The 53,158-nt window shown below is 35.9% G+C and overlaps 1 protein-coding gene across 1 annotated transcript; it reads left to right on the forward strand.

Annotated features, from left to right (window-relative positions):
- The first annotated feature begins 14,215 nt into the window (after positions 1-14,215).
- On the forward strand, positions 14,216-16,360 carry LOC142632631 (uncharacterized). The gene is made up of 3 exons (XM_075807003.1): positions 14,216-14,659; positions 16,064-16,165; positions 16,250-16,360. The coding sequence occupies exons 1-3, from the start codon at positions 14,216-14,218 to the stop codon at positions 16,358-16,360; spliced, it is 657 nt and encodes a 218-aa protein (XP_075663118.1).
- The last annotated feature ends 36,798 nt before the right edge of the window (positions 16,361-53,158 follow it).

The following is a 53,158-nucleotide window of genomic DNA, read 5'->3' on the forward strand; positions in this document are numbered from 1 at the left end:
TGCACCTTTCTATGCTTGATAATTCTTTTCCTTTTTTGATGAACTCTCTTTTGGATGAACCTTGTATTCCTCTTGGCATGATGAATTTTAGGCTCTTCAAACTTGAGGCACACTAGAATTTCATTTCTTTTTCCTTGATTGAATGAAACCTCATTTTTCTTTAATAATCTCTTATCTTTATCTTAATGAATCCTCTACTTGTCTTTCATGTCTTCTAGGAGAGCCTTATAAATTAGCTTCGAAGTTACAAGGTTGAGTCCTCTTCAACATGAGATTTAAGTATGCATATCTTGATTTTTCCCACCCCAAGTTTAGATTTTAGTGGGTTCATGCGAAAAAGAGGCTAAGTGTTTAAAGGCTCAAATGGGCTAGCAATGGATAATGATCATTCTAGGTATTATGGTATAATCTTGTTTTACCAAAGATAGTCTTCTATCCCTAGTAATGCTTGCTTGTAGGCACAGTGACTTGAGCTCTTTTAATGAATTCCTCTTAAAAGAAAAAGTATGAATACTCTGTTGGAGACACAAAAGTTTTCAAAAATTTGGAATGAATGCATGAGCTTTTTGAATTTTCTGAAGGATATATTTTCTTATATTGCCTTTTAAGACCATTTCTTCTTTTATTCAAAGTAACTAAGCAAAAGTGTTTACACGGATCAAATGAAATTAATCCTTTCTCAGTACAAGTTGATTGTTCAAGCCTTTAAACATCACAATTTAGAAAAAGTTTTCTCCAAGGGATCCTCATGTACCATTTTGAAAAGAAGACTTTAAAGAATCTTGAAATCTTTGAAAGGAAAAATGGGCTTTTTGAAAAAGTCACGAGGAAGTCCAATGCCCCTAGTTCAAAGAATTTTTTTTTTTTAATGACTCAAGGGCCCAATGCCCCTAGTCTAAAGAATTTTTTCATTTGAAAATTTTTCTCTTTTTTTGGGGAAAGATTTGGAAATCTTGGATTTTTTTTTTGAATTTTTTTGTTTTTTTTATAATATATATACACAAACAAAGCACATTAAATGCTACATGAAAATTTTTAATTCAAAGAAACATAGAAACATGGAATAAACAAACAAACTTTAAGCTTAACCATGATATTGTAAACCTAATGTGAAGTGAGGCAAAGTTGGGCCGCTTGCTTCTTTTTGGTCCTTTTAGAATGCTTGAGACTTGGTATGCTTGAACCTTAATTATGATGAAATGGCTTGGTCTTGCACTTGGAAGGCTTGAACCTTGATTATGATCTTTTGATATTTGCTTGAAATGGCTTAACCTTACACTTGGAAGGCATGCGTCTGGTGAGCTTTTGGCCTTTGATGTTGATCATGCATATACACCTTCAATGGGCTCAAGTGTTGGGCTTTGACTCATTCAAGAAACAAATTTGGGTTGCATGCCAAGTAGAGTTCAATCATAGGCTTTTAGGCTTGAGTTCATTCATAATATACAAGGTTCAAACCATTATGATGGTCTCAAGCGTTGGACTTGGGCTCACCATGGTTCAAACAAAGTCTAAACACATGCATAATGCAATGCAATTTACATTGGTCGACCTAAAGGTAGGTTCTATAGGTCATTACAACATTGGTAGAAGGTAGGTTAAAGGTCCTCATAAGGTAGGACGTCGTACCTCCAAATTTGTGACGCCATGAGCGCCACATTAGTCCAAACGGTAAAGTTTGTCCCTATAAACCACCATGGCATAACCATGATGATCCTTGTCGCGGTGGGTGGTAGGTTCACCACTGGGTATGTGAGTCTCAGGAAGACCACAACCCACAGCTAATACTACCAAGCTTTTAGGCTAGCACACAAATTAAAATAAAAAAAATTCATTCAAGCAAATGATGCATGACAAGTAATATAATGACATATTTGATATGTTACATACAAAAAAGCAATAAACAAACAATAACATGGTTGGCCATAATAACCTAATTGAAACTTAGCCATCAATATCCCCAGTGGAGTCGCCACTGTGAGAGACCGCGCCCCTGGCCCATTTTTTTTTATGGTGTTAGGACAAACCCACGTGAATGTGTGGAGTCATGTTATCACTTCTCAAAATGGAGGTTCGACTGATTATATTTTCCCCTTTAAATTAAAGTTTTTACAATTGAGTCGCCACTTATTTAATTATTAGAAAAAATAAGAAAATCATAATTGAAAAATTCATCATTTTATGAATTTGAAATTGAATTTACATTGATCATAGGAAATTACATGGCTTTGGTCCTAGATACAATCTAAGATAAAGTACATGGTTTTGTTTCCTAGTTACAATCTAGAAATTGAAAATTACAAGGATAAGTATTGATCTATCAACCCTTTATCTAAGCTTGGAGGCTATATTACAAGGTGAGAAGGTGTTAGGCACCCACCTTACCTGGTGAAACCATTCTTCTAGACTATAGTGGCCAACATTCATATCATATCATCCAAACTGTTACCAATCAATTTGCATGTTGAATTTAATGTGTGTGCATGTGATAAACCCTAATTCAATTTATTAAGCATTGCATTTGGATTGAAAAATAAATTCTAGTGAATGTGTGTAGATGGTGATATCCTAGATTCAAGAATTTGAAAGATTTATGAAACAAACATCTCTTTCATATTTTTGATGTGGATTTAAGATCAAAACTAGTGTTACGCATGAATATGTGATGAACAACCAAGAACATGTGAAGAACACATAAGAACATTTAAGAACTTTCAAACATATTCAAGGGAATTTAAATAATTACAATCATGCTTTAATCTTAAATTCTTATCATGGCAACATAAAAAACAAGTTAGGGAAAATGATTATACCTTCATGCAAGATTCATACAGTGGAGGAGGGGACTCTTGGTGGAGGTCCTAAGGGTGGAGGGAAAGAAGAGCTAGAAGAGAGAGAGTGATTCTCACTCAATACCTTGAGTCTCAAGAAGACCAAGATATAACAAGACTACTCTATTTCACTGAAACTCAAGAGAGGAGAAGAGTGCGGGTTTTGTGTCCTTTGGAATGGAGGAGAGGGGGGTTTATATAGTAGTGTAGGAGAAAATATGAATGGAATGTCATTTAATGAGGGTTGACAAAAAATCATGAATCTAGACCTTATTTTAGTCTTTAGGGAAATTGGGTGCATTAAATATAAAGATTGGTGGGAATGAGGAGCAAGCAAAATTCGATTTTCCCGTAGCTACTATAACAGCCTGTAGAGCCAAATTTAAAACATCATATCTTACTTAATTCTGATTGGAATTGTCTCCTTCTTGTACTTAAATTGAAGCCTCAGATGTCTAGTTTCTAAAAAAATCAACCTCATTCACAGATTCAAAATAGTCTGAGAAATATCAACGAAATGGTGAGCAGATGTCATTAGTTAGAAAATAATTTCAGCACAATTAACATTAATAGGTCGCAAATTAGTTTCCAATTAACATTAATAGGCTCCAATCACTCCCATTTCAGATTTAATTAGTTCCAAATTTACCCTAATTAAAAGATAGATTCACAAATTACTCATTGAATAATTGATGTTTGACTATTTAATTAATTAAATGTGTGCAACCTTATCATAAAATGTAGTCCTAGCCAATCAAATTATGACACATCATTAATCTCAAATTAATTATAATTATAACCAATTGGAATCAATTGTTCATAATCACATATAGTCAGACTCAGTTTGTGATAGTGCATCTCGGCAATTAAAACTTGATTTGATGATAACTTTCAATTTGATTGTCCGATTAGAGCTTATGACCAGTCGATTTGATTGTTACAACATCAAGATCATTTTGGTGAAATGAGATTAAGGTTCTAATAACCAGAATCAAGATGCATATTTCCAAGGTGAAATTACCTTTTTACACTCCATGTGAGGTTGAATGCGAATTGCAAAATAGGGTGTCAACACATTCGATTCGAAAGAAGTATACCAAATGCAATTTGCTTGGTCACTAGCCTAAAGATTGTGCCCCACATACCAAGACTAATGGCGAAGGAAGCCAAAAGCATGAATTCCTTGTTAAAAATTACTCTAATATACTTTCTGAAAACATAGCATGTAGGATTATTTAGAGAAGAAATTACATACCTCCATCCATTAGTCCTAGAGAAAAGAGTTTGATTTAGAAAATAATGGTGGCTGCAAGATCAGTTCAGTGTATGTGAGAGGAGAAAAGTACTACCTTCTACCCTAGACCACGTAATGAAGAGAGAGTGCAAAACAATCAAAATGGACTAATGGTTATGTTTTAAGGGTGAGGTAGGAGCTTCTCCTTGTGTGCCATATATTGGCCCATCTCATTATGGGCCCACAAATAAAAGACACATAATAAGAGCATCACAGAAGGCTTGCTACTAATGTTTTAGAATGTGTTTGGATTGAAGGCTGCGTTTTGCGTTTTGCGTTTCAAGCTTTTTTTTTTTTTTTTTTCCAAGCCGCAGATGTTGACCAGTCTTCCGTAAACAGTGCATTCGTGCACTGTTCACGGACCCACAAATTTCACTTTTCAGCCACTTTTTCATTAAAAATGGGTCTCGCGGTACTATTCACACATTTTAAAATTATTTTGCTACAGTGTTTTCAGTTTTCAGTTTTCAGTTTTTAACAATAAGTTCTATCCAAATGGACCCTTAATCAAATTTCTTCTAAAATGTTACTTTAACTAATTCAATTGTACATACTTTTACACCAGACTCAATATTCTATCTTTAAATAAATTTTTTTTTCTCTTTCACTTAATTCTTTTTTCGGTCAACCCACAACAGATGTCTCCCTCCCTCCCTCTCTCTCTCTCTCTTCTTTACTAAGATGCACTGAGACAGTGCGTGGGTCTTAGTCCCATAAAATTGTACTCCAAAAGGTTGCGGGTCAATGGCGCGTGGCAATGAAAGTGTAAGCACATGAGTGCTTTGAGACGAAATTAATGGCGTGTGGGTTTGCATGTGGTGAGTGTTGGATTTTCATTGTATTTGCTAATGGGTCTAGGTTGTTGAGGATTTTCTTTCACATAGGTTTAGGGGCCTTTTTATATTATTTCGTCTCTATCTTCCTCTCAACCCACAGAGACTCAAATGAAGAGGATAGAGAGAGAGAGAGTCAAATTCAAATTCAAAAATAATAAAATAGTTTCTTTTAGTTTTGGCAATGAACAGAGCTTCAAAATAGTAGCATAGGAATGTTCATTGCTAAAAAATTTTGTTGCTTTATTGAGTTTGATGGGTGTTATGTTTTGGTTGCATGGGTAAAATTGTTTGCTGCTTTTATGTAAGGCGAGGTAGCTGCAAGTGCTCTGAAGGCCCATACTCACATATTTCATTACTATGTCAGTCTACATAAAAATAATAAATAAATATAACATTCTCTCACTTTGACAACAGAAGTCATCAAAACAGATAATATTAGATGTAAGCAAACTTCTCAAAATACAACCCAGTCCACAATATGTTTACAAGTACCAAGTTATATCAACAATACATCGACAAGAGATCCATGAACATAATCAAGTGCTTACAAATACATGGCATAGGTATTAGAATGCAAGTGTGATACAAAAATAAAACAAAGACATCATTAACACACTCTATTCAACAAGAAGCTAGCCCATTGAGACTTAATATGGTTGTCTCGCATTATAATATTTATGCCATAATCAACAAAATGTGGCACAATGATATACATGACAAGATAAATAGTGTTCACAACATGCACATACACACGAAATTCCCAATAACTCAATACAACAAAACTCCAAAAAGCTTATATGAGTCACATGCTCCTTAAACACTTTTGGAGCTAAACCTTTTGTTAGTGAATAAGGCAACATATGTTTTGTGGAAACGTGCTCAACACAAATAGACTTAATTACTTCCTCTCTAGCAAAAGAAATATTTAATCTCAAGATGCTTGGAACAAGAAGAGCTCCTAGTGTTCCCGGAAAAAGAAACTATTGTAGAATTATCACAAAATATTTTCAGCAGCCACACAACGGTATCTACAATACCTAGCCCTGAGATCAAATTCCACAAACAAATTGCCCGACACATAGTCATAACAATTTACTTACTCTGCCTCCATAATTGAGGAATTTGTTATTTTATGTTTGTACCTATTCCATGATACAACCCCTCCTGCTATCGTATATATGTAACTAGAGTTGGAACTTGCTCACCTAGTGATGCTTCTACTTTCTAAAATGTGCTTCAAAAATAAAATAATAAAATAGTTTCTTTTAGTTTTGGCAACGAACAGAGCTTCAAAATAGTAGCATAGGAATGTTCATTGCTAAAAAATTTTGTTGCTTTATTGAGTTTGATGGGTGTTATGTTTTGGTTGCTTAGGTAAAATTGTTTGCTGCTTTTATGTAAGGCGAGGTAGCTGCAAGTGCTCTGAAGGCCCATACTCACATATTTCATTACTGTGTCAGTCTACATAAAAATAATAAATAAATATAACATTCTCTCACTTTGACAACAGAAGTCATCAAAACAGATAATATTAGATGTAAGCAAACTTCTCAAAATACAACCCAGTCCACAATATGTTTACAAGTACCAAGTTATATCAACAATACATCGACAAGAGATCCATGAACATAATCAAGTGCTTACAAATACATGGCATAGGTATTAGAATGCAAGTGTGATACAAAAATAACACAAAGACATCATTAACACACTCTATTCAACAAGAAGCTAGCCCATTGAGACTTAATATTAGAGAGAGAGAGAGAGAGGAGGGTGATGATAGAGAGAGAGTACAATCGTGTCTTGGTTGTTTTCTAATAGTGAAGTTGCTTTTAGAGAATGATTCTCTTCTTATTTACTGATGTTTTGTATCTATGATGACCTTTCTTTGATTTTCTAATTGATTATAATTATTGTGATGATGTGTGATTTTTCTCTTTGTTTATTTTGATTTCCTTCAACCTCACCCCATCCTTTATAGTGGTGAAGAGTGAATAGTTGGACCAATGAGTTGTCCTCTAGACACAGTAAGCTTCTGAAGCACTTCTTTAAGTAACCCAGATTACTCGTGGGAAATAGGAGCGTTGAACCTCCTTTTCCACCGTTTGTATTTCCTAATTAATTTCCATATACCAAATAAGTTTTCTGAGAATGGCTATCTGAAGTGGTTTTTCAGCCATCAGCTATTTGCGTTTGTTTTAGAGATTCAGGGCTTCAACCAGGTTCTGGGAATTTGAAGCTTTGCATTGCTTGACCAAGAGCTTGGTGCTTTAGGCATTGACAACAACCACACACTCCAGCACAGTATACCTCAACCCACCTACACCTATTCCAAGTCACAATGTGCCAATGGGTGAGAAACACGTCCTCTATAGCTGTAAGGTAACCCATCCTATCATACATACCGTATCCCCCTCCCTTTCACTATATTCGTGTTGTAAACCCATGGCTTGGATCATGTGTTCTGCTGCCTGAGTTGGACTTATGTAAAAGATGGCTTTCTACATACAACTAGGAAAATCTTAGGGGCTGTTTGGATGCTTTTTTTTGTCATTCAATTTCTGTCACTCATCACTTTAAAATACCACACTCGTTTGATACCATCACTCACTTCCCATCACTCAATATTTTTCACATTGTTTGTGGGTCCCATACCTATCACTCGGTGCAACTTCTTTTTTTCTTTTTCTTTTTTTTCCAGTACCCAGACCACCCAAACCCAGTGAAAGAAAAAGAAAAAAAAAAAAAAACCTAGAAACCTGAACCCAGTGGGAAAAAAAAACTGAAGAGTGAAGATTGAACCCAGTGAAAAAAAAAAAAAAAAGTCAGTTGATCAAAAGGTGCGGCTGAGTTATGACTAGTGGGTCCCCCATGTGTGTTTAATTACAAAAATGTCATTGAGTTATGAGTTATGGAAACTGAAAACAGCCAAAATGTGTTTTCAGTTTCCATAACTCATGACTCAAAAATCAAAGAATTGAGTAATGGAAACAAAGTTATGGTGCTCTCAAATGGACTTCTCGCTATGGGTCTCATTATTTTTGAGTTATGAGTTATGAAAACAAAGTTATGAGTTATGAAAATTGATGATCCAAACAGCCCCTTATTCACAGAATTAAGTAAAAAATGAGAAAGCTCATTAATTTACATTAACACTCTACTCTATATATATACACAGCAAGAGTAGGGAAGAAGAAAAGGAAAAAAAAATCCTAACAAACTAACTGATTAAGCAGTAAGCAAATGACAGCTGTAATCCACTAATGCTAATTACGCGAACCAACAATTAGTCTAATGCTACTTAAGTTCAACGACACCATTTTCTTTTAATTTGTCTTTCTTCCTTTTGATTAAAACCTTGTCGTTTTGGATTGCCTTTGTTTCTTTGTCACTGCAACCCAAGTCTTCTTTCCTTTTGATTGAAGTTTCAACACTCCCCCTCAAGTTATGAACCATAAGTTTAGTGACTTGATTTCCAATATTCTTAAGATTTGGTGAATAGATATCAATCAACCCTAAGCAATTAACTAATCTGCAAAAAGCTGGAAGTCTCAATGCTTTCGTGAAGATATCTATTGTTTGAAAATGGCTTGAAACATAGAAGGTTTTAATCACTCCCTCTATTATCTTGTGTCTTACCAAGTGACAGTTAACTTCTATATAATTTGTCCTTTCTTGGAAGACTGGATTAGCTACAATATGCAATGCAGCTTGGTTATCACAAAACAATTGAACACTATTTGGATGATCAACTCTTAAATCCCTTAACAGCTGAAGAACCCAAACAATTTCACAGGTCGTGGTGGCCGTTGCTCTGTACTCTACCCCTGCTGAAGACCTAGAGATTGTACTTTGCTTTTTGGACCTTCAAGAGATTAAAGAATCTCCTAAAAACACACTGTAACCTATGAGATACCTTCTAGTATCAGGGCAGGCTACCCAATCCTCATCATAGAAGGCCTTTACTTGCATACTTGAACTGCTAGAAAAAAAAAAAACAAACCTCTACCTGGTGTACCCTTCAAATACTGAAGTACTCTATTGACTGCTAGCATACGAGGCTCTCTTGGTTCAACAAGGAATTGGCTCAATCTATGCACTGCATAGGTTATATTAGGTTTAGTTAAGGTGAGATATAGCAATCTTCAAATCAATTTTCAATACTGACTTGAATCTGAAAGAAGCTTACCTTCATCCTTTGAAAGATGCAAGTTTTGTTCCCTTGGTGCTCTAGCTAGTTTAGAACCTAAGAAACTTGTATCTTGTAGAATCTCCTAACAATACTTTCTCTGATTCAAGCTTATAACCTTGTCACTTCTAGCAACCTTAAGGCCCAAGAAGTACTTCAGAGAACCCAAATCTTCTAAGCCAAACTTAGCATCGAGTGAGAACTTTAATGCATTAATGCAACCTGGATCATTTCCAGTAAGTAAAATATCATCTACATATACCAACAGAACAATGAAAGATGATCCTTTAGTGTAAGTAAAAAGAGAGTAGTCTGCCTTGGATTGAACAAAACCAAAGTTCAAAATCGTGTATGAAAACTTGGCAAACCATTGCCTTGAAGCTTGCTTTAAGCCATAAAGACTCTTGTTAAGCTTGCAAACCAAAGAACCAGAATTAGAAGCACACTCCCTCTTGTTGTGAAACCCTGGTGGAAAGCTCATATAAACTTCTTCATCTAAATCACCATGTAAAAAGCCATTGTTCACATTCATTTTTTGAAGAAACCACCCTTTCACAAAAGCCAAAGATAAAACCATTCTGACAAAAACATATTTAGCTACATGAGAGAAAGTATCAGTGTAATCAAGTCCCTCTCTTTGAGTATACCCTTTAACCACTAATCGAGCTTTATATCTTTCAATGGAACCATCAAACCTATATTTTGTCCGATAAACCCACTTACATCCAATGGGAACTTTACCAGGAGGAAGAGTGGTTAAAGTCCATGTATTAGTGAGTTCTAGAGTTGCAATCTCCTTATCCATATCAGCTCTCTAATCAGGGGATTGAACTACCTCATGAAAGGAAGTAGGGTCTGGTGAAGTAGAATCAACTACCATGATATATTGCCTATAGTTCTTACTGAGATTAAAGTAAGTAAAACCAGTAAAAATATCGTAAGGCATTCCAGAAAGGGGTTTAGAAAGAACAGCTTTGCAAGAATAATCCTGTAGGTAGGAAGGGGGTTTGTGTGGTCTACTAGACTTTCTGAGAGGTAAGGGAGGATTAGGCCTAGTAACTGATACAGAAACAACATCATTTTCAGAATCAATCTCAGGATTAGTATGTGATAATGGAGAAATGGGTGGTAAACTAGAAATCTGATCTATAGAAACAGTGTCTGCAAAATCAGTGGAGTGAATACCAGTGTTTTGAAAAGAAGAATCTGAAAGGGGACAATCAGGAATTGAATGTGGAAAAACAAAGGAATCAATTGAGGGATCAATGGAAAATTGTGATGAAGGTGAAATCGAAGCAAAAGGAAAAATGGATTCATAATAAAGAGGATGAAATTAAAGTAGACGGCCAAATTTTACAAGACCTACCATAGGCAACTACACTAAATGGACGGATGGAGAGATGAAGCAACACGATGAAATGTATCATAGGTGAACGAATGACCTGTGGAGAACGGATCACCTACAGTGGATGAATAATGGTGTGGAAAGGTGCTAAGGTGGACGATGACAAAAGCCGCGTGGCACCTACATAGTTTATTTAGTCTTCAAAGAACCTCAAATGGAAATAACTTGTGCTTTACGATTAACCCTGGTCAACAGAACCTCTATATGGAAAAGGGTCTCTTAAAATATGTGCATTTATGAAGATTTTCTCTACAAAGAAATATTCCTCTTCGCTAAGAAACTAAGGTCAGTTCCCTACAACTATAAAAACCCAAAACCCTCAGAAACCAAGGTATGCATAATTCACCCTAGCTATGGCCCTCTAGAGTTGTGACAGTTTTTTGACTTAACCTTTGAAGGGTATTTGGTCGGTACCACACCGGTACGCTCTTGAGGTCTTCTTTTTCGGTGTTGTGTAGGTGTTGTTTTGGGCACGTGAGGACTGTGTAGCTTATTGAAGATTTTCGGCCTCATCAGTTGGAGCCCTCTGTAGGGAATTGGTGAGCCATACTACTGTTTCCTGGACAAAAAGTGCACGGTGCTTACTTGCTCGATGGTAACCACCACCAACAACCAAGGAGACCAACCCCGTATCACGACCCTTGAGAGACAGGTCCAGACTCTCGCCGCGGCCGTTGAATGCCTCACCAAGCAGAACCATGCATCAGACAGATTTGCCCTTCATTGCGTCCATTACTTCATTCCCTCTCCCGCCGAAGTTCTGTATGCCGCAAGTAGAAGCCTACAATGGATCAAGAGATCCTTTGGACCACTTGGAGACCTTCAAGACCCTAATGCACTTGCAAGACGTAGTAAACGAGATCCATGTACAAGGCTTTTCCCACTACATTGAGGGGACCTACAAGAGTTTAGTTTAGCAGGTTGAATCCGAGCTCCATCAGTACCTTCAAGGAGTTTAGCGTCCAGTTTGCCTCGCACTTTATCGGGGGACACAGATACAAGAAGTCGTTCGCATGGCTGATGAACATCAAGTAACGGGAGGATGAGATGCTAAGGTCTTACATCACTTGTTTCAACAAGGAGGCCCTCTTTATTGATGAAGCTGATGACAAGATACTATTGGTTGCGTTCACCGGTAGGTTACAGAAAGGGAATTTGTTTTCCCTTTACAAAAACGACCCGAAGACCATGTCGGATGTACTTTACAAGGCCACCAAATACATGAATGCGGAAGACGCGCTTCCTTCATGGGAGGAGAAGCCCAGGAAGAGAGAAAGACCAGAAGAAACCTGACAGGAAAGAGGACGGAAGACCACAAGGACGGGAGACATGCAAGAGGATAGACGCTCCAAGCCCCCCACGGGAAGATTCTCAAATTTCACCCCACTAAATGTCCCCATCGATCAAGTACTCATGCAGATCAAAGATGAAGGATCCTTGACATTTCCTGGCAAGCTAAAATGTGACCCTAGTAAGAGGTCTAGGAATAAGTACTAACCTTTCCCCATTGAGACCATGGCCACGACACGTCTGAATGCTACGATTTAAAGCAGTAGATAGAAGCCCTGATCAGACAAGGGAAATTGCAGAGGTTTATCAGCAAAGATAAGACGGACCAGCCACAAAAGTAGGGCCCCAGGAGGGAAAGTGAGCGCCCCAAACCGCCCATAGGGGTCATAAGGACGATTATAGGGGGCACCGCGATTTCCTATTCAACTAGGAAGGCGCGCATGACCTACCTCCGGATGGTATAGAACATTCAGTTGACAGGTTTTGTCTTGAAGATGGCGCGCATCGATAACCCTGTGATCGAGTTCTCAGAGGAAGACGCTCGGCGCCTTTATCATCCACACGACGACGCGCTTGTTGTAAGTATATGGATTGGGGACTACAACACTCATAGGATCTTGGTAGACAACAGGAGCTCCGCCGATATACTATACTACCTAAATTTCTAGTAGATGAGGATTGGGAGAGAACAGTTTATCCCAACTAACGCACCTTTCATCGGATTTGGAGGAACAAGAGTGTACCCACTCGGCACGGTCACATTATCCGTAACCATCGGTAATTACCCTCAACAGATCACTAGGTACATCACATTCCTAGTTTTGGATTGTTCATTCGCATACAATGCCATCTTGGGCCGCCCAATCCTTAATTCATGGAAGGCCGTAACATCCATTTACCACCTAATGATGAAGTTCCCCACTGAGTATAGGGTAGGAGAAGTGCGGGGAGATCAAGTAGCGGCGCGCGAATGTTACATCGCTATGTTGGAAATGGACGACCATTTATCAACAATGTGCATTAAAGAGGAGCGAACGGTGGCAGAACCAGTAAAGAGGCTGGAAGAAGTGCACCTTGACAACTCAAAACCCGAGCGGACGACAAAAATAGGTACTCTTGCTAGCCCGCTAGTTCGACAGGCCCTAGTATCATTCTTAAGGGAGAACCAGGACGTCTTCGCCTGGAGCAACGAAGACATGCCCGAGATCGACCCTTTGGTCATAGTCCACAAGCTGAATGTGTCGCACTCTTTCTCTCCCATCCGCCAAAAGAAGCAGGTGTTCGCTTAGGAACGAGACTGGGCCATAGCAAAGGAGGTTTGCAAGTTACAAAAGGCCAAATTTATACAAGAAGTATACTACCTCAACTGGTTGGCCAACGTGGTGATGGTCAAAAAGGCCAACGGAAGGTGGAGAATGTGCGTGGATTTCGTGGAATTGAACAGGGCATACCCTAAGGATAGTTACCTACTCCCTCGGATTGACATCTAGGTGGATTCAACGGCAAGACATCAATTGCTGAGTTTCATGGACGCATTTTCTAGGTACAACTAGATCAAGCTGGACGAAGCTGACTAGGAGAAGACTTCTTTCATCACAAGCCAGGGTCTCTTTTGTTGTAAGGTGATGCCATTTGGCCTCAAGAACGCAGGCGCAACGTATCAAAGGCTTATGAACAAGATGTTTGCACACTAGATTAGGAGGAACGTCCAAGTATACGTGGACGACATGCTAATAAAAAGCGTACGAGAAGACAAATACCTGGATGACATCAAGGAGACTTTCGAAACCCTTAGGCACTATAACATGAAGCTGATTCCAAGTGTGTGTTCAGAGTAACGACAGGGAAGTTCCTGGGGTTCATGGTATCCCAAAGGGGTATTGAAGTCAACCTGGAAAAGATACGGGCCGTCATGGAGTTGGCTCCACCATAAAACACCAAAGAGGTACAGAGTTTGAACGGTAAAATTGCTGCATTGAACAGATTCGTTTCGAGAGCAACGGATAAGTGCCTTCCCTTTTCCTGCACATTAAAAAAGGCCTTTGAATGGACGAACGAGTGTCAACGCGCATTTGAGGATCTGAAGGCATACCTTTCTTCCTCACCTTTACTGAGCCCATCCAAACCAAGAGAGGAGTTGTACCTCTACTTAGCCGTCACCTCAGCCGCTGTTAGTACAGCCTTAGTCAGGGAAGAGGACAGGGTCCAGAAACTCGTATATTTCATGAGCCAAGCTCTCCGAAGCGTAGAAGAGAGGTACCCACCTATGGAGAAGCTCCCCTTCGCTTTGGTAATTGCAGCGCATAAGCTTAAGCCATACTTCCAGACCCACACTGTAGTTGTCTTGACAGAAAACCCCTGCGAAGAACAATGAGCAGTCTAGAGGTGGCTAGACAGATGGCACTATGGGCGATTGAGCTGAGTGAGTTTGACATACAGTATTGCCTGCGTACAGCCATAAAAGGACAGGTTATTGCCGATTTCATTGCAGAACTCACCCACAAGGGTGACCAGGGGGCAGGAGGGAATCCCCAATGGATGGTCCACACCAACGGGTCGTCAAATAAACATGCAAGAGGAGCCGGTGTAGTACTCCGCAGCCTAGAAGGAGACGAGGTCAAGTGCATGGTCCGACTTGACTTCCCCACAACAAACAATGAGGCCGAGTACGAAGCTCTGATAACAGGACTGGATCTCGCACAAGCAACAGGAGCCACAGATGTGATTGTGCATTGCGACTCCCAAGTGGTCACCAGTCAGATTAATGGCGGCTACGAGTGCAGAGGAGAACGGATGAAGGAGTTGTTAGGATTAGTGCCCTTAAATCCTATTGTATGATGCTATGTATGTTATTATGTATAACATTATGTATGAGTTAATGTTGTGTTTAATAAAGTTGTTTTATTATTATCTAAAATAATGGTAACATAAATATTGGAATATTATCATAGAGTCCATGAGATGCATAGTTTGTGATTTAGTCATAGAAGATAGAAATCGTAAGTTCTTTGTAAACTCAGAATTTTTAGTTTGTAGTCGGTGATAAAATTGGGCATTTCATCTGCGAAGACTATAACATATCAACTAAGATGATTTGTCTTGATCATGGAAATGAAGATTTCTAGTTGGTATGTTGATATATTTTAAGAGTTAAAACATATTGAACTAGACTGCTGTGAGATTTATTATTCTCCTAACGACCGTCAAATGAATAATAAACTCATGACTTATATTTATATGAACTCTTAATCCTGAGAGGATAATGGACCTGATCATGAAGTGTAGGTTGCTTTGATATATTAGGAGTGAGATTTATATTTACGGTTAAAATTTCAGTATGTTACGCAACCACATTTAGTGTTAATAGAACATATATTCTCAAGATGGAATTCGTAGTCTCTTAACGGAGATATAAAATATTCTTTTGAGATAAGTTTAATGGGTTTGTTATTCAAAGAGTTAGGTCTAACCACTTTGGTAAGAAGTTACTAAAGTATATATTTATGGAATTAGATTTCATAAATATATGATGAATAACTTAAAAGATTAAACCGAGTACTCAAGGAATTAAGATGTAGTAATCTACAAAGTGGCAGTCTACATTCATTACTTTGTGTTACTACGAATATTTTATGAAGGGGTTGCATGTACAATAAAGTCTTAGGATATAATTCATAAATAAGGCCTAGAGTGCAATTATATTTATATAGTGGTATTAAATATAATTAATGGTAACTTTGGACTTGTCAAGAGTTGACAGAAAATCCCAAGGCCCATTGGAGCTAGTGTCTTATTGGTCTCTTTTGGTCCCACTCCAAGCCACACATTTAAGCCCAATTGGAAAGACCCAAAAGGCCAGCCCAATTAGATAATCAGTTAAATACAAAGGGAAAAATATATAGGATTTTTTCATGTGTGATAGTAATAACACTATTGTGAAATGGTGTGTAAGAAGTGTTAGACACTTTAACATTCTCCATTTGAAAACTGATTGAGAGATCACACATCTTAGGCGTTAGGGGCATTGGAGTGAAGATTGAAAGTGTTCTCAAGTGCTTCTGATCTTCGGTTTTGAAATTCACCGCTCCAAGGTACACTCTCTTGTTCTTGTATTCTGAAACTTACATAGTGCATGTTAACATTTATGAATGAAGTAGATCCGTTGTTTTTCCACTGCGTATGTTTTGTATGCAATACACACATGTACTTTTCCATCAGGAGTACCTCGAACAAGTGAAGAATCGGATGCACAACCTCAATACCAAATTCGTTCAAATCCCAAGGGAGGAGAACGAGAGAATCGACCGTCTTGCCAAAGCGGTATCAGCAGAGCACATGTCTTTTCCCAGTTAGGTACTTTTCTTTGTTCAGGACTCACCTATGATAAACATGGTCAGTGTGCAGGAGATAGGTACCGAGAATAACTGGACGACATCAATTACCTCCTACCTGAAGGACGGTATGTTACATAACGATAAGGAAGCTGCAAGGAAGTTGAGGGTCTACGCTACTTGATTCGTACTGATCAAAGATATCTTTCACAAAAGAGGTTTCTCCCACCCATACCTTAGGTGCCTTATCCCCGAGGAAGCGGACTATGTCATGAGAGAAGTCCACAAAGGAGTATGCGGGAACCATTCAGGATCGCAATCCTTAGTTCACAAGCTAATTAGGGTCAGATACTATTGGCCCACCATGCAGAAGGATGCCCAGGCGCACGTCAGAACTTGGGACAAGTTTCAGAGGTTTGGCAACCTCATCAGGCAACCAACGGAGGAGCTCATCCCAATAACGGCCCCGTGGCCTTTCGCCTAATGGAGGCTGGATATCATGGGACTGTTTCCTATAGCAGTCCAGCAGCTGAAATTTCTATTACTCAGTATAGACTACTTCACCAAATAGGTAGAGGTTGAAGCCCTAGCTACCATCACTAAGAAAAATGTACACAACTTCGTATGGAGGAACATCATTTGCAGGTATGGTATACCAAGAGTCCTGGTCTCGGACAACGGGAAATAATTCAATAACGACGCATTCAGAGACTTTTGCTCACAGCTTGGTATCAAGAACAACTATTCATCACCCGCACACCTTCAGGCCAATGGACAGGTTGAGGTCATTAATCGATCATTGCTGAAAATCATTAAAACTCGGCTTGATGGGGCAAAAGGTATGTGGCCGAAAGAATTGCCAAGCGTACTATGGGCATACAGGACGACGGTAAGGACCTACAGGAGAGACACCGTTTTGGCTTACGTATGGAAGTGAGGCGGTCATCCCAACTAAGGTAGGACTCACATGCTACAGAGGAGTGAACCATGATGAGGAGAGGAATAATGAGGCAATGGGCTTGCAGCTTGATATGGTGGATGAGGTCAGAGCGACAGCTGAACAAAGGTTAGTGCGGTACCAAAACCTTATGGCAAGGCACTACAACTCCTGGGTAAAACACAGGGACTTCAAAGTAGGAGACCTCGTCTTAAGGAAAGTAATGGGAGCCACCAAAGACCCCTCTCAAGGGAAGTTAGGACCTAATTGGGAAAGACTGTACAAAATTGCATCATGGCATAGGAAGGGCACCTACCACCTTGGGACACTGGACAGACAAAAGCTGCACCACCCGTGGAACACGGAGCACTTAAAGAAGTACTACTAGTAGACAAAGATCACAAGCAACGACACTCCTCATTTTCCATTTTATTTCTATTTTAGAGTTTATTTCATTTTTTAGTTTTTACTATCTACAGTACTTTTTAAGCCCAAGGGGCAATTTTCTTATTTTTTAAGAACAATTTTGACTTTCATATCTATCACAATAAGAGGAGTAATTCAGAAATGAAATGTGTATGTCAACAGAGTTATATTTATCAAGTCCACAAAAGTGGACGGGTTCGTCCAAAAGGGATGAGCTGTCCATAAAGCAGATGGATCATCCTAAAAGGATGAGCTTTATTCATCAAGTCCACAAAAAGTGGATGGGTTCATCCAAAAGAGATGAGCTATATTAGTCTGTCCATAAAGTGGACGGGTCATCCTAAAAGGATGAGCTTTATTCACTAAGTCCATAAATTGGACGAGCTCATCCTAGAGTCACCATAAGTCCACAAAGTGGACGGGGTCATCCTAGAGGGATGACTTGTATTCATTATACCCACAAAGTAAAAGGGCTCGTCCTAACAAAGTGACCTATCTTAAACCCACAAAGTGGACGAATCCGTATTAGACGAGTGATTTATGTTTGTTACGTTGACGGAAGAATTGATCTGCAAATGAAGTCTAGAATAGATGGATGCATTGCAAACTCATGCTATAAAACATATAATCAAAATACTATAAAGGCCCGTACAGGGAAATGTCTACACAAAAGCCCACAAAATGATAGGCAATGGTTAAAATTAACAAAAACACTATTCTTCAAGGCGACAGTACGCCTAAACAAGAAAAACAAGCTAAATTAAAAAAATATATATATATAATGAAACAAAAAAGACTACTGTTGGGCGACAAGGGCCTCTTCCTCCCTTTCCTTAAGCGGCTGCGCAACTTTGAGTGGACAGGTGCTATCCTCGACAGACTTTTTCTTATCAGCTTTTTGAACCTCCCCGTCACTTTGAAGGTTAGGATTAGGGTCATCACCAAAAAGCTCGTCTATTCCTTTAATGTCGACAGGGCGGGTTGGAGTTTGGCCTTCAGGGTCTATGGTGATTCGAGAAAGGTTCAAGTCTAGGAAAGAAGCATTGATTTGATGAAGGCAGTCATCAAAACCGTCAACAAAGGAGGTGCCTAGTTCACTTAGAAGAGCATCAGAATCATGATACTCTTATATAGCATCCACCTTTGCCTGACGGAGACTATCCTCCTTATCCTCAAGAACCTTTCCCAGCACTTCAACTTGTTTCTCCAACTCACCCCAGAGTTGCTCTGACGCCTTATGTTTTTCGTCCTGGACCACCTTCCAAGCCTTCAGCTCTGTCATCTCCGTTAGCTTTGCTTCCATCGCTTTCGCTCTCACCCGAACACGTTCCAGCGCCGTCTCATGGGACAGGCAACGCTTCATCAACCCTTTCATCATCAAGACACCCTGCAACCACCAAAAACTAAGGTGAGGAAAGTAATAATCAAACACGAAGGAAAGGTATTGGGACGGATACAAACCTATGCAAGATTGAACAGACCTGTCTCCCCCATAGCTTCTGTGGAATGGTTGCCCAGGTCCTCATAATCCTCATCCTTGATAATGGATGTAATCTGCTTAAGGGCATACTGAGAATCCTCGCGAAGAAGGATGGGGGTTTTCTCCTTGACGGGGCCCTAGCTAACCATCAAGCCTTTACCCTTCCCCGGACTGAGCTTGGGGGCCAACTTGAAAGGGCTAGAAGTTTCGCCAGCAGCTAACCCCATCACCGCCTTAGGCTTTTTAGCCTGACGGTCCAATGTCTCGGACGGTTTCCTTTTGGTGAACAGGTGAGTTGGGCCCGTCTTAGGAGGAAGGCTCCCCACTAGTTTCTTCTTTGCAGCAACCTGCTGCTTGATGTAGGCTCTTCTTTTACTATCTTCCATTTCTGCATAAAAATGGACGGGTAAGAACTAGAGAGGCTACTAAAACACATAAAGATATATATTGGGCAATGGACTTACATTGGTGCATTTGTGCGTTGTAGCGACGAGCAGCAGTTATGGATTTAGGACCATCGCAGTACCAGTGGAGATTGTCCAAAGTGACTAACTTAGCCCACGTCCTCTACAACAGCTTGGTGGTCCTAAAGATTTTTTCCAAGAAATTCCACTGCTCAAGGGTAACTTCTGGATGGTCCCAAGCTGCAAAAAGAGAAGGTTAGAATGATTTAACCAAATTAAAGAATTGAACCTAAGACGGATGGACACCTACCAGAAGGGGGCATTATACCCCAGGTCTTGTCTACAGGCATGTATTCCTGGTCGTCGGGGTGGCACATCCAGTCGTCCCCCTGAATAAAAAAATATCAACTCTTCCAATTCCTGTTAGAGTTTGGGGTCTCGCATACTAACCTAAGCAACGGACTCCTTGGTAGGAAACTGTACATACCTCTAGATTGGGTAATCTCGGACGGACGGTAGCAATAGAAGAACTCCTCCACTATCAACCAGCACGCCCCGTCAGACATAGCCCTATATAAGACTTCTACACCCAAGAAGACCCTGCAGGCGTTCGGGGAAACCTAGGTGACGACCAGTCCTAAGTATTGAAGAAGACAACGGTGGAGAGCGCTCAAGGGGAATCGAAGTCCTGCTTTCAGCATCTGCTTGTACACTCCGACGTCTTCAACGCCCCTATAGTAACATTTTTCGAACTTGAGGGGCAAACAGATAGGTATGTGGACGAGTATCTGATACTTCTCCCTAAGTGTATTGAAGTGTGTTTGTTTGATGGAAGAAACAAAGTCATTGATCGTCCACAAAGGAAGTATGATAAATTCCCTAAGTCCATCAGGACCTATGACGAATAGAATAGGAGGGTCGACACCGTCTAAATCGTTGTTTGAAGTACCCTCTGACCCGTCCTCATCCTCCTTTATGAAAGGTGAGTTGGCTAACGGAACCCTTTAATTGCAAGAGGTTCCGGGGTCTCCCTGACCTGACAGAAACACCTTATCATAGCCCGCTCCTTTGCGGACACACGATTTTTCACTTGACGCCTCATTAGACATCTGTCACCTACTTGTGACGGGTAAAAAACCCTAAGACTCTATAGGTCTACATAGACGACGGGCAGGCGAATAGAATGACAGAAAAAAAGGTTGGCATAAAAGGAAGAATACTTACAGCTTGATGGCATAAAAAGGCAACGGGAGGAATGTAGAGGACGGTGGCACTAGATTGACAGACGAAGAAATGAGGAGAGTGGACGGTAGCACTCTGCTCAGCAAAAAGGTTGCAAAATGTAAAAATGAAAGGGACGAGCAGCATATATATAGGGGGAACAACACAAAAGATGAAAGGATGCTTCAATCCAAGCAATCAACCACTCAAAGCTTGCCACGTGCCCCTACTGCATTAATGGCCCTAGGCTAGGCTGTTAATCAAAACACACTTCTCAAGGTTAAGGTCAGACCATCACCCCATGGATCCATGCAAGAGATAAGCAACGGGTCCATGGAGTGAGGGGGCAACTGACAAGGATGAAAGTAGACGGCTAGATTTTACAAGACCTACCATGGGCAACTGCACTAGGTGGACGGACGAAGATATGAAGCGACACTACGACACGTATCGTAGGTGGACGAATGACCTGTGGAGAACGGATCACCTATAGTGGACGGATAATGGTATGGACGGGTGCTAAGGTGGATGGTGGCAAAAGCCACGTGGCACCTACATGGTTTATTTGGTCCTCAAGGATCCTCAAATGGAAATAACTTGTACTCCACAATTAACCCTGGTCAACAGAATCTCCATATGGAAAGGGTCCCTTAAAATATGCGCATTTATGAAGATTTTCTCTACAAGAAAATATTCCTCTATGCCAAGGAACCAAGGTCGGTTCCCCACTACTATAAAAATCCAAAACCCTCAGAAACTAAGGTGCGCATGATTCACCCCAACTCTGGCACTCTAGAGTTGTTATAGTTTTCTGACTTAACCTTCAGATGGTATTTGGCCGATACCACACCAGTACTCTTTTGAGGTCTTCTTTTTTGGTGTTATGCAAGTGTTGTTTTAGGCACGTGAGGACTGTGTAGCTTACTGACGATTTTTGGCCTCATCATATAAAAAATTATATTCCTAGAGACATGAATGGAATTGGATTCTAAATCCAAAACCTTGTATCCTTTAATACCACTTGGTTAACCTAGGAAAACACATTTTTTAGGTCTTGTTACAAACTTATGTCTGTTTTGGCGAAGAGTGGAAATTAAACATAGACAGCTAAAGGTTCTAATATGATCATATGAACGAGGTTGTTTAAAAAGCATTTCATATAGAGTTTCATTATTCAAATGCTTTAAAGGTAATTTGTTGATGAAATAGATTGCAATAAGAATACAATCACCCCACAATTTCAAAGGCAAAGCTCTGGCAACATTTAAAATGTGTTGATACTTTCTCTCAACAATTGAAATTTGTTAAGGAGTACCAACACAAGATAATTGATGCAAGATGCTTTTTGATTTAAAAAAATCCTTCATGATGAATTCTATGCCATTATCGCTTCTGAGACATTTAATTTTTGCATCAAATTGAGTTTCAACCATGATAGAAAATTGTTGAATTAGAGCTTGTGTTTCTGACTTGGATTTGAGCAAATAAACCCAAGTACACCTAGAGTAATCATCCACAATGATAAGAAAGTACTTACAACCTTCAATAGTGGGAGCTGAAAAAGGTCCCCAAAGATCACAATACACAAGATCAAAAACTCAATGAGAAATATGAGCACTAGTAGGAAAAGAAAATCTCTTTTGTTTAGAAAAATGACAAATGTCACAACATTTTGCCTTATTAGCTAGTAAACCAGATACAAGATTATTCAGTAATGACAATTTTGCATAAGAAGGATGCCCTAAATGAAAATGCCACAAATCAGCAATGACAAAAGTGAACTCTGTAGAAGGAATGAAGGAAAGACTCTTTGAGGAAGCAGCAAGCACAGATGAAGGTGGAACTATGTGTTGTAGCAGATAAAGGCCTCTTGTTGCTTTACCCAGTCGAAATATGTTCCAATTGGCTAGGTCCTAGATAAAGCAAAAAGAAACAAGGAACACAAGACAACAAAAAAGGGTTTTAGTGATCAAACTAACAGATATGAGATTGAAGGTAAAAGATAGAACACACAAAAGTCCATAAAGTGTAAGATGTTCTGAGATATGAGCTATACCTATATGTCTAACTAAAGCATTTTCTCCATTGGGTAGATATACGAAGGTGTTAATGGTAGATGTAATTGTGGTTAGGCAAGAAACTGAATGGACCATATGGTCAGTTGCACAAGTATCAATAATCCAGTCCTTGGATTTATAGGCTTGCCTATTAATTATATAGGCAAAAAAAATGGAATGAGAAAGATTAGGGGTAACCAAAAAGGATTACCTGAGAAGTTGGCAAAATAAGGCATGGATGAACTGGTGCTACTAGCAGTAGCAGTGTTGGAGAGAGGTGACAAGACTGAAGCAAGCTAATGAGCAAGAGTAGCTTAAGATGCAGCAGCTTCCTTGAATGACTGAGAAGCAAGGAAGGATAGAATTGTTCACAATAAGTCTAGGTGATAGGACATTGAGGCATAGGTTAAAAAACAAAGTTCCCAAAACTGCCATTGTTGGAAAAGAAATTTCCAAGATTTCCATTGCTAGAAACTTGATTTGTTGAAGCCTTCCCTTTGGGCTTATAATCTAGAGGATAGCCATGCAACTTGTAGCACTTGTCATCTACATGACCCACAATTCCACAATATGTGCAAACATACCTCTCTTTCTTAGAATTACCACTCTTTCCGCCTTAACCCCCATGATTTCCACCTTGATTCCAACCTTGATGGCCTTGAAACCCCTTAGGATTGGAATTGTTAACATACAGAGCTATTGGCTCAATAACCAAATCAGCTTGACCAATTTGAGTGCGTTTTTCTTCTTGCAAAATCAAAGAATAGACCTTATTGAGGATAGGTAGTGGCTCAATGATCAAAATCTGACTCTTAATAGTGGAATAACTATCATTGAGTCCCATAAGAAAACGGAAGAATTGATCCTTTTGCTGAGCATTTAGTTGATATTGTTGAGGACCATAGGTACAGGTGCAAGAAGAAAAAGATTGATAATTCACAAGTTCATCCCACATAATCTTGAATTTTGTAAAGTAAGAACTCAACGATAGTGAACCTTGTGAAAGTTTCAAAATTTCTTTCTAAATCTCAAAGAATCTTGGAACATTTGACTAAGAAAACCTATCGCGCATGTCGATCCATAAATCCCTCGCAGTATGAATGTTCACACTGGTAGCAAGATTCTTGCTTAAGGAATTCACCAATCATGAAAGAATGGTGGTGTTTGATTTGTGCCAAGCGTTGTACAAAGGATGAGAAAGATCAGGCATGGGAATAGAGCCATTGAGAAAGCCAAACTTGTCTCCTTCACTCTACCTCCCATTTAAATTCCCACGTGTTAGGCCTCACCTATTAAAAGGTAGTTTCGGCCCACACGTGAGGGAGAGTATTAGAAGTATTAGGATATGGTAAATTTAATCATTTAACCAATATTTCTAACAACTAATAAGATTTCATGAAGGAATTATTCTTCTCTTCGTTGTTAGAGATTTGGATTGTGTGTGGAAGTGGAACGAAGATCAATATTGAGAAAGACAAAAGCATGCCGCCAAAGATCCAGATTGCTTTTACTAGTTTTTGTTGAAAGGGACTGATGCATGCTATTAGAAATGGATTTCAGATTTCATGGAGAAGGTGAGATCCTTCTACTTATAGCTGAGAATCAAAGTCTGCCAGAAGGAGAAGAAGAGAATAGTAGAGCAACGGTAACATAATTTGAATAGCCTTACCAATGGCATGGGCCTTGCGTTAGACAAAGGGAGTCTTGGGCTCTCTTCCCTTTCTCCTCTAGTGGGCCTTTGTGGGCTAGGTCTCTGCTTTCGGGAAGGAATAATCAATAATGGACTTATCATTTCTTTTCTGAATGAACTCAAAGCTGCTGTTGCACCTTGCAACCCTTAGGAGCTTTAAAGTGATGTGTGAATTTTAGGCCAGTGGGCTTTGCTCACAGACATCACTTCGTCAAGGATTAGGCCCTAAAAGTGAGCGCCAGGTGCATGTGGTTATGAAATTGGCCCAAATACCTTGGACTCTTGCATTGCAATTCTGGGCTTGGAATTCAAAGACTTGCTAATATAATCTCAAAGCCTCCTCATTCTTACTCAACTGAACTGAGCATACCCAATTAACTGGCAAACAAAAGCCCATTGACCAAAGGAGAAAAAGAAATTAACAAGGGTGTTCGATGATCCCTTTTTCCTTGTCGTCTGTGATGGTTTGAATGACCTAGATGATGTAGACAAAGCCACATAAGATGACAACAACCAATGTTTTAAATCCCATTCATCTAGCTTTTCAAGGCTGTAGTTTCTTGCCTCGACCAACTCTTAAATCCAACCTCCATCATGGAGCTTCGCCACCACCACACCTTGACACCCACCACAGCTTCATCCCGGAGCTCAAATGTACCACGTATGTTGCTCTAGGCTCTCCAATCTGAAGAGCCCAATGAGAGAGAGAAAATGAGAAAACAAAAGTGTGAAGAGGAAAAAAAAAATATCACTAAAAGATACAGAAATTTTTTGTTAAAATAAAAAAGTTCTCTTTATTTGTGTAGACAGAACGCCCCTAATTTCATTTTTATCATTCAATAGTTACAAATTACGACAATGAAAAATGAGTGATTGAATTTGGACATTTTCATTAAAACATTAGGACTTGTCAATTGAGTTATAAGAATATTGACAAACAAAAAAGTTTCAATGCAATAGAACTACATCATTTGAGATGGGGTGACACTTAACACCATTTCATTAGCAAATATGGGGGAATGATTTTTTTTTTTTTGGTCCCAAATGTTACATAATATTAAGGGTATGGATTGAAATTTTAAATCTTTAAAAAAGCTAAATTAAAACTATCATGGTGTAAATTACAATTTAGTATATTTTTACATATAAATTACAATTGGACACCGTTAGTTGATAATCCACTTATCAGTAATTAAAAAGAAAAAAGAAAAAAATAGTCCAGTTATTGTCTCATCTAAATAATTAAAATTTGTAAGGAATGAACTTTATATGTCAGAATGTATGATAGCAAAGTAACACCATCGTAGGATTGTCGTCCTCATGCTTTTTTCCGGAAGTGCAAATCTGATAGAACTTTACGCAAAGGTTGTCGATGCCATTGTGATGTGATTCAATGCTAAACTTTTTTCTTTTTTTTTTAATTCTTTATTTCCTCTATTGCGGTCTCTCACATTAGATAGTATCTCATGAGACTATCACATAAAATCTCCCTCTCACAATAAGTGAAACTCATATGTGTGTAATTCACGTATATTGTGAGAAATAGGTCTCATGAGACTATCTTATAATATACCATCTCGTGTGCTAATGTGAGAGAGAGACAAAAAGAGAGAAAAATGATAAAATGTAAACACAAACCAACAAGTCCAATTCTAGTTGACGGTGCCATTCTCTAGCTCAAAAAAAAAAAAAAAAAAAAAAAGTCTTGACTAAGTAATGGATTAAATCAGTCTCAACAGTTCAACAGTATATTTTGCTAACTGGAATATGTCATTATCTGTTCAAGGACATTTCCAGCTAAACATTTCTTTCAGCTCATTATACTTAGCTGCGCCAGCGATCTCTTTTCAATGTGATGTATATAATTAGAACTAAACTTTGTTTTTGTGTTGAAGTGCACGTCAGCTTTAGCATTCTTTTCTTCTAAATTATCCTTTCCACACATATGATAGGACTAGTAGTAAAGCGCAGCTTAAGAGTCAAATTTCATTGATTAAACAAGTCTATGACCAATATGCCTAATAGGCTATGATTAATTAGTGGGATAAGGAGGAACGTCAATGAAAGTTTAAAAAGTTTACTCCTGGCCCAACCACCTCAACTAACCTTGAATTTTTAGCAATACTACTACGCAGAAACAATGAAAGGGTACAAGAAATGAATTTGTTGATTTTTGAATTCGAATAATAATGCTACTCTTTGTCTAATTTTCATGCCTCATATATATATATATAAGAGCAAAGGGAGAAAAGAAAACTTAATTGAAAAGAAAAATCTTGTTCGGGACCTTGAAATTCAGCTAGCAGTTAGAAGTTAGGAAAAATGACAAATTCGAATTAATGTAGGTCCTTGCGGATGACCGAATTAGGACTAGAGGCCAGTGCTGGCCCCTAAATGTTCTAACCATTTTTGTGACAAAAAATTGACAATCTCTCACCATTGGTGGCCTAATTAAAATCCCATCAAATTCCTCACCATGTTTGTAATAGAAAGGGAAAACTTAACCATTGGGAACCTAATTAGGACTTAAGCCCATGATAAATTTCACCATGATTTTGCTTTGTACCAAAAAAATATATAACACTATGTTCTTTCTAATCTTTACCAAAAACAAAAACAAAGAAAAAAAAAAAAACTTTATGCACGTGCCTCCATGTGCACGCGTGTAGCCATGGAAGAGAGAGAGAGAGAACCGACAAGGATAAAAGAACAAGAATGGAAAGGCCTTCACAAATAACAAACAGCTAATTTGAATGATCATTGTGTGTGGCGTAACTTTATACCTTGATGCTCTTTAAGAAAAATGTCCTCAGATTCTCACCTAAGAGCCACTGTTAACACGTTAGTTTGGCTGGAAAATCAAATACTTTATGCTTTGTATCTTATCATTGGTTTACATAAAATCTGATCATAAATTGTCAGAAACATGCTTGTACCTACTAATTAAGCTTCAAGCTGATGTTTGTTTTTTCATATCAAATATGTCATTAATCATTGCCATAAAATTGGTTTATAATGGGCCCTACGTACTAGAGATGATTGAAACAGCCTGACTCCCACGATTATCATATCTTAAAACTACAGCCATTAAATGATATTGTATTGATTTTTTAAGATACTGAGCAAGGAAATTAAGTTAGCCTTACTTAAGGTATAAAACTCCCTGTTTGACAAGAGGTTGAGAAACAAAATTTGGTACTTCTTACTCATACTTGTTTGATGGTGACCCAAACGCAATAACTCCTGAGCTATAAAAAATTTATGTGATAGATTCTTACACCAGGTTTCTAAAAGAAGTTTATTCCATATAGATAATGTTAAAGACATATTTTATATAGTTGGCTAATCCTTTGATAAAGCACACTCGTAATTGGGTAGATCTAGGATGTATTTAATACTTCAAGAAATATGTTGTTCAAGTCTAGTATTAAAGCCATGAAGACTGGATCAAGAAACAAGTGAAGAAAAGCTGTTCACTAAAGTTGTACAGATAGTTTGACACCTGTGCACAGATAGCTCAACAGCTGCTCGACAGATAGTTATCTATTTAGGTTTATTGAGTCTCGACAGATACTATCTATCGAGGTTACGAAAATTCAGATTTTCAGATCTAATTTTCGGCCAATGCTTATGTATTTGTGTAGGGTTTCTTTTCTCACAACCCTAGACATATATAAGACTTATTTTAGAGGTCGTCACATAAGAGAATACAAGAAGAACATATGCAAAAGGTGACCAAAGCTTTATTCTCTCAAAAAGAAGCTACTGAGTTTTTGCGCCTTAGGGTTTTGTAACCAAGTGCTTCTTGATCTTCATTGTTGATGAAGTGAAGAACTTTGCAGCCAACTTTCTTCTTTCTTAAGTTGATGAGTGAGTCACGTACTGGGATTCATGCAAAGGAGTTAGTTACGTATTGGGATCAGTGCATCAAATGGTGGCATTCATATATTGAAGAGTTCAGAGGTTCTGAAGCGGTAGAAAGTTTCTGTTGTGAGTTTATCTACGGGGATTGTAGAGTCTAGGGACAAAAGTTTTGTACTAGATCTGAAACTTCTCTTTACTATAGTGGATTGCTTTTCGGGAAGGTTTCCTTCTAGGTTTTTTTACTATGAAACTAGTTTGTTTCATTGGTTTTCCTGGGTTCTCATATCTTGTCTTATTTACTTTTTCGCTGTATATGATTTTGACATGATATTGATATTTGTTTGTTTTAACAAGTTTATTCATAATCTAATTAACAACTTGGGTTTAAAACTTGTTAATTCTATCAACCGATATCTAAATTTCCGAACAAGTGGTATTAAAGCGAGTACACTCTGATTGGATTAATTTCCTGAGTGTGATCCTTGACCCTTGTTGTCATAGAAGCTCTTGATTGTTTTGATTTGCATGATCTTGTGTTGAATGATGATGATGATTTTCAAGATGTCTATTGCAAGCTTTATAACATTTGTATGAAATCTCTGGAGTGTTCTACAAAATTAAAAGCTAATTTTAAAAAGTTTAAACTTGAAAGAGGTGATTTGATTGCAAAATTGGATGAAGCAAATAATTTGAATGAGAAATTTAAACATCAAATTTCATCTCTAGTAGACAAAATTAAGAGTTTGGAAGAGCAATTAGTTGAATTTAAAATTGAAGTTGAATATTTAACTAGTGTCAAACTTGTTGTTGAGCCTAACTCAAAAGAAAAAGATTTTTATATTCCTCTATTTAAAAGAAATAATCAATAGTTGAAGGCTAATATTGCTAGGATAGACAAAGGTAAACAATCTGATGTTAATACTGAAGTTTCTAAACCTATGTCTAAAACTTCTCCCAAGTTGAATGAAAAATCTGAATTTGTCCCCATTTGTCATTATTGTCATATTGTTGGTCATATTAGGCCAAATTGTCCTAAGTTGAGGTCTCTGTCAACCTCTAAGGTTAGGTCTCCTTCTAGGAAGCATAGTAGTTCGAAAACTACTCATGTTTGTCACCATTGTGGTGTTTTTGGACACATTCATCCTAGTTGCTTTAAGTTGTATTCTCAAAAGTAAGTGTCCAAACGGTCACAGGTTTCCTCTCAATGACCTACACCTTTGTTTGGAGAGTTATTAAAAGCCTTGAGCTTTTTAACTCAATTTCAGGATAATCTTAATTCTTCTATGTCCTTTAGTAGACATACTAGGACACGTGCCTTTTCATCTTCACGGCCAAAGACTCGTGCTGTGTGGGTGAGAAAGGAGCTTAAGACTTAATTGTCTTTTCTGTTGTCTTCTGCTTTAATTCTTTCTATCTAAAGTAAGACTCTCTTTGCTTGATTTCTTATCTGCTTTTGAAATCATGCTTACATACATTTGCATCTTTCTTTCATGCTTCATGTTGTTTGTCTGTTTTTGTTTGGCTGTTTAGTATTTATTTTGTTTTGTTTTCAAAATAAAAAAATGGAAAAATCAGAAAAATACAAAAACAATGTGTGTTTATATACATTGGTTCTTGTGAACATAAAATGGCCATTGAAACAGAATTCTCTAAATTTTTTATCTTTTGTAACTTAGATGAGCAACTCTATGCACAACTAAGCAAGTGAGCTTTGTAACTCTTTGTTTGTGATGAGTAAGGTTAAGTGATATCTTGTACTTAACACTTATATCACTCTTATTGACGGGAAGGATTAGAAAATCCTAAGAGAAAGACATAAATAACTATCTCACCACTGTTGCCCACCAATCATAAAATGACATCTGTATGCTTCGGCATAGAAAAAGTGCAATGTCAATGACATCTGTATGCTTCGGTATAGCAAAAGTGCAATATTAAAAAGCTTAACATAATTAGGTATTTCTTTTCTCTCTTATGTATACCCATGGATAATTTGCTTAATAAAAAATATGCAAAGAAAATAAAAGCAAAAAGAACAAAATGCTTTAAAACATGATTGCAAGCGTGTTTTCTAGAAAATGTGGGAGTTATAGGATGTACCTCGAAGGTGATAGTCTCCATTAAATAGTTATGATTGTGTGAGAGTTAAAGTGATTTTCTCATATCTCAAATCGTCGTAACATAGAAACACTTATGCAATCTTGCGATGTTTTCACACACAACACGCAAAATTCTTTGCTATTTTTTGATACATGTGTAGGTACAATGTGATTTGGCCATCACAAGGTTTACATGTGTTAATGTATGCTCACTAAACTGTCTTAACTTGTTTTTGAAATATAAAATTGGTTAGACTTGTTTTGTGTGTGTGCGCGCGTGTGTGTGTGTGTTTTTTTTTTGGGATCTAAACGCTTATCATTTTTAGTGTTGAGAGATGATTTCGAGAGTTCAAAATTCTGTTTGAATCCTTGATTGAGTTACATATTTGATTGCATTCATATCTATGTTTTTCCCTTCTTGAAAAACTATTTTTAAGCAATCTCGACACCTCTCAATACCTGGCTTATCCATCGAGCTCTTCATCTTTTCTTATCGCAATCTCGACACCTCTCAATAGCTAGGTGGATCGATCGAGATATCTTATGTCTCCTTGATAGCTTCTTGATAGTTGTTCGATCCATCGAGGTCTACTCGATAGTTGCTCAATACCTCTCGATCGATCGATATACTCTTGCAAGCATTGTTTTTCACATGTTTTGCATATTTCTTTGATCTTGTCATCCATAGCATATTGTTTCATTACATTCATGCATTTTTTATGGATTCTTTGTGCCCACTTGATCATTTTTTATCATCTTTATGTTTCTCGGGTGAGGCTTTATAGCTTCTTGTACCATTTGTCAATCATGACAAAAAAGGGGAGAAATTGTGGTTTCTTTTTAAGATTCTACAAGTTAGGGGGAGAAATACATGCCCTTGTAAGGGGGAGATGTGTTTCATCTTGTTAGGGGGAGTGTCTCCTTGTTGTTTTAGGAGCTACTTTTAGCTTTTTCTTCTTGTACCTTAGATCTTGTGACCATGTTTACATACATTGTGCTTATCTTTGATATATATATGATGATGAATGTTTTCTTCACCTATCTCTACATGTGTTGTTTCTTTTCCATCTTTATACACATGTTTCTATAATTTGTATGCAATCTATTATTTCTGTTTCACACAAAAATGCCTTGATGAGTTTTGTTTCAAGTGTTTCAGAAATACAAGTTGTCAAAGTGTTCCATGCCATGAACTCTGTTTTTGCAAATTTTTTCAAGAGTTTGTGTTAAAATAGATTTTATTGTATTTAACAAGTGAGTATGAGTTGAGTGATTTATGACTTCTCTCATATGTTCATTTGTTTGTTGTGGTTTTGTCATGGATTGCCAAATAGGGAGATTGTTAAGGACATATTTTATGTATTTGGCTAATCCTTTGACAAAACGCACTTTATTTGTAATTGGATAGATCTAGGATGTGTTTAATACTTCAAGAAACATGTTGTTCAAGTCTAGTATTAAAGCCATGAACACTGGACCAAGAAAGAAGTGAAGAAAAGCTGTTCACTAAAGCTAGACAGATAGCTCGACAGCTGCTCGATAGATAGCTATCTATCGAGGTTTAATGAAGGTCGATAGATACTATCTATCAAGGTTACAAAAATTCATATTTTCAGATTTGATTTTCGGCCCATGCTTATGTATTTGTGTAGGGTTTCTTTTCTCACAATCCTAGACATATATAAAGCTTATTTTAGAGGTTGTCACATAAGAGATTACAAGGAGAACATGTGCAAAAGGTGACCGAAGCCTTATTCTCTCAAAAAGAAGCTACTGCATCTTTGCGCCTTAGGGTTTTGTAACCAAATGCTTCTTGATCTTCATTATTGATGAAGTGAAGAACTTTGCAGCCAACTTTCTGCTTTCTCAAGTTGGTGAGTGAGTCACGTGTTGGGATTCGTGCAAAGGAGTTAGTCACGTACTGGGATCCATGTATCAAAGGGTGGCATTCATATATTGAAGAGTACAGAGGTTCTGAAGCGGTAGAAGGTTTCTACTGTGAGTTCATTTATGGAGATTGTAGAGTCTAGGGACAAAGGTTTTGTACTAGATCTGAAACTTCTCTTTACTATAGTGGATTGCTTTTCAGGAAGGTTTTCCCCCAGGTTTTAACTATGAAACCAGTTTGTTTCATTGGTTTTCCTGAGTCATCATATCTTGTCTTATTTACTTTTCCGCTGCATATGATTTTGACATGATATTGAAGTTTATTTGTTTTAACAAGTTTATTTATAATCTAATTAATAACTTGGGTTTAAAATTTGTTAATTCTATCAACCGGGGTCTAAATTTCTCATCACATAATAACTAATTTCTAATTTATATGACATTTACTCTATGGTTTAAGTTCTTAGGAACAACATTATGTTTCAATCATTTGCCAAAGTAACCCAACTTAAGCAAGAGTACCATATTTCTAAATCCTAATCAACAGTTTTTAATATAAATTTTAGAAACTATGGCTTTTAAGTGAAGTTTGTGCTACGTTTGTGTCAAAACTTCTCTCTCTCTCTCTCTCTCTCTCTCTCTCTCTCTCTCTCTCTCTCTCTCTCTCTCTCTCTATATATATATCTATATATATATATATACACACACACACACACTCACACACACACACATACACACATACATACATATATAATTGTTAAAATTTGTTTTATGTAAATAATTTGTGCACCGCATATAGTACGTGATGCATTTAACTCATTAAACTTTTCTTAATGACATTACACAAATTTAGACTATTATAATTTTAATGCTTGCTCCATATACATGTCATCAAAAGAGTTAAAATATGTAAATTATTTTTTGATGAACTAAAATATGTAAATTATTGATAAGAGATTACATTGCCTCTTTGTTTTCAAGCTTTTTTATAAATAAAATAAAATAAAAAAACCTTAAGTTTACTAATTTTATATAGAAAATAACATTTAATTAACACAAAATTTGACATATGTGCTAAAGACATTGAGAATTCATGTCATCTAACACCATGATTTTAAATATATTATACCATTCAAACTTATTGGATGGTGTAATATTATCAAAAAAGTTACTGCACTTGATCATGTGTGTGTGTCTGTGTGTGTGTGTATATATATATGTATATGTATATGTATATGTAAGTGCTTGAATTCTTATGGTCCAAGTCCACTGAGAATAGTGAAGTCCCTTCCCTTAAATTAACCCCAAAACAATATAATTTGTATGGAGAGTGGGAAAATGACTTTAGTGTGAGTTGAGTTAAGTTTAGTATTAAGGCCGAAGATCCAAAGGTTAACAGAGTGGAATGATTCCAAAGAGTAATTTAAGATTAATGCTGCATTCGGGTGATCCTGAGGATGTGTTCTTATACAAAAACTTATACAAGTTCTACCTTCAACTCCTTTACACTATGTGCATTCCTATTCTTCTTAATTATGCTTTCTTCCAAAAATTCTGAATCCCTTGATCTGAGAGGTTCTCTTTCCTTATATACTCTTTTTTCCTTCCATCCTGACCCTCCACTTGTATACTTTCAAGCTTTTCTATGGACACTTGTCCCTTCCAAGTTCTGCTGAAGGTGGTAGAAGGAGCTACTTAGCTGTGAATCTACTATTCAGGTGTCATTTCTTTATTATTGCAGCTAATAAGGTTGTTGTCATGCATTCAATGTGGAGGTGGTAAGTAACCTTTTTCAGGAAATATCTTTCCACTACCTCGGCCCTTTCCTAGAAGACTACTTCTCCTACTCAGGCACTCTTGTGACATTACGCACCTTTCCTATCCTTTCTCGAGTCAGAGGTGCTTTACAGATGAATTGGTGGAAATATCGTTTCTCATCCTCCTCGGTCCTCAAACTCCCCACAAAAAAAATATATGATATCTTGTATGGCGAACATGTCATGCAACATGTCACGAAGATCGGCATACTCTATCGGGCTTTCTTGGACATGACTATTAGGAATTTCAGTAGAAGTTTGTGCAGATGATGATTCCCCAATAAAAACCCAAGGGTTATAACCCCTACAGATCCCTTTTGACACTAAGTGAGCCTATATGACATCTATAGGCCATGAATTTGTATGCACACATTTTCTACACGGACATGAAATCGTTCCATCTGGGTGTGCATGGTTAGATGCAAAATTTAGAAACTGTTGGACTCCATCTAAATATTCTTGCGACCTCCTATTGGTAATTTTCATCCAACTCTTATCCATTGCTATAAAGTGACTTACAAGAAATACCTATAATGTGATTTCATGAAAGCACAAAGCAAGAGTTAACATACATTTCCTTTACACAATTTCACTTTAATTTAAAAAACAAATCATCTTTAATCATTCACTTTCAGCTATGTTCCTAAGAAAACAACGAATTTATATGCATAGATTTGGTAACTATAACATTATTACTAGCAATAACCTAAAATGAATTAATCAAATAAAAACAACTCAACAAGAATCATCCAATATTACACAAAACAGTCAACACTCCCAATATCAACTAAAACCACCTTATTACCACATGCAAGCCTCCTGCTTGCCCCAATTCAACAACCCACCACAAATAGAGAGAGAGAGAGAGAGAGAGAGAGAGAGAGTACCTTAAGTCTTTCACCAACTTCACTTACTTTGATCACATGAAATTAGATGTGAAAAAATGGACTTGAGAAGAATCAATCTTTGATATGGTCAGAACTTACATTTTTTACTTATCAAAAAATTTAAGTTAACCAGTGTGAACATATATATCATTTTTTACTTATAGTGGTCTTCACTCCTAGAAATTACAATCTAACTCCTAGTTCAATTCAAGAGCAAAGTACTAATTGTAAAATCAAGTTTGGTGACTACAATTGATCTTTCTATCACAATTAAGCAACTAAAAAGCAAAACAAAAATAAATAAATTTTGATTATAATAATACAAATAAAACAAACGGCCAACAATAATGGTTTCATTATACTGCCAATAACAATAATGGTTTCAACATTAAGCAACTAAAAAGCAAAACAACAATAATGGTTTCACTATACTATTCTGTGAGGTGAAATGTTTTTTTTTAAGCGATAATCAAGAAATTTTGTCCAAAAACAAACTATCAAGCAGCTACAAAAAGAACATATAAAAATTTAATCTAATCATTCATTGAAAATATCCTCAAAGCCATGAGTTTTTTTTTTATTTATTTATTTAAATCCTCACTACACTTAACCAAAAAGATAAAAATAAAACAACAAACGACTACAACCCAAATTGATTCCACCTCTCTTTAATTCCATCTTTCAATCATCTCCATGCTTCTATTTTTAATGGCCATAAAAAAGATTGAATATGACCACTGATATCTATTAACCTACTAGTCTACTACTGACCTTATTTATTCTCACATCAACTAATCTCTACCACCACGGATATCTATTAATCTTCTGACCTTATTTATTCACACATCAACCAATCTTTACCAGTGTTATTAGTACGCACTTAATCAACAGTTCAAAGCAGCTATCATATAGAGGACTACAAGAATAAAGCACTGGTGTAACAATACAAAAACCCATATATGTATATATATATATATATATATATATATATATATATATATATATATAATGGTGAATTATAAATTTAACCAACTCCATCTCATCCAAAGTAGCTGTCCAGAACAAAAGATGCATCCCACACAAGAAGGACGTCCATGTAAGGATAACCATCTGTGAGAAGGTCGTCTATAGAAGGACGACCTTCCGTGGGAACAAGGTATGCTCGTCAAGGAGGCTCCTGGACGAGCCCCTGACACTTAGGAAAATTCCCAAGCATGAACTTTCCTACATGCTAATGTTCCAGGACATGAGTGAAATCCAAGTTTTGTATTACAACTCCTTACCACATGCATAACTTCCAGTGACAGTTATATGAAAAAAATGCAACTCCTAAACGGTTGTGGAAGTTATCCCTGAACCCTCAAACCTCCTCAAATATAGGGAAAATCACAAGTCTAATAACCGTTTCTAGGGCGCACTATATAAACGCCCATTCAGACCAAACAAAGGTACGTTTTTACAATTCCTGAAAAGTTGAAACTCCCAAAATTTAAGAAAGAAAACTAACTTTGGCATCAGAGGGTTCTTGGCCAGCAACCCCGGTCACCTTTGATCATTGTTTTTTCTTTTTCAGGCTATCAATACAGTCACTAGTCCTTTGAAATCCGAAGCATCCAGCCTACTGATTTTCTTCGTATCATCAGTTGACGCCGTCTGTGGGAATATCTAAAGTTTCGTTTGATTTTTTGTGCTTTTAGCGATTTGCCTTTCCAAGACAAAGGTTGTATTGTTCGGACAAGATTAAGGGCTACCAGCCCAAGCCACCAAGAGAGTAGGGATTCTTCTAGTAATTCCCACCGTGATCGTCGGTCAGCGCCTATCATGCAACTGTCTTCCATTCAACATATACAGTCCATGGCTGCCGCTATGGCAGAACTAACTTGTAAAAACCAAGAGTTGAATAAGGAGATCAATTTAAGGAGGCAGCACCATGAAAGACATGCGGAAGGGCAAGCCCAAAGTCAAGATGGCAAAGGAGAAAACGTTGAGTCTAAGAATCAGTCAAGGGGTACTGCTTCAAGAAGAGTGCCACACTTGGAGAGAGAGATGAACCAGATGAGAAAAGTTATGGATGAAATGAAGGAGAATATGAGACGGGCAAACCCTGTGGATGACTTAGTCCACCGAACAGATTCCCCTTTTTCAGCTTCCATCAATAGTCATCCCCTAACCCTGAAGTTCAAAATGCCTTCCTTGGATTCATATGATGGAACTCGTGACCCGTGTGATCACATCGCTACCTTCAAGACTACCATGCACCTTCAAGGGATTCCGGACGAGATTATATGCAGAGCATTCCTTACCACCCTTAAGGGACCAGCACGAGTGTGGTTCAGTAAAATACCCCTAAACTCTGTGGGCTCATTCGAGGAGTTGAGTAAGTTATTCGTCAATAATTTTATTGGAGGACAACGCCACAAGTGTTCCTCTTTCAGTTTATTAACTATAGAGCAAAGGGAAAATGAGAGTTTTCGGTCTTTCATTACCCGATTCAATAGAGAAGCCTTGACGGTGGATGAAATGGACGACAAGTTGTTATTGGCCGTCTTCCATAATGGGGTCAACTCTGACTTGTTCATTCATAAGCTCTACGAGCAAGAACCACAAACTATAGCTGAACTCGTTCATTCGGCCCAAAATTTCATGAATACTGAGGACACAATCATAGCCAAGAAGAGAAAAAGAGCAGAGCGTTCGGAAGTAGGTCACCTACGTCATCCAGATCAGGGTCCTCGTCCAAAAAAGGCTCAGGCAGAAGAAAAAATAAAAGATAGAGATAGTAAGAAGGCGAGCTCTTCAGCAAGAAACCAACAATACACTCCCTTGAATACGCCATTGAAGCAAGTACTTATGCAAATCAAGGACAATCTGTCCTTGAAATGGCCAGAGAAAATGAAAGGAGATCCTAACAAGCACAATAAGAGCAAGTATTGTCGTTTTCACAGAGACCATGGGCACGACACGGACTAGTATTTTGATTTAAAGCAGCAGATAGAAAATCTTATCAGGCAAGAAAAGTTGAGAAATTTCCTTGGACGAGACCACAAGGACGAGAAGCTGAAGGCCAAGTTGGAGGAGTCGTCACAACCCCCACTTGGAAAAATAAGAGTTATTATAGGATGAACCTCTGTAGCTCAGTCATCCAAATCAAGGAAGACAAATCTAAAGGTGGTGCAAAACGTCTAGCTGTTTGGACGATCTCCCAGGACAAGGGAAGCTGATGAGCAAGCCATCACGTTCACGGATGAGGATCTGAAAAAGTTCACCACCCACATGACGACGCAATTGTTATTACTCTACTCATTGCCGATTATACAACCAGGAGGGTGTTGGTAGACAATGGAAGCTCGACAGACATACTGTATTACCCCGCCTTCCAACAAATGAGGCTAGGACGAGATTAACTCCGACCAGCAAATTCGCCATTGGTAGGATTTGGAGGAATGAAGGTGCAGTCTGTGGGCACCATTACATTACCTGTAGTAGTTAGAGTGTACCAGCAACAAATAACCAAAGAGGTAAACTTCCTTGTTGTTGATTATTTATCATCATATAATGCTATCATTGGAAGGCCGACTTTATATAGTTGGAAGGCGGTAACCTCTACCTACCATTTATCCGTCCAATTCCCGACCGAGCATGGAATGGCTCAAGTACAAGGAGATCAGTTAGCCACCAAAGAGTGCTACTTAGCCATGTTGGCAATGGACGAGCATGTGCAGACAATGAGTATATATGAGAGAAGGATTACTGCGGAGCCTACTGAGATGTTAGAGGATGTCCCGTTGGACGAGAGCAGCCCCGAGAAGTTTACTAGAATTGGGGCGAGTACGGAAAAGGAGATAAAGCATACTCTGATCCAGTTTTTGAAGAAAAGCCTTGATGTCTTCGCATGGAGTCACGAGGACATGCCGAGTATTGACCCAAGTGTCATTACCCATTGTTTGAATGTGTACCCTTACTCCAAATCTGTGCGTCAGAAGAAGAAGGTTTTTGCTCCTAAGCGAGACAATGTCATCAAGGAAGAAGTCCAGAAGTTGATTACCGCGGAGTTTATCTGGGAAGTTTATTATCCGAACTAGTTAGCAAATGTAGTCATGGTAAAGAAGGCCAACGACAAGTGGCAGATGTACGTGGATTTTACTAACTTAAACAAGGTTTGCCCCAAGGACAGTTATCCATTGCCACGCATTGACCAATTGGTGGACTCGACAACAGGTCACAAACTGCTGAGTTTCATGGATGCATTTTCAGGCTACAACCAAATAAAGATAGACGAGACAGATCAAGAGAAGACTTCCTTCATTACTAGTTAAGGGTTATTTTTCTACAAGGTAATGCCTTTCAATTTAAAGAACGCAAGGGCGACTTACCAAAGACTGGTTAACCACATGTTCCGTTCTCAAATCGGATGGAATGTGGAGGTTTACGTAGATGATATGCTGGTAAAGAGTTTGGATGAGGAGAAGCATCTAGACGACCTTCAAGAAACCTTTAACACACTTAGGTGGTATAATATGAAATTGAATCCAAGCAAGTGTGCTTTTGGAGTTTCATCAGGGAAGTTTTTGGGGTTCATGGTTTCACATAGAGGAATTGAGGCGAATCTCGACAAAATCCAGGCAATACTAAATATGGAACCACCGAAGAACATCAAAGAAGTCTAGTCTCTTACCGGACGAGTTGCCGCCCTTAACAAGTTTGTTTCAAAAGCTACTAACAAATGTTTATCATTCTTTAAAGTCCTCAGGAAGGCATTTGAGTGGACGAGGGGAATTCCACAATTTGAACCTCATTATAAGTATTGTTCATTAATCAACCAGTGTTACAAGTCTGAACGGTTATCCAATAAACATATGAAAATTTTCAGAATATATACAACAGTTAGTAATGTGCCAATCACATACTTTTAACCAACGCATAACACAATTATAGGACTTTTTGTTAATCAATAATGCTATTTTAAAAAATATTCAGTAAAGTAACATTGTTTTAAACTTAAAGTTGCTGCAAAATAGCCTTTTGTTAAACTTATCTTTTGAAAAGACAAATTCAAGCACCGAACTCATCTCTCCAAGAGACAAGCTTCACCCACTATGCTGTCATGGATAATGGAACATGGAGAAGCCTCTTTTGTAGAGTTCTTTTGAATATAAATAGCTTAAATCAATTTCATATTTCTAAAGAAAAGGAACATCAACAAGAGAAAGAAACCTCTATGCTTCCAATAACTTAGAGCAATATCTAGAATATTTAAACAAAGTAGTGAAGACCAAAGATAATCTAGAATTGTTTACCCTTTTGAAAAGCCTTGGACAATTTCATGCACAAACTAGTCTGAGTTAGATGCTTTGGGCACTGCCTAGGAGAAAAAATGAAAAATGGTTTATAAGTGCCTAAACTACTTTGGCAGTCAGGTTACTCCTTTTGGTGCCAGAATTAAGCTCATAGGCCTCATTCCCTCTCATTCTCAAATTATCCTTACTGAAAGGAGAAAAAAACATAAACGAAAGAAAGAGAAACCTTTAAACATTGCTAAGAAGGAAAAACGGATGATGGTCTATTAGTTCTAGCTTAAAAATCAACCAAATTCTTGCCAAACTGGCCTAGTTATTGTAAACATGAGCACTCTACGCTATCCTCATTTCATGAAATAATAACATATAAGATATAACTATCAATCTTCATGTTAAGACTAAACAAGAGAATCTGACCCTAACTATATCTATATTTATGTACTATTGCTGAACTACTTCCCACATTTTAATTCAACTCAATTCAAGCCAAAAAAAACAATGCATCACAACTATAAACTGTATTTCAGCACAATAAGGTTTTATTAGCACACAAAACAACTCACCAATTCCATACTAGGATCACTAATTCAGGGCGTCCCAGCATCACTAATCAACGTGACGATCTCACCTTGCTTCAACCTCTTTAACACGGCTTGTTCTCTTTGAGATTCATTGAACTTGTGATAACTCAACAGAAACATAATACATGCCAACAACGCAATATATAATAATAAATAACTCACTTCAGTAGCTTACACTATATAGGCTAAACATTTTGGACAAAAACCAAAATAGCACAACAAAATAAAAGAGAATTTGTACCTGGAATGGAAATAAGGGGTTTATTACGGCAAGGCTTTAAGCTTTAGGAAGGTTCTGCATAGAGTTCCAGAAGAACATTCCTTGCACAATGGCACTCATTAATCAACAAAACTTATAGATTGATTTGATGAAGAAGAAGCACCGAGAAGGAAAGTTAAGAAAGATGAAATGCAAAGAATGAAACTAGCATTGGAATGAAACTTACCAGAAATGAGTGGGTTAGTCTCTGGCGAGTGGGTTAGCTTGATTAAAACCTTCGGCGAGAGAGAATGCGAGAGCAAAGCCTAGGCTTGGGCCGGAGCCGTACCTGAAGAGAGTGGCGACGGGGAGGACGTGAGGCGGTGGCAGCGAAGATGGAGTTGACGGCGGAAGCTTGACTGAAGTGAGAGTTTGGAGAGAGTGAGAGAGTGAGAAGGAATGTTATTTTGAGAGTGTGAAAACCTAATAAGTGGGAAGGTGAAAAAAAAAGAGGGAAATTTTGGGGCTGGGAAATTTAAAGGTCTATTGCGGGGGTCCAACTCGCCGCTATAACTAAGAAAAAGCATTGCAAAAAGGAGTACCTATTGCGGCGATCATCTTAACCCCACTATAACTTACATATTGCGGCGGTTTTCTATACAGCCGCTATAATATTTGCACAAAATGATATATTTATTGTGGCGGGATTTTGGAGCGCCACTATATCTAAGTTAACGCTGCTAAAACATATATATTGCAGCAGTTTTATGTCCCGCCGTTGTAGAACGTTACAAAAAACCCGCTGCAATAGTACAAATTTCTTGTAGTGAATGTAAAATCCAAATTCTCCCAAACTTCAGGGGGTAAATTTCAAATTCTGAAACTTCAGGATGTAAAATCCAAATACACCCAAATTTTAGAGGTGTAATTTGCAATTTACCTTAGTTATAATGATAGGGGTTGGGAGAATTGAATCACTAAACTACAAAACACTTGACATATACTTTACATATCCAATTCCTAGAGATAGATGAGTGTAATACTCATGATTTGAAAGAAAAAAGTCTATGTCCGCGCACAAATTTGTTACTAAATTATAATAAAACTTATGAGAACTAAATATTTATCATTGCAAAGAGACTTTTATTTCATCTACAATAGAAAGGAGAAACATACTATAAAATTTTGAAATGTCTAAAGCTTTATTCTTATGACTCAAATATACAAAAAGATCCCTTAAAAATATAGAGATATGATAAGAGGAATGTTTAAAAATAAATGGTGAGTTTTAGATAGTTCAATCAATAAAATCTCTTAATCTGGAGTTTAAAACTAGCTTACACAAAAATTAATTGGTGTCTAGTCATGATGATAAGAACAATCATCATGAAATTGATACCATAAGTTAAAATTTCTATGGCATCTATAAAAAAAATGATTTATTCCCTTTATTCATAACCATTGTTTTGATTCTTTTTGAGAAAAAAAGAAAAAAGAAAAATACACTTTCAACTATGGATAACATGTAACGGCAATCCTTGCATTTTAATAATAAATTATTTATCATTTAAAATTTAATAAAAATTATTTTAAATTAAAGTATGGTCGAGGATGAGTTAAGGAAGACTAGGCCTAGATTGGAGCCAAAAAGGGCCATAGGAGCGTTTCTAGAGAATGTTTGGGTCTAAGTAATTCGAGGAGAGTATAAATTTGGAGATTGAGCTATGGAAGGAAAAAGCTCGAGATATCACGAAGAGGATTGGGGATCGTCAGGCTGTACCTAGGATGATAACTAGTGAAAGGAACAGTAACTAGTTCGAACAAGATTTAGAAGAAGCTTCCTAATGAAGCCAATGTCTCCTCCACATTAAATGCACTATACCAATCAAGCATGTAGTATTAATGACTGAATGACCCCTTTGAACAGTGTTACAACAACTTGTTACCTACTCAACTGAGCCTCAAAGGAGGGGAGGAGAATGACGTGACAAGTATCTTGTCTAAATGATCATCCACTCTACAAATGGACAGCTAAGATGGAAGTATTAGAACTATAAATAGGAAAAAATCTCTCATGTTGTGGGATTGGTGGGAGATGGAGAAAACAGAGAAATCATTGTAAACACTAAGGAGAATTTCATCTTGTATTTAGACCATTATAGTGACTTCCTTTGGAATGAAAAGCTAATAAACCAAAAGACATTTTTTGTCAACAATCTGTCTTAGCCCTAAAGTTTCTTCTCTTTACTTGAGTCTTTTTCTATTTCTTAACTGTTAACTCAAAGATTCACTTCTTATAAAACTAATTGTTTCAGATAGAAACCCAGCCCAGATAGGATTGCTCGGTTTTTAGTCCATACATCTTTGATTTTTATTTTTCTTAGTTATAAAGCTATCAAACAATTTATATAATTCATTTTAAATTAGTTACAAAGGTATTGAATAATTTATTAAATGCGTAATTTTACAATGTTTATCTATTTTTCTGATGGGATTAAAAGGAAGGGAATATCATGGATGTTCCCATTAGCATTTACTGATCTGGCAGGACGCCTCCTTTTTATTTCTTCTTCTTTCTTTCTTTTTTTTTTAAATAAATTTTTTGATAAAGCGGGAAGCTTCCATATTGTTTGAAGGCCAAAATGCATATTGTATTTACTCCTATTTACTGCGACATTTGTTTGTATAGAAAAGTAAGAGCTATTTTTCTTCGATAGAAGAAAACTAAGAGCTTGCTTATGCACTAAGAACGGGTTGCAAACGTGAAACAAGGCGGAAATGCAGACAGATTTTTTGTTTTGGCCGAGTGAAATGCTGACAGCTTCATAATACAAAAAGTCAAGTAAAAAAAAAAAAAATCAAGTCAGCACTTAGCATATTCATTTGACCATCTACAAAACCCGAGTAGAATTGTTATGGGTTGTAATTTAAATCTATGACTTAAATTATTTACCCATCAGCAATAATTAATAATATTTTATCACGGGAGATTTGATATGATTCTTTTGAAAATATTTTGGACGTGCATAACACTTTTCTAATAAAAATTTATAACAATATTTATTACATTCCTTAATTTGCTTACCGCCTCACACATGGATCACTTAAACAAAATTAATTCCAAATTATGGTGGGTCTAAATGTGAAGTAGTAGGAAAATTTAAGGGAGTGGTAAAATTTTGGCGAAAATATAATTTATATCCACTAACTTTGTCCAAAAATTATTTTGGTTAATTAAGTTTGAATTTGGTCATTTTATTCCGGTAACTTGACCCAAAAATTATTTTAGTTCTTTAAAGACTCACTTAGTCTAACAACTTTGCCCAAAATCACTCAAAACAACCAACTTAAAGGATTGGAATGATTTATGTTTAATGTTCTAAGACTAAAATGATAATTTTCAAACTTAAATTACTAAAATGGTTTTGGAATAAAGTTATTGGACTAAAATAACTAACTTCAAATTTAAAAGACTAAAATAATTTTAGGACAAAGTTAACCGATATAATTTGCATTTTTACCTAAAATTTTATTGTGGCCCTAGCTTTATTGAAATATTTACTTTATAAAGTAGCCAAAAAAAAAAATTTTTGTTAAGTCTATCCACTGGAGTAATGCGATTTTCTTTTTCTTCCTTTTTTGTTTGCAGAGTATGCTATTTTGTTAATAATGTATTAATCCTCCATGCATGTCAAAAATTGTAAGCTTTAACCCTTCATCACAATTTCTGATTTAAAAACTCAGTGTATTTTAATTTGTTCACTTAACATGATCCTCTAGGTGTTGCAATATACCATGAATCTTATTGAAATCTATCAACCAGTTTTAAACTAAAATTCATTCTAAAAAAAAAAAAGTTTTAAATTTTAATTTTAATTTTTAAACTTTTGTTATAAAAATCTTCTATTGATTGTTATCCATGACCATAAGACTAGTTCCTCCATTCAAAAATAGCAACTAAATTTGATATAATCAAATACTCAACTAAAAAGGGACAAAAGCATTAAAGGACCTAGTTAAGCAAGCTCTTGTCAACCATTTGAAACAAACATGGTGGCCCCTTAAATTACAATGTGTACAAAAATATTGGCAATCGAAAAGTCACAAACTCACAATTATATATGTCTCATTGGTAAAAGTTGGAGCAATTTTCCGTCAGAATTACGGAATCTTGCTTGTCTCTTCAAATCTTGGCCTTTAAGGTAGCGTAGGGATGAGAGTGTATAAGATTTTTTTTTTTTTTTTAAAGGCAAAAATTCAAAACTGACCCTCTAACCTTCAGCATTTTTCATTTCAGTCCTCTAACTTTCAGTTTTGTCATTTTAGTCTTCTAACTTTCAATTGTTATCAATTCGGTACTTCGTTAGACCTCAGTTACCTGCTACCATTAAGTGAGCCAAGACTCTTTTTTTTTTCATAAATTCTGGAATTAAAAGAAAAAAAAAAACTTTTATTAAAATAAATAAAAAAATCCGTCGTTCCCCTTACCTGAAATAAAAAACAAAGAAATATTGAGAGAGACCCAAATCCCTAACTTAGAGAATTTGGGGAAAATGAAGAACTGGTCGGCGGTTTGAGAGAGAGAGGTCGAGTCCGTTTGAGAGAGAAAGAGAGATTGAGTCAGATTTTTAGAGAGATTGAATTGGATTGAGAAAGGGACTGAGTATGAGAAAGAGACCGAGATTTTGGTGATGGAGTTCTGATATTGAGGCCGAGTTGCAGAGATTGAGACCAATTCAGAGATGTTGCGATTGAGACCAAGATATTGACATTGATAGGGTGTAGTCCGTAGCTCCAGCTTTGGCCAAGAATTGTTTTGGGTAAGTGATGGAAACCCAAAACTTACATTTATAGGAGCATCAATATCTAAAGGTTACCATTGTCCATTGTTGTTTTTGTTGCTGCTGTTGTGGGGTTTAATGTTTTCTGGATTTGGGTTTAAATTGTTTATTCTCTGATGGGTATTGAAAACTAGGGATGGCTAGTTTAGAATATGTTGTCATTTTTTGTGTAAGTTTACTTTACTAATGGTTGGTAGTGGAGAGAATTTTAGGAAGAAAAGAAAAGAATTGGCTCAAATAGTTAAATGTTGTGTTTTTATGTTGTATTAGTGTCCGTTTGGCATGATTAATTTTGCTAATTTATTTTACTACTCAGCTTATTTTTGCTACTATTCATAGGTCCCACTGCATTTTTTGGTACTATTCATAGGTCCCATTGTACTATTTCAGCTAACTTCTACATTTATTTACAGAACTTTCAATAAAAAGTTTTCAATTTCAACAAAATGAGCCGATCCCAAACACACCCTTAGTTAAGTTTTAAGTTTCTTTGTTTTTGATTTCAAGTAAGACGTTGTTCCCCTAAATATAAATATATATATATATATATATATATATATATATATTAATAACAATTTTTTTTTCTTTTTAATTCTGGAATTTATGAAAAAAAAAAAGGAGCCAATATGACGTCGTTTTGGCTCACCTAACGGCAGTAGGTAACTGAGTTCTAACAGAGTACCAAATTAACAACAATTGAAAGTTAGAGGACTAAAATGACAAAACTGAAAGTTAGAGGACTGAAATGAAAAAAAAGACTGAAAGGTAGAGGGTCAGTTTTGAATTTTTACCTTAAAAAAAATTTCTGAAGAAATTTATGGTGAAGATCTTATTTTTTAAATTTGACCATTTATGATTATCGTGTTACTTAAAATTTTAAATAATATATTACTGGATACATCTTAAATTTATAATATTTAATCTAAATCATTAAATTAATTCATTTCAAATACTAACACATATTGTATGAATATTGTCTTTTTTAGGCTAACCTGAAGAATATTTGCTGCAAAAGCAAGAGGACATCCAAACGCAGCAAACCACATTCAGTGTTGGAAAACAAAAATGTAGATAGATTCAAGATAACTTATTCATAAATAAATAAGTAAATAAAGATAATCATGTTATTGTGGTGGGGTTGCATTTGCAATTTCTTTTAATACTAATTAAGGACACAACTTTTTCACAAATACTAATATGTCCAATTAAAGTGACATCACTTTTACATAAGTCTACTGTATTTATATCATTAATATTTTGCATGCTTTTCTATTTTAGTAATATTAATGAGCAACTAATTTCACAACTATTCATATTTTTGTTGCATGTATAGTTGAAAATACATCACTTTCATTTGAATCCAATACTTAATTATGCATCAACTATAGTAAGTCATATGATACTAGTACATATGGAAATTGTTGTGCGCCTAGACTCTTGTTTAAACAATTTTAATCTAGATGATGAGAATAATAAAATCTGTATTTTTGTATATTAATTATCAAAACTATACAAAAAGACATATATATATATATACACACACACACATATATATATATATATATAGAGGTTGAGTTCAAATTACACTTGGTATAATTCTAAGTAAAATTACACTAACCAATAATTTGTTATTGAATTCATATTTTAAAAATTCAACCGTTGAATTACATGTTCTATATATTCTTAACATGCAAGCCAATTTTTATGCCAATCAAATGTAATTTACTATTCAATCTATTAACTCATCTTTTATGCACTATTTTAAACTGCAAAAACTTGAATTTAAACAATTGATTGATGACATGGCTATTGATCTTTGATCATCTTTAAATATTGTAAGCATAGAGAATCTACGAAAATAATGTAATTCAACTGCGAATTTATCAAAATTCACATTTAATTAAAAAATATTGGGTGGTGTAACATTACTTAAAATTACACTAGATGTAACTCTAAGCAATATTACACCACCTAATAACTTGTTATAGAATTCATATTTTTAAAATTTCACCGTTGAATTACATATTCTATATATTCTTAAAACTACACTAGGCGTAACTCTAAGTAATGTTACATCACCTAATAACTTGTTATAGAATTCATATTTTTAAAATTTCACGTTTGAATTACATATTCTATATGTTCTTAACATTCATGCTAATTTTCATGTCAATTGGATGTTATTTACCATTTAATCCTTAAACTCATCTTTTATGCATTATTTTAAACTACACAAATTTGAATTTAAAAAATTGATTAATGACATGACTATTAATTTTTGATCTCCTTAAAATTTTGCAAGCATAGATAATATACAAAAATAATGTAATATAATGGTGGATTTGTCAAAATTCACATCTAATTAAAAAAATATAGAGCGGTGTAACTCACATCAATTTTTATTTAGTCATTCTATATTTTATTTTTGTAGTTGGGCCCCCTTCTCCCCAATCAGTCTAGCTAAACTAACCTGAATAGCAACTATCCGACCCAAAAACTTAACAAAAACAATACAAATATTCATAATGATGATTGTATTTTAGCAAAAAAAAACTTTTTTTACCACCGAAGAATAAAAAATCGTGTGTAGTTGGAGAAGCCAAAGCTAAATTTTTTGCAACTACAGTAAACTGGTATAAATACCAGTTGATTGTAGCAAGTTGTTAAAAATAAAATACAATATTTTATTAAAATTATATCTTTTCCTTCAACTAAAAAACTTAAATTCTCTCTCCTCATTATTTTAATGAGTTGTTTATATTATTTTAAATGAAATGATAAAAGAATAGAACATTTAATATTGGATGTATTGTAAAGTGAGATAATAAAATAGATAAAGTTGCTTTTTGAGGTACTAAAAGCTAAAATTTTTAGCACTACCACTGTGAATGCTCTAATTTAAAATAAAAAAAAAAAAATCCTAACTAGCCTAGTATTAAAAAAAAAAATTTTTTTTTTTTTGTCTTTGTTGGTAGATGATTACATCTTCATATATTTAGAAACAACGATTTTATGTATTTATAATTTTTTAAGACTATATAGATGTCTATTTGGAGTTTTTTTTTTCTTTATACTCTACCCCCATTAGCTTAAAATCCTCGGTCCATCTCTCTCTCTCTCTCTCTCTCCACACACACACACATATATAGTATTGCTAACCCTAATATTAATAAATAAATAAAAAAACAATATTTCATAAAAAACAACAGCAATGTGCAATATAGTGAGTGTGTGCACCTGTGCCAATAGTACATGGGTCTGGCTAATATAAATATATAACTGTGAGAATCCCCTCAAAGTTTAAGTCAATTTTAGAGAAGTATTATGTTTACAATATTTTAACATTATTTTTAAAATAACTTATAGGTGACAAGTTGTTATTGGTTTTAATTTGAATTCACAACTTAAATTATTTTTTTGCTTACTAGTAACAATCAATAACAACCTATCACTTAAAATTTGTTGTGAAAGTGTTATAAAAATATTGTGAATATACCATTTCTCTAAGTTTTAACAAGTTAATAACTTGAGTTTGGAGACAAGATCATATAAGTGGCATAGTGAATTAGATTTCATAAAGACGTCAGCAAAGTTGATCCTGAAAGAAGACGTGACAAAGTTGTAGAACGTCATGAAATAGATGGTGCAAAACAAAGTATCAATTGATCTCAATATGTTTGGTTTGCTCATGAAAAACTTCATCATGGGTGATTTGAACATTAACACTCCTTTTATAATAAATTCATAATGCACAACAGTGGCGGAAGGTAAAGAACTACTCACGTCCTATAATTGTGATGCAAGAATCAATTGTTTGCCCTAGTTAATTAACCATTCAGATTTAAGTCAAGGTGCACGCACGACTCTCTTTCCAGGGTTATGAAGTATGAAGACATATATAGGAGGAGGGTTGGTCAATCACTTTCAGGGTATAGGGGTTTTCCAAAAAATTTCAGAAGTGAAAAACCTTCAGAGCTAGAGCATAGACATATGGTGATCTCACATTCACAAGCATGGAATAATGTTGCACAATGACGCATGGCATGCATACCCAATATTTAATTATAAGCATGAATGATATGTCATATAAGCACAATTATCTGTATAAATATAATGATGCATTATGTGCAATGTCGCTTTCAGATGACATTGTCGGGACATTTATCAAACAAAAGATGCATAATGTATCTGAGTGTATTTAATGGAACTGTAGAAAATTGAATAATTATTTATTAAAGTAATTGGCAAGCCATTTTTTAACCTCAAATTCTCCAACCATTTTCTGAATTCCCTCTCTATTTTCAACTCATATTTAATACTTTTTTTTGTGTGCATAAAACGGGAGATTTATATTACATAAACAGATGTCTTACAAACATAAATATTACAACAGAACTACAAGCAACAAAACACAACAACAAAAACAGACTGAAGCAAACTAAACACCATCCGACCCAACCAAACCTAAGAGAGGAATAGCTGAATGTAAACAAAACATTATTGGACCCTTATTATCCGCAATGGCCCCGGGATGAAACAAAACCTATGGAGTCCCAATATAAATACTGCCACAAAAACGTGGGTCAAGTATCATATCACCTTTTGATATGATTTTTAGAGGATTCAAGCCATGGGGTATCTAATTTTCACTCAAACTTATCAACCCATGCCTTCGTCCCTTTATAAATAAAAGGTGTTTACAGTTCAAAACACACAATTCTAAGGGATCTAGAGAAAGTTTTCGGTAAAGGTCATAAGGTAGTTGGTAATCTTTTTATTCAGTACACGATCGAATCTCTATCACTCAATTCTCTACTCTCCAACACCCCCAAAAACATACCAAACCTAAATTTATCAAAGTCTTGTGCATGACTGCATGTAGGTGGTTTTTCTCATCCATTTGATTGTTTGATCTTGTTATTGCCATTAATTAAAAAAAATAAAACTATTTTCTTTGATTATATGGGGTGGTTTAGGATCAATGCATGCTAGATTTTAATATTCACACGATGTGCTTATGTCCAAAATCATTTTTTCAAAAACCTCAATGTTAGTTTTTTTTTTTTAATTTAATATAATTTATTTTTTGGTCTGTTAGATGTATGGATAATATGACATGATGGTGTCTATCATACTCTAGAAGACCAATTACATTAGGCTGGGTGGGTTCTTAATACTCCCACTTTGTAACTTAACTTTTGATCTGAGATTAACGGTTCTTAGACTCTAAGTTTTATCATGTAATTTTCATCTTTTAGAATGAAACTAAATTCTAAAGTCAAGTACTTTTCTTAGAATGTATTTAGGATTAAGGTCATGCATTTTTCATTTTTATATTCAATGAAATGTAAATTAAACGTTTTATCAATAAAGATGTTTATTCATATATTATTTTATTTTTTTGGTTAATGAAAATAAGTGACTAAACTAGCTAAATGTACACCCTTGATCTAGTGGATAAAATATCATCAATTAAACTTCTATTTCGAGAGACAATTAACACAACCTCACCCACATATTCACATGAGCTTAGACAAAATAAAAATTAACTTGAGATTGTGGTCTCGCACATATATTTATATATTATGTAACTAAGTATTTCACATTTTTTTATTTAATTTTTATCTTCTATTTTTTTATTTGATATTAATTTACATAGAATTATTATTTAATTAGTGTATTATATGTGCTTAACACTTTTATTTTCTTTGGATTGTCAGACGCTTGATCTTATGGAATTGTAATTATCATATATATATATATATATATATATATATATATATATATATACTATTAATAATAGGATTTCCCGTTTAGGTTTCAACATTTTGCTTATTAAGATACCCTCGCACAAATTCTTAAGCTCTCTAAAATTAATACCCCTATTTTTTAGTTAAATAATTTTAAATTATAAAACACAAACTGGTTAAAAAAATTATGTATTAGTTAAAACAGTAATTTACTGTTCTTAAGTTTTAGGAAAATATCTCTATTTCATTTTAAAAATTCCATGTTACCTTACCTCTATCTTTTTTTTTTTTTTTTAAATACATGGTTATTTATATATTACTTTTAAACATTAAAACAATAAAAAAAAATACAAAATAAAAAGAGCATTATTACACACACAAAGTACGTGTGATGAGTCTAGTGTGTGTGTCTATATATAAACACCATATTATGGATAAACAAAATTGACTTTCCTTTGAAATATAGGGCCTCCCAATAAATAAATTTTAAAAAAAACCCTATTTGCCAGTAAAGCATAATGAAACTAACAATTTAATATGATTTAAAGGCGAAAATGGACAAATGCCCATTTCGCACAAAAAAAATGGGCAAATGCCCCATTTCCCAAACTAATTAGGGAAATACTCCTCTTTTGAAACTCGATTTTCTCAAAATTGAGTTTCAAAAAAAAAAAAATTCTAAAGCCCTATAGCAACGTTTTAAGGAACCTATAGTGACATTTTAAGGACCATAGCGGCGTTTTGTAACTCAACCTCCATGAAATAGATTTACATGCAATTTTTTTTTTTTTTTTTTTACCTATAACTCGACTTCATGGAGCTCGAGTTACAAAACACCACTATAGGTCCTTAAAAACGTCACTATAGGCTCCTTAAAACGTCGTTATAGGGTTTAACTCGATTTTGAGAAAATTGAGTTTCAAAAGAGGAGCATTTCTCTTATTAGTTTGGGGAAGGGGGCAACATGCTAATTTTTTTTTTTTTTTTTATGAAAAGGGCAAAAGCCCATTTTGTCCATGATTTAAACGATTAGTACTATTTCAAACGAAAAATCTATTTCGACTCCACAAATGATCAAATGGTTAATCGTTAATCCTATTTGAATGGACATTAGAACCCTATGTATAAATTAAAAGTTTTTTTTTTTTGAGAAATATAAATTAAAAGTTGAAACACTTAAAATGATGAGATTGTTATTAAAAATTAATGAAACTATATTAATGTTGATTGGGCAAATAGGTTGTTATTTCTGCCTTTGTTTATTTATTTGGATATTGTAATCCGGGTTTTGGTATAGTTTAAAGTTTGATCTAATTTAGTTAACAAAATCTCATGCGACCAAGTCTTTGATATACCCCACTCCTTTTTTTTTCTTTTTTTTTTAAGTCTTTGATATACCCTTCTCAAAAAGAAAAAAAGAAAAAAAAAAGTCTTTGATATACGGTCTAGGTTTAATTGTTCTCAAGAAATATAAGTTCATACTTTTAAATATTAGAAGTGTTAATTATACGAAGTAGAAAAAAGTCAGCTCACTAAAAAATAAAT

This window comes from Castanea sativa, chromosome 4, assembly GCF_040712315.1.
Source record: "Castanea sativa cultivar Marrone di Chiusa Pesio chromosome 4, ASM4071231v1".
Classification (NCBI taxonomy): domain Eukaryota; kingdom Viridiplantae; phylum Streptophyta; class Magnoliopsida; order Fagales; family Fagaceae; genus Castanea; species Castanea sativa.

Bases quoted from the DNA above. Each gene is read 5' to 3' on its own strand.
- LOC142632631 (XM_075807003.1), top strand. From the start codon at position 14,216: ATGAGCAGTCTAGAGGTGGCTAGACAGATGGCACTATGGGCGATTGAG. The intron at 14,660-16,063 runs GTGCCCTTAAAT...CTTTTCCATCAG, and splicing joins TGAAGGAGTTGTTAGGATTA to GAGTACCTCGAACAAGTGAA. The intron at 16,166-16,249 runs GTATCAGCAGAG...GTCAGTGTGCAG, and splicing joins TCGACCGTCTTGCCAAAGCG to GAGATAGGTACCGAGAATAA.